Raw genomic sequence first — 72,089 nt, 5'->3', positions numbered from 1 at the left:
AAGCATTGTAAAAAAAAAAAAATTTATTCCATAAAAAAAAAGAAAAAAATAATCATTTCATTCCATTACACTTTATTCCAGTCCACCACCTGAACTTTTTCTCTAAAAATAAGATTAGTTTTTTTACAAAATTGAATAGAATCAATGATTGAATATGTGATCAAAATGTTAATTTCTATTATAAAGTACAATTATGGAATAACTAAATGAGATAAAATTTTAGTTCAAATGAGTGAATTATTATTTTTTAGGACGGAATAATCGAATGGTGATATTACATGCAGTAGCTTGCTTTTCGTGCTCCTTTTAGATACGATTAGCCCTATAGTTCGGACTCTCGTGGTTCTGAATCTGATTCAACAAGTGCAATGTGAAATAGATAAACACAAATGAGTCTAAATCCGACAAATCTTTTGAAAAATCGATGTTTGAATTCAATGCAAAAAATAGATTGCTTTGCCAAATTTCAGAGTCGCCACCTAAATATTTTTGGAAAACTTAGGAAATCCATGACTCATGCCAAAGGTCACGTGCTCATCATCACCAAAGTGTCTCTACTCGGGAACTTAGGTATGAGAGAAAATGTCATGAATTGAGCACCCCACTCGCCTGGTCAAATATCAGCCTCTACTAATCATGATGTGATTTTTATTTCTATTATATGTTCTTATTCCGATTATTAAGCTAACATTACTAGGTGTTGCACACAAGTATAGATTAATTTGTAAAAGTTGGAACACTTTGATTTCATATTTGTTTGAAAATTATTTTGATTACGCGTCACTTGAAAAAGTGAGTTTGTATTGTTGGAACAATCTTCTGTGTAAAATAAATAATTTGAAATCAAATCAAACAAAATAAAATAAATAATTTACAAGATTTATTTTACCGAACCGAATAAATAATTAAAAGATCAAGTCGAGTGTGTGACATTCTGTACTTAAGACAGATTCGCCTCGCTACGGTGCTTACGGTTAAAATGACGTCTATCTCCCAAGATACAATGATCTTCACAAATTGTAGTAGCATTCCAAACAATTGTACATCGAACCAAACTTGTGTTCTATACTCTCTTTATTTTTTTTTCTAAAAATTATATGAAGAATAATGCAACTAAAGAGCAAATTGGACAACAAAAAGAATTTTCCAGACTATTTTCTTCGGATGTCAAAGACCGCTGAAATGACTAGTATATATAGGCAAATTAATCTGTCTCGAATAGGTACAATTTAGAAGTGAACAGGTGTAAACTGTTTTTGAACAGATTCAATTCAAATTCAAACAGATTTGCAAACTGTTTGGCAGTTTTAAAACTGCTCTGAACTGCTGGGCAGTTTACCCAATCTGGTGGACAGTTTGAACCTGTTGAACTGTTGAAAATGAACTGAAAAACGGGTACAGATTGGACAAAAAAAGTTGGCGCAAAAAATTTAAATAAATAAATTTTATCTCGCAAGAATTTTTGAAAAAATTTAAATAAATTTTGTCCAAAAAATTAATGCTAGAACCGACCTGACCCACAACTGCGCCCGGCACGGTCGAACGTACGACGGCGGCGGAGTGCGTGCGCGCGTGTGGTGGTTTTAGCAAAGGTTCTGTTTGTCCATAACTCTTTCCTTCTACAAACTTGGGATTCCCCTTGGGGCTCAACCCAAGTGTTGTAATCTAGAGCTTATATACATACACAAGTTCTCTTAAAGTTTCAATGTGGGACAATCCATTTCAAGGAAACCCACATTTAATTCTTTAAATGTCCATTACACGAACCCGAAAACGACGTCAAGTTCCCATTCACTCATAGATGGTTTTGATGAACCGTCTTCACCGTGTGACTTGCCACGCGGCAAGGAACACGTCACCTCTTTTGACCCACCTCAAAAGACGTGTAGACCTCACTCAATTTTGGGCTCAAAGTTGGCCCAAAATAAGCCTTATAAAACCAAATTTTCCAACTATCCCCCACATGAATGGAATTTGACGGAGAGAAAATGCAACAAAATGATCTAATTATAAAGAGTACAGAAATTGAAAATATTCTGCAAAGGATAGGTAGCTTTTGGCTTTGAACTTTCTCTTGTGAGATACTATTGGATTTACTGGCTAACCAGTGATCATGATGTCTTGAATTGTTCAGCCGTTTGGCCCTGAACAATTGTGTTCATATTACCTGACACAGTTTAGTTCTCACTATTGTGTTCATTTTGGCCCTGAACAACCTGGTCTTTCATGAGTGCTCTAGAGAATTGTAGCCCTTCATAATCTGATAGAACCGGCCTAGTTCACACTTATATAGGTGATTCTTATGAAGAGTATCCTGCCATACTCCACTAGGTATACCTAGATATAGGAATCATTAAAAGTATTACTTAACCTAAAACGTTGCAGACATCACTATTTCATCATAGAAATGGGTAGGAGTTTGACTTCACAGTGATCCTTCTGAATCATACACAACTCGGTTGTCCTTTGAACCTAGATCCTGGGATCTCCAGTCAACTAGGTTGGGTTGCTATTATGGTAACTCTTATTTAATATGCTTAAGTCCTATTCCCTTCGATGAGTTCTCAACTAACTCTCTTGCTAGCCTTTTGGTTAGTGGATCCGCTATGTTGTCTTTAGACTTCACATATTCAATGGAAATAATTCCATTATAGAGTAGTTGTCTCACGGTGTTATGTCGACGACGAATGTGTCGTGACTTACCATTATACATATGACTCTGTGCTCTACCAATTACTGATTGACTATCACAATGTATGCATATAACAGGCACCGAATTTGGCCACATTAGAATATCTTCAAGGAAGTGGCGAAGCCATTCTACTTCTTCCCCAGCTTTATCTAAAGCTATGAATTCTGATTCCATAGTAGACCTAGCAATGCAAGTCTGTTTGGAGGATTTCTAAGATACAGCCACCCCAGCAAGAGTAAAGACATACCCACTGGTGGATTTTGAGTCTCTAGTATCCGATATCTAGTTTGCATCACAGTATCCTTCAAGTACTGCTAGATATCTAGTATATTTCAGCCTAATGTTACAAGTAAATCGGAAATATCTTAGAACCCTTATAATTGTTTTCCAATGTTGTACTCCCGGATTACTCGTATATCTATTTAATTTACTTACTGCATAAGCTATATCTGGGCAAATGTAATTCATCAAGTACATTAAGCTTTCAATAATTTAGGTATACTCTAATTGAGAAATACTTTCCTGTACATTCTTAGAAAGACACAAATTAATATCTACAGGTGTTCTAGCAAGATGATCATCATCTTTGCTAAATTTGTCAAGTATTTTTTCAATACAATGAGATTGTGACAAAGCATAACCTTCTGATGTTTTAGTAATTTTCATACCAAGAATTACATCAGCAATGCCCATGTCCTTCATGTCAAAATGTTTATTCAACATTTTCTTGATAGTTTTAATCATATCATTATTACTACATATGATGAACATATTATCCACATAAAGACATACTATAACATAGCATTTGTTTGTGTTTTTAATATAAACACATTTGTCACATTCATTAATTTTGAATCTATTTGACATTATTGCCTTGTCAAATTTCTCATACCATTGCTTTGGCGCTTGTTTTAAACCATATAATGATTTAACCAATTTATACATTTTCTTTTCTTTTCCTAAAACAAAAAATCCTTTAGGTTGTTCCATGTAAATTTCTTCATCTAACTTACCATTTAAGAAAATAGTTTTCACATCCATTTGATGAATTTCTAAATTGTGCAAAGATGCAATAGCAATTAGCATTCTAATGGATGTTATTCTAGTAACCGGTGGGTATGTGTCAAAGTAATCAAGACTTTCTTTTTGTCTATACCCTTTGACCACAAGTCTTGCCTTGTATTTGTCAATTGATCCATCCGCTTTTATTTTTCTTTTGAAAATCCACTTGTACCTAAGAGGTTTACAACTTGGTGGTAAGTCCACTAATTCCCAAGTGTGATTTTGCAAGATGGATTCAACTTCACTATTAACAACTTCTTTCCATAAAGGAGCCTCAAGACTGGACATAGCTTCTTTGAAAGTTAAAGGCTCATTTTCTAACAAAAAAGTTAGAAAATCTGGACTAAAAGATTTTGAGGTTTTAGTACGTTTATTACGCCTAGGTTCCTCTTCTTCATCTTGATTTATTTCTTGCTCTTGCTCTTGATCTTGTTCTTGATCATTACTAGTAATAGCATCAAAAGATCTTTTCTTATTACTAGTCTTTTGTCCAATCTTATTCGGAAACACATGTTCAAAGAAAGATGCATTTCGAGATTCAATAACAGTATTTACATGCATTTCAAAATGTTCTAATTTATGAATAAAAAACCGATATGCACTACTATTCTTGGCATAACCAATGAAAATGCAATCAACAGTTTTAGGACTTATCTTAGTCATTTTAGGACTAGGAATAGCCACTTTAGCCAAACACCCCCACACTTTTAAGTATTTGTAGGATGATACTCTCCCATGCCACATTTCATAAGGTGTTTGATTTACTTTCTTCTGGGGTACTTTATTAAGTATATATAATTAGCAGAAAGTATTGCTTCTCCTCACAAGTTCTGAGGTAATCCAGAACTTATTAACATGACATTCATCATTTCTTTTAAAGTCCCATTTTTCCTTTCAGTAATTCCATTTTGCTGAGGTGAGTAAAGAGCGGTGGTTTGATGAATTATTCCATGTTCTTTACAAAACTCACCGAAAGGTGATTCATATTCACCACATCTATCACTTCTAAGTTTTTTAATTTTCTTACCAAGTTGATATTCAACTTCATTCTTATATTGAATGAAAGTTTCCAAAGTTTCATCCTTGGTTCGGATTTAATAAACATAACTATATCTAGTATAGTCATCTATGAAAGTGATAAAATACTTTTTCCCACCTCTAGTTTGAATTGATTTAAAATCACAAATGTCACTATGAATTAATTCAAGTAGTTCCGTACTTCTTTCAATTGAATGAAAAGGAGTTTTAGATAATTTTGCCTCAACGCAAATTTCACATTTATGATTCGAATTAATGTCAAATTTAGGTAAACATTCCATATTAATTAATCTGCGCAAAGATTCATAATTAACATGTCCAAGTCTACCATGCCATAAATTTGAAGACTCAAGCAAGTAAGAAGAAGATGTATTTTTATTAATAACAGAGGGTACAACAGTCATTACATTCATTTTGAAAAGATCATCAGACATGTAACCTTTTCCTACATACATCCCGTTTTTGGTAAGTACAAACTTGTCACTTTCAAAACTAGCCTAAACCCATTTTTACTCAACAAAGATCCGGAAACAAGGTTCTTGCGAATGTCCGGAACTTGCAGCACATTGTTGAGAGTGAGTTCCTTTCCAGATGTTATCTTCAGAATAATCTTTCCTTGTCCTTCAACTTTAGAAGTCAAAGAGTTGCCCATAAAAGTTGTTCACCAGTATCCACCCACCATTCTTTAGGATTTCCGACAAGGTTTGCCTCGGAAACAACTGCAGAAAGATTGATATCATCTACATCATTGGAAATATTGTCCACTTCAGTCATATGGGCTTGAGCAGGCTTCTTGCTTGTTATTTTTTTGCTCTTGCCTTTGCTACGACAATCTTTGGCGCGATGTCCCTCTTGTCAAAAATGTAACACTTGCCATTAAATTTGTACTTTTTAGTTTCCTCCCTTTAGAGCCTTGTGATGTACTTTCTCCAGAAAACTTCCGTTTATTTATTTTTAGAGCATGTTCCACCACATTTGCCTTAGACTCCATTGGATGCTTACTAGCCCTTTTCAGAATTGCGGTTGTCCCCCTCAATCCTCAAACGCACAATCAATTCTTCTAAAGATATTTCTTTGTGCTTGTGTTTGAGGGTGCTTGAATTCCTTCCAGCCTTGTGGTAATTTCTCAATTAAGGCTGCAACTTAGAAGGATTCATTGAGAGACATGCCTTCTACGTGAATGTCATGTAGAATGAGTTGGAGATCTTGAACTTGGCTGATCACAGTCTTAGTATCAACCATCACAAAGTCCAGGAATTTGCCAACCACAAATTTCTTTGAGCCAGCATCGTTTGTTTTGTACTTTTTCTCCAAAGACTCCCAAAGTTCCTTTGCTGTCTTGATAGGACTGTAGACATTGTATAATGTGTTGTTAAGTCCGTTCAAGATGTAGTTCCGGCAAAGGAAATCAGCATGTTTCTAGGCATCGACCGCAGCAATCACTTGCCGGTCAGTTTCATCCTCTTTCAAAATAGGAGCATGCTCACGGAGAAAACGAGCCAAGTTTAGAGTTGTAAGATAGAACACCATTTTCTGTTGCCATCTTTTAAAATTAGTTCCTAAGAACTTCTTTGGCTTCTCACCGTGATTAACTGGCACAGTCACAACATGAGGGGTTGGAGCAATTGCAGCCACCATACTAGTATTTGTTTGGGCATTAGTTTGACCAGTTTCAGTAGCCATGAATTCTAAATTATAAAACAAAATTATAATTAGAATTTTATACTACACAGAAAATTTAAATCAAAACCACAGAATTTAAAATTTTGTAAAATAAAAATAATAAGAATTGTAACTTTTATTTCTAATTAATTTGAAAATAAAATAAAATTTTATTTAACCAAATTAATTCCACACAGAAATTAAATTTATGTAATACTTCAATAATTAAAATACTGAAACAGAATTTTAATTAATGAACACTCAGAAATTATTTCTGAAACCAAAATTAATTTCTGACAAACTTTCACAAATAAATATTCTGAATTGTTAATGACACCAGTATATTACTACTAGTTGTCAAAGAAAATAGACAATATATTACTACTATTTATTTTCTAACTAGAATATTATTTTGTAAAATCACTGAAAATAATTTCTGTGCAAAGAAGAAAAAAGAAAGGAAACAAACGAAAAATTCTGTATAAATAGAATAATTTGAATCTATCTTAAGATTGTTGGAACAATCTTCTGTATAAAGTAAATAATTTGAAACCAAATCAAACATAATAAAATAAATAACTTATAGGATTTAGTTTACCTAACCGAATGAATAATTAAAAGATCAAGTTGAGTATGTGACACTCTGTTCTTAAGATAGATTTGCTTCGCTACGGTGCTTACGGTTAAAATGGTGTCTATCTCTCATGATATAATGATCTTCACAAATTGTAGCATTACTCCAAACAATTTGTACAGCGAACCAAACTTGTTTTCTATACTCTTTTTATTTTTTTTTCTAAAAATTATATGAAGAATAATGCAACTAAAGAGCAAATTGGACAGCAAAAAGAATTTTCTAGACTGTTTTTTGCGGATGTCAAAGACTGCTGAAATGACTGGTATATATAGGCAAATTAATCTGTCCCGAACAGGTACAATTTAGAAGTGAACAGGTGTAAACTATTTTTGAACAGATTCAATTCAAATTTAAACATATCTACAAACTGTTTGGTAGTTTTAAAACTGCTCGGAACTGCTGGGCAGTTTACGCAATCTGTTGGATAGTTTGAACTTGTTGTGCTGTTGAAAATGGACTGAAAAATGGGTACAGATTGGACAGAAAAAATTGGCGCAAAAAATTTAAATAAATACATTTTTTCCCGCAAGAATTTTTGGAAAAATTTAAATAAATTTTGTCCAAAAAATTAATGCTAGAATTGACCCGATCCACAATCACGCCCGGTACGGCCGGACGTACGGCGGCGGCGGCGCGTGCGCGTTGGTTTTAGCCAAGGTTTTATTTGTCCATAACTCTTCCCTTCTACAAACTTGGGGTTTTCTTTGGGGCCCAACCCAAGTGTTGTAATCTAGAGCTTATATACATACATAAGCTCTCTTAAAGTTTCAATGTGGGATAACCCATTTCAAGGAAACCCACATTTAATTCTTTAAATGTCCATTCCACGAACCTGAAAACGACGTCAAGTTCCCATTCACTCATAGATGGTTTTGATGAACCGTCTTCACCGTGTGACTTGTCACGCGGCAAGGAATACGTCATGTCTTCGGACCCACCTCGAAAGATGTGTGGACCCCATTCAATTTTGGGCTCAAAGTTGGCCCAAAATAAGCCTTATAAAACCATTTTTTTCCAACATATATATACATTAGTCACTTTATCCCAATTTTAGCAATTAGTCTTCATCCATTAGCATTCAAACAAGCATATCACTTAAGTACTTAGCTCATGGAAAGCATGCTCGATATGGTAACACTAACACACAATGCAATATGCTAAAACACGAAATGATCACCTAGTACTCCGAGGCAAGCCAAACAAAGCAAAAATAATTAGAAAACATGCATGCTCCTAACTTATGCAAAATGACTAATGTGACACATACAATCATGCAATTAAATAGGCTTGGCTACTAGCATTGTATATGATTCCATTTAAGACATGTGATAAATCACGTATTCATTTAAGAAAGTTGAATGGGACATTGGTTAGTATAATGAGTCGAACCAAAATGTATGTGAGAGGAGTGTATGCAAACATATGAAATGCTAAGGAAACATGATGGTCTATGCTACCATTATAAGCGGGTAAATAAAAAGGAGAAACAAATAGGGGTTGAAAGACATACACCATTATTATATATTTGTCCTCATGCAAGAGGGTTCGAATGTCCGAATTAAACTACTTAGCTATTACAACACTGAATGAATAATAAATAAACTAACTACTTATTACAAATTCGAATGAATTCTAACTTAATCTAGCTATCTAATTTTATTACAACAAGGATATTATAATAATACTAACTCAAACAATGAAATTGCAACAATAATTATTTACAACAATAATAATTACATGCAACAATGAGGCACAACAATTGCATGCACAGTGCCTAGAAATTGTTTTGTCTGCCCAGACTTGCTCTGTTTCACCTTCAGTCACTGCTTTCTGTTTCTGCAAGAATGCGCTGTTTACCAAACATTGGGGGCCGACCGACCCCAAATGAGATTTGGCCAGGTCCATAAACAGCCGGCTGTGCTCTGATTTCATGCCAAAAATGTTTTTGTACTCTGAGGTGAAAACAATGAAGACAGAGCCTTTCTAGGCACTGTTTGTCCCTTTTGCTTTTTTTTGTCATGGGGAACTCAAGAGAAGAACAAATTCGAGTCCGAAACCATCAACGATAGCAAGTTGATTGCTTGATTATTTTAGGCACGTTTGGACAAAAAAGTTAATAAATGCAATGAAGACGACCACTCCTCCCTCTTATCATGAAGGCTCAAAGAGGGAAGTAGACACGCTTTAAGTTTCATCAATGTATCATGGATTGATAAGTGACAATTCTCAGAGCGATGGACTTGGCATAACGTCTGGCCAAATCCAACCATCTAAACATTTTCTTTATGTCGATTTTATTCATTTTAAGCCAATTTTATTAATCTTTTCCATTCTTTAATCAATTTGTCCAAAGTGATGTTTAAGTCTACTAAATGAGAAGAAATGTCAAACGAGAAGTGATGCATAACATAAAAGGGCGACTACGCCATGACGATGAACCTCCGTAGAGATTAAGCCATTGAGCATAGGTCTTTTTCTCATGCCTTGAATAACAATCAATCTTTTGAAATAACTCTCAAACGAAAGAAAAGAAGAAATGAGAAAGAGCGTAGAAATGATCACGTGAACTTGATTATTAGGATAAAACTCTTGATATAAAAACTAAGTAAAGCAAAGCCGTTAACTCAAATGACTCGGTGTCTAAGGGCCTAAACAACCGAAGCCACGAGAACGTACAACACAACAAGGTAGATATTCAAAGCATAAACTAATTAAATAAATTAGGACAGCCCTAAAAAACCTCTAACATGTGAAAAACAGTGGCTAAAAGTGCACAAAAAAAAGAGGAAGAATAAAGAGACACAAAGCTAGTAAATATGAGCAAGGAGAGGTGGCTAATCTCTCCACTTTTTGAGACTTCTAAACCATGTTTTTCAGCCATTTTAAACTTTGAAAATCAGTTTGAAAGCCAAAGAAAAGAGAGCAAGAACAAGAGGTATGTGCTATGAGTTAAGGCACAAGAAAGGGTGTTAGCCCTCTTTACCTTTGGTAGCTATTCAACCCTAAGTTCCAACACTTGGAATGGATCCAAAACAATACAAAAACACTAGAAATAGATAGAAAGAGACAAAAATGAAAGTAAGGATAAAGGTGGTAAGCTTCTGCCTCTTGAAGAGAACAAACTCTTGTTGTAAACCAAACTCAAATCCAAAGGCCCTCTCAAGTGTGAATTGTGATTCACAAGTCTCAACCAAGGCTCTAAAGTTGTATATGGCGTAAGGATGATAAAATATTTCAAAGCTAGCTTGCACAAGAAGAAGGAGCTCACAATGGTGTTTTCGTTTCTTTGAAATTTTTCTAACCCTCAACACAGTGGGATCAGCTCGTATTTATAAAATTTGAGCAAAATAGGTCGAAAATATCTTCAAAAAAAGACAGTTCACTATTCCCACCTAGAACAGTGTTTCTTACCATAGAGACTCGACCGGCCCCAAATGGCCACGGCCGGCTCCCAATGGGGCACGGCTGGCTCCCAATGTGCTCCCTCGTTCCTTTGTTTCAAGCTCAGTGCAGGTCAGCACATGGTTCAAACAAAATGGAATTCTGGGGTATAGATAGTGTAAATATGAAAGGTCTAGTCTCGTTTCGAAGCTTGAACTTAAATCCTTCGTTGAGAATTCGAACCACACTCAACGCAACTTTCATCATCGAGTGTCACGACCCAAACCCGCCCCTAAAAGTTTGGTCCATGACCGGCCTGTACATAGGCCTCAAAACAAAATTTTAAAATAATATTTAACCATTTATGGGGCCTTAGGCGGAAGCAATATCAATAAAAGACAACGTCCATTGAGCTTGTGCATACATGATGGTTTAATTGGATTTAAGCATTTAAATACATTCCAAATATACATATACAACCACAGAATTTATATGATCTCACACACACTCACATAAGACTTACTAATTTATATGACTCCCAATAATAAATTACGGCCTCCACGTGGAGACATACCCCAGGTGTCTTGGCAGACAGGCGAACCTTGGTACAACTCTAGTGTTAATCCCCGATGACTCACCTACAGAAAAATACATAAAACAGAATGAGCAATGCTCAGTGAATAATAGCACTCAAACAATTTAATGATTAAACTTGAGTTGTAATATTTATAATGTATATAAGTGCAAAGGTCATATAATTACTCTTGTCTTGTAAACATTTTCAGAACGGCCTTGGCCCCAGTCTTTAAACAGAATGGCTTTAAGCCCTTGAACAGAGTGGCATTAAGCCCTTAAACAGAATAGCAATCAGCCCTTAAACAGATCGGCATTAAGCCCTCTTCATGCATGTATGAACTCAAGAGGTGGCTCGCACGGATTCTAGAGGTGACTCGCATTCCAGCATTTAGTTCCGTGCAACACTTTGTTTCATACAACAGATCATACAGAATGGCCATAGGCCCAGATGTCACAGATTGGCCATAGGCCTCACATATGTCACAAAATGGCCATAAGCCTCATAACTTTCTCAAAACGGCCATAGGCCTCATAACTTTCACAGAACGGCCATAGGCCTCAGTTCACATATGTATGGACTCAAGAGGTGGCTCGTACGGATTCTAGAGGTGGCTCGCATTGCAGCACTTAGTTCCGTACAGCACTTTGTTCCATACCAGAAATCAATTATATCATGTCATAGCATAAGCGAAACGGATAAACAGAACAGAATAATCCCAGACTCATAGGAATACCGTTCACAATGGTGCACATAAATTTCCCCATGGTTTATCACAAGTTGACATAGTTGTCTTACATATAACAAATCATTAGTAATAACTATTAACATATAAAGCAAACCATAATTCTATCCAATTAGCCATTTCGATGATTCATTATATGATATTCAAAACATCATGTTCTTAGTAGGTGGGGATTATGTTCACAATTGCATCCTGTCGAGAATTTGTACAGTATTAATTCATGCAGAAACAGAGGCAATCTACAGTTCCCAATCATTCATAACAGTTAACGTAATTAATTTGCGAAGAACAGAGCGTTATTAATAAGAATTACTAACGGTAGGTAAATGTACAACTACAGTACTATTACTCACAGTGGTAGGTCTCTGATAGCGGTGGAACGATGTCCTTGTCTTGACCTACAAGTACAGTGCACAACACATAATATGAGATTATACTCGATCCTTTACTTATTCTCTTTGATCATTCAATCAATTAGCCATGGTGGTACCAAGCTCATTTTTCCTTAATAAGTTATACTCCATGTCTCAGAAAACAGGAGAAATCAATGGCAAATGGTTTAGGTGAAGAAATGGTATAAAATTGGTTGACAGAAAGTGAACAGTCGTCACTAATTTGGGCATAACTATTTCTGTATTTAGAATTTGGGAGTGAGACTACTTCCATTGGAAACTAGACTTCCAGGGCTTGATTTTAGGCTCAAGAATCATTCAAAACGGAGTCCCGAGGAAAAAGATACGCTTATTCAAAGTTGGCTGGACAAAGCTGTCTCCCACACATGCGGGAAACAGAGCCGCGCGTGCGGCTCTGGGCAGTGTGCAGTCTGAAAATGGCTCTTTTTGCTCCAACACTTGGTTTTTCCATTTTTAAGCTTGGTTCTTAACATAAATCACTCAAAAACATGTAAAATTGCCCTATAACATAATAAACTAACATCAACCAAGTGTAATTTCATTTCAAACAATTCAATCTTTGTCTCAAAGTTCAAAATTAATGCTTAATCTTTCATGATCTTCAAGGTTCTTAAAAATACAACCCACAACCCACAAATTCACATGATTCTTGCATAATCTAAAGTTTATTTCATGATATCCATGAGCTTGAGCTCCACTCATAAACAAAATTAGAAAACTCAATTTCTAATTCCTCAAATTAGCTCAAGTAAATACATAGATAAACCTTAACCCCAAATGGGTTTAAATCTTCCAAGATCTTTATGATTTTGCCAAATTGATACTTTAAACACAAGATTTCAAGATAGATTATCATACCTAACTCAATCCTTGTCTATTTCTTAGCTCTCTTCAATTCCTCCAAGTCCCATGGGTGATCTTCTTTCTTTTCCTTCAATTCTCTTCAATCATCTTCAAAGCCTCCATGGATGTTGGAAAAGTTGTCTCTCTTCCCTCTCTCCTTTTCATGGTTTCCTCTCTCTCTCTCTTTAGATATTTTGGTGTTTTTGACTCCAAAAAGATGAGTTCACCACTTATATAACTCATACACACCTATATATTTAATTAGATAAGCTTTATCACAAATAAGGAGGGCCAAACACGCTCTTATGAATCGCACAAAATTAAATTTCAATTAAACTTCCCAGATGACTCTAAAAATTGTGCTGATCATAAATATGTCCCTGTTCTGGTTTCTAAAGCCTCTAAGGCCTTCAATTTGCAGTATAAAGTTAACCACTCAAATGTGTATTAACAAATCAGACAAATTAGATTTCCAATTCATTTTCCCAAATAGTTCTAAAAATTTCCATTAACATACCCAAGTACTCAATTTTGATTCATGAACCCATAAAGGTCAGTAATTTCAATTTTAAGTCCGTAACTCAACAGATAAAGCATTAATTCCAATAGATATAATTAAATTAAAACACATCATTTCATAATTAAATAAAGATGATTTCTTATACGCATTTTGGTGTCGTTACATCGAGTGTGCAGGATAAAGCGTCCAAGTCTTGCGAGTGGTCAAAAATGGAATGTCTACACACGCCAATGATCATATGGTATCACTGTTAAACTTTGATTTAGTTTCATTTGCAAAAAAATATTTTTAGACCCCTGCCAGACACGGGCGATTCTTGTTAGAAATTTACATTTCCAAAATTCAAATCTTATAACAAATTATTTTGTTTGGTTTGATTTTCCAAAAATTGTTTTTAGATGAATTTTCGTTTGTTTTAATAAAAAATTTCGTATTTTTTTCAAATTATTTTTAATTTCTTTTTTCTATTTATTCTGTTAAATAAAAAAATCTAATGAGGAATAATTGTAATTTCTATTATTGTAGGGATATTTTATATTTTGAACAAACCTTAGGAGTCTATTTATAATTTACCCAAAACCAATATATATTTATGTGAGCAAGAATCTTTGCATTATTACGAATACCCTTCTCTCAAATTAGTACCATCAATATTGGTAAATATTACCAAAGAAGAGGATAAAATAAGAAAGTCAAATTATAGGCTACCATTAATAAATTATACAAAATGAAATGACAAAATAGGAAAGAAAACCTCAGGGGTGTATTTGTAATTTGTCCAAAATCAAAATATTTATATTTTATAACTGAAAAAGATTTTTTTGCATAATTACGAATTTTTTTTCATCCAAATTAGTACTACCAATATTGGAAAATAATACAAAATAAAAGAGCAAAATGGGAAAACTGAGATACAAGCATTTATGGACAAATTACATTAATAGTTCCTATAGTTTAGAGCTCGTGTCACTTTAGTCTTTGACTTTTTAATTGTGACGGTTTTGACCCTAAATTTTGAATTTTATTCCAAATAAGGATAATTGAATATATCACTGCTCAATTTCAATGGCAAAGTCGTCAATTTGATAAAATATAAACTAATTTGACAAAAATAAATGTCAAAAAAATATTTTTAAATTTTTAAAAATTATTTCTACCCCACCAAAGATAAAATTATGTAAAATTCATAAATCATTTATTTATTTATTTATTTATTTTACTAAATTAATTTTTATCATGTGTTTGGATAATGATCATATAATTGGTGGTTGTTAGGCTTTTAATGTGTAATTAATATATTTAATATATAAAATGTTTTTAGTTTTGAATTTTTTGTTGTCACCATATTTGACTTTTGGAAAAATAGAAACAATTTAATGAAAATAAAAACAACCACCCATTACATAATTGTCATCCAAATATATAATAAAAATTAATTTAGTAAAAATAAATAAATAAATAAATGTGTAAAAAATTTATCAATTTTATATAATTTTATCTTTGGCAGGTAGAAATAATTTTTAAAAATTTGAAAATATTTTTTGACATTTATTTTTATAAAATTGGTTTATATTTTATCAAATTAACGACTTTGCCCTTAAAATTAAGCAATGGTATCTTCAATTGTCCTTATTTGGAACAAGATTCAAAATTCAGGGTTAAATATGTTACAATTAAAAAGTTAGGAACCAAAGTGACACAATCCCCAAACTATAGGGACCGTTAGTTTAATTTCCCTAGTAAATAATTCCAAACCAAAGGGTAAAATGGAAAGAAAAAAAATACAAGCCTGCAAAAACCTTCATCCAAATTAGTACCACCAATATTGGTAAATAAAAAAAAAATAAAAAAGATAAAATGGAAAAACTAAAATGCAAGTCTCTAATAGTAAATAATTTCAGAGCAATGTTACGTACTTTGAATTCACCTTGGCTCGAATGACTTGAATTTCTGTTTATTGATTGTCTGGCAAAAAGGCCGACAGCCGTAGTCGACGAGGAGACAACCGCGGCTGTCAGCCTTTTTTCCAGACTACCGGTGAACATAAATTCGAGTCATTCAAGGCAAGGTGAATTTGAGGCACCAAGGATTACACATAATTCCAATCCAAAGGGCAAAATCGAAAAAAAGAAATATGAGTCCCAAGCAGGTAAACGCTTCTTATATATACAGATATTAATAATTATTTTGTAGTTTTATATTGGGAGATTTGGTTGGAGAGCTCCGTTATAAGATTATGTTAATATAAGGACAAAATCAAAATAACTGAACTTTAGTTATTTGATATTTTGAAGATTAATTTCCAACAAAAATTTTCCGTATTAATGCATTAAATTGAAACACATTTAACATTTTTTTCCTTTCAATTTTAAAATTGTTTTGAAATTTAAAAATTCATTAGCTTTTAATGGATATAGTTTTTTGATAAAATTAGTATTTTAAGATTTCCTTTGCCAAGATATGTTATTAAAATAGTGAGATTTCATTACCACAACACAGTAAAATTTAATTGTCTATGAGAAATTTCATTATTTATAGTGAAATTTTCAATTGAGGGCTAAAAATTATAAATTTGAAAGCCAATTGAGAATTGTGAAGATTAAGTACCTATTTATAAATTTAGGACCAAAAAAATGTCAAATTGAGAACTCCTAAATGGTAAAATTAAAAAAAATTTCTATTCTAAAACCATGGAATTTCCCTATCCAAGAAGGATATATAAAATTCGTTGTTTTTGATACTAATGGGAATCCAAGAAGGCCTAGCCCACGGTTTGGGTAACGCTGGACCAGGACCAACAGCACGCAAACACAGGCAGGAAAATAGCTACGTAAGCAGACAAAGATCTTGTAAAGTTATTGTGCCCATACATCAGTTATTTAATGAGGTCCTCGCCGCATTAAATGCAGTAAGCTCTTCGCGCTGGAGGGGGTAGACTCACCATGAACGATGTAAACTAGACTATAAACTTTCGGCCAACAAGACAGTCTGGAATAGATAAGGAAATGATAAGCAAAGGATATAAGGAAGCTTTCAAGATACATTAAAGGTTAAGTTCTTCCTCCGTCTCTTCTATCTATCTATAATCAATCTCCCCTAACCTAACTTGGTCGTTGGAATGTCCGTCAGGGGATCCCCTCCTCCTCCGGACCTTTTTGCAGGCTTGTCTGGGAAACACTGTCGTCAACAGACCCGTTGGAAGCGTGGATCACCGTTGCATCATCAGTTGGTGCCGTCTGTGGGAACCCTATTCCGCAAAGACAGTTGTGCTCATTGTCACCGGAAGGAACCCCATTATCACCCACCTCTTACGTTTGGGTGGATAGTCAAGACCAAGTCCATGGTTTTCTAACACAATACTGGTAACCTTGAAGTTGAGTCCTCTAATCCAAATAAGCCACCTCCATATTTCATGGAACTCACCAATAGTATCAACCATTTAACCGAGCAAAACCAGGCCTTGATCAATGTCTTGCTCCAACGGGATCTCTCTATTCCTCCTCCACCACCACCAGACATCCCTCCAAATCAGGAACAAACCCCAAGTCATCCACTCCAACCACATGCTCCTCGAGGACCTTTTCCTCCACATTTCATCCCACAAGCTCATCTGCCAAATTCTGAGGGTCTACGGCCCCCGTCTCAGGAACTGCTCCCCCCACCTCAGGGTTCGCATCCATCACACCACACTTCCGTTCCCGAAGGTGAGGCTAGCAGTGTTCAACCCCCATTTCTCTCCGGCGGTGGCAATGTTCACATTTGGGACGTGGAACTACGAGCCATGAAGCTCCAACTTCAGGGGGTCATGCAGAACAAACCTTCCACAACAGCCAACTCCCCCTTCGCCGCATCCATTAGGGACAAACCTCGGCCTTCCAAGTTCAAGATGCTGCCGATCGACACCTTCGACGGCACGGCCGATCCGGTTGACCATCTAGAAGCTTACAAGACTTTCATGATCCTCCATGTTTTCCGTAACGAAATCATGTGTCATGTTTTTCCCGTAACGCTCAAGGGGTCGGCACGACTATGGTTCAGTCAATTACCGCCGGACTCTGTCACAACTTTCCAGTAGCTAAGTGACTCATTCCTGAGCCATTTCATTTGTGCTCAGCGTTAGCGATGACTGGCGACCCAGCTGTTGAATATTTGGCATATTGACGGGGAATCGTTGCGCAGTTTTATCACTCGCTTTAATTCAGAAGCCCTCGAGGTTGAGGAGAATGATGATAAGGTCATCTTAACAGCCTTCATGGCCGGTGTGCGCCCATTTGATTTCCTCTTCTCTCTCTCAAAAAACCCTCCGATGACTATGGCCACCCTCCTTACCAAAGCCCAGAAATACATGAACGTCGAAGACTCTTTGGCAGCCTACCAAGACTCTACACCTAAACCCTCACAACCCAAAGACAAGAGAATATAGTCAAAACCTAGACATCCCCAATACATTTATCTTGACTGACCTTCACGCTCCAATCGAGCAGTTGTTGCTCGACTGCCCAGCCGCTTCGAGTGGCACACCCCTCTTAACATGCCTATGGAGCATGCCCTAAACCAAATCCAGCAGGATTATAACTTGAAATGGACCCAATCTTCCAAGTTTCCTTCCAATCGACGGGATCAGTCAAAATACTGTCGTTTCCACTGCGACCATGACCATAACACGGATGAATGCGTCAACCTTAAGGATCAGGTCAAGCACCTGGTCTGTCAGGGACGCTTAACTCAGTTCACTGCGCCCCGACCTCACCAAAGGACCAGAACTGACCCCCTAAAGTGAAACAACAGATACACCCCACCAAGATCAGCTGACCAGCCCCGACAGAAGGGTAACAGGGCCCAACACCAACCTCGAGCTCTAGGAGCCCCCGCTCCCCCTATTGGTGAAATCAGGGTCATTGCAGGTGGCCTCGTGTGCGGCGGACTGTCGCTGTCGGCATAGCGGGTCGAGCTCCAATGAATCAGGTAGGGGTCAGACAAGGAAGTAACGTTGGTCGACTGACCTCCCAAACAACTCAAGCAATGGTCGGAACTGATTACTTTCACAAATACAGATTGTGAAAGCATCCGATACCCCCATGACAACCCACTTGTCATCTCCTCTTTCCTTTCCAACTACAAAGTTTGACGTGTGCTCGTCGACAATGGCAGCTTCTCAGACATGATTTTTCTTAATGCTTTCAAGCAGCTCCAGATTGGTGAAGAAAAGTTATTGCCTCTGCAAACGCCTTTAGTTGGCTTCACTGGGGACTGGGTAATTTCTATAGGGTCCATCGACCTACCAATCACTATCGATGAGTACCCAAGGCAAAATATGAAGATTTTTACCTTTCTGGTTGTTGACTGCCCCTCCGCCTACAACGTCATCCTTGGACGCACAACACTCAATGCTTTCTAACCCGTGATGTCCACTTACCACATGGCAATCAAATTTTTGACCGATCATGGAGTCGACACCGTAAGGGGCCAGCAGACCGTGGGTAGAGAATGCTAAGTCCCTTCGTTAAAAGAACTAAAAATGAAAGAAGCTATGATCATAGAAGGTCTTGACGTTAGGGATGAAGAGGAATTAATCAGAGGGGAAATAGTGGAAGATTTAATAGAATCGTCCATCAACTCTGACGATCCAACGAAGACGGCTAAAATTGGTAGCCAGCTGTCTCCTTAGGCCAAGGCCGGCCTCATGGTTCTCTTCGCTGAGCACAACAATGTCTTTGCTTGGACTCATTTGGACATGCCAGGCATCGACTCTGCTTTTATCACTCATCGCCTCAGTATTGAGCCCCAGTTCTGACCGTTCTACCAAAAGCAACGCATTTTTCATCCAGAGAGCAACAACTTCATCGTCACTAAGGTGGACAAGCTGTTGAAGGCACAGTTCATCAGAAATGTGGACTATCCCAGATGGTTGTCTAACGTAGTCTTGATCCGCAAAAATAATTACAAATGGCGACTGTGCATCAACTACTCTGACCTCAATCGAGCCTGCCCCAAAGATAGCTACACTTTTTAGAATAGATCTATTGGTTAACACGACTGCGGGACATCAGACGCTTAGCGTCATGGATGCTTTCTCCGGCTATAATCAAATCTTAATGCATGTAGCTGACTAGGAGCACACTCTTTCATTACTGACAGGGAGACTTATCACTACCGCGTGATGCATTCGGTTTGAACAATGCAGGGGCCACTTACCTACATAATTCGCCTTGTCCCTCTTTAAGTTATGTTGGGTATATTGTTGTTGAAAACTCTTTGTCAAAATTTTCATTCGTATTTAATTCGATCCCGAATACTTCACTTGTTCCGGAGGGTGCGAGATCAGGTTTGAATGTTAGGAGTGGAGCTAAGAACTTTCCGGGCTAGAAAACCAGAGCTGCACGTGCGGGGGCTTGGGCCGCACGTGTGGGAGATGAGGCCACACGTGCGGAAAACAAGGGTTTGACCTGGGTGCATATTGAAATAAATGCATGAGAAGCAGCAGGTGCGGGAGAGGAAGGGCCACACGTACGGAAGGCACGCTCCGCATGTGCGGGCATGGGTGCCGCACGTGCGGTGGTAGGTGAGTCCAAAAATTTTTGTTTTTTCTTCTCTCTGGACTGAGTGTATCTCACATTTGTTGTGTCTCTCTCTCTTTCTAAAAACTCTTTTCTCTCCCCTTTCTCTACATTTCCTATACTAAACAAGATCAAATCCTTGATCTCTTTAAATCCATTAGAGCTTTGCCCATAGTTTCTTCATTAAAGTTGGATAACTTCTCGAGGGCTACGTTGTGTGTGGTGAAGATCGAGCTTCGACACCGTTGATTTTGGGGGTTTTATCTCATTTCTTCTTTAAAACTTGAGGTAGGAATTTTCTTTGAGTCATATATATTTTTAAAAAATTTAGATGATTTTCGAAATCCTCATTTGATAGCTTTGAAATTTGATTGTTGGCTCAAGAATGTGGATGATTTTAAAAGTGGGTTTGCCCCTTGCCTTTTGTAAATAATCTTTTAAGGGTTTGAACTACATTGATTGAGGAAAGATAATATTTTAGAGAGTTTCTCTCAAATGTTTGGGTGTGTGTGTTGTTGTGGTGAGAAAAACCTAGAAATTGGGGGTTTTTAAAAAGGTGTTGAGAACACATGGTTGACATTGTTAATGTATTAGTTTGTGTATCAAAATGAGTAAAGGATGGGAATAATTTTTATTTATAGTTATAAATGATGAGTTTCATAAAATATGAGAATTGTTGATATTGGAAATTATCGTTCAAATGTTGCTATAGTCTTGAAATGACCAAGTTATTGGGATTGCATGAGATATGGAAATGTGGTTATTTATTGATGGATTTAAATGAAAATGTGGTTATCTTCTGAGATAGTATTGAAAGGAGAAATGAAACTTTGATTATTTTGAAATTATTGATATTGATAATCGTTGCATTGCATATCCATTCAATTAGCTATTACATATTTTGAATAGAGCTGGAAACTTTTACATTGAGAAAAGAAGGTTTATAAATAAACTTCTCATGGAATTGTTTTGGGGTAAATACATTGGTAAGTCTGGATAGAGGGTGTAGATGAACTTGATTAAGTTAGCCTGAGTGTACAGGGTGAAAGACTGAAAACACGCGCGCAGGAGGTACCACTTCCCTTCTAGTTAGCAACCGGTAAAGTGGGATTTTGGTAGTACTAGTTATGCCTACTTGCGGACATCAACCTAGAGATTACTTGAGTCATATTTACCGCCCCTTTAACTAAATTGAAAATTTCTAAGTTGTTGAGATTTTAAGTTACTATTGAGCATTATGATTTTCAAAGGGATGAAAAATGTCATTTTCTTTTAAATAGTATAACATAACATGTGCATTTCATTTGTGAAGCTTGTATAAAATATATATACTTTGTTAATAATTTTCTACTAGGTTTTATGCTCACCCTTATGGGATTTTGGTGCAGGAAAAGATGTGGTGATCCTGCCAAGTTAGGGCGTGGACGTATGTGTTGGGGGCATAGGGCTCTTATTTTTGTGTTGTGGTATCTTTTTGTTAGCCAAGGGCTATAATTGTTAGGATCCGAGAGACTATTTTTGTGTAACTGGGCTTAAGCCTTGGAATTTGTAAGCCCTTGAGGGCATTTTATTTAGTTTTGAATTTGATGTTCTACATGCTATAGATTCTTGTATTTGATATCATTGAATGTATAATTCGCATGTAGGACTATTTTGTACAAACTTTAATGATCTATGATGTAAAGGTAGAAGAATCATACATTTTGTTATAATGAATGTTGGTTGATGTATTTATATAATGTTATAAATTTTCAGGGCGTTACACCTCAGGCCAAGGCCGGCCTCATGGCTCTCTTAGCCGAGCACAATGATGTCTTTGCTTGGACTCATTTGGACATGCCAGGCATCACCTCAGTATTGAGCCCTAGTTTCGACTGTTCCACCAAAAGCAATGTATTTTTCATCTAGAGCGCAACAACCTCATCGCCATTGAGGTGGACAAGCTGTTGAAGACACAATTCATCAGAAACGTGGACTATCCCAGATGGTTGTCTAACGTAGTCTTGGTCTGCAAAAATAATGGCAAATGGCAACTGTGCGTTGACCACTTTGGCCTTAATCGAGCTTGCCCCAAAGATAGCTACGCACTTCCTAGAATAGATCTGTTGGTCGATGCGACTGCGGGACATTAGATGCTTAGTTTCATGGATGTTTTCTCCGGCTATAATTAGATCTTAATACATGCAGTTGACCAGGAGCACACCTCTTTCATTACTGAGAGGGGGACTTATCACTACGCGTGATGCCATTCGGTTTGAACAATGCAGGGGCCACTTACCAACGCCTGGTTAATGTCGTTTTCAAAAACCAAATAGGTCGGAATATGGTGGTTTATGTTGATAACATGCTCGTTAAGAGCAAACTCTCCTCCGATCACCTAGCGGACCTGTGGGAGACTTTCTAGACCTTGTGCAAGTACCAGATGAAGCTGAATCCAGAAAAGTGTGCCTTCGGTGTTGGATTTGGTAAATTTTTGGGGTTCATGGTCAGTTACCGAGGTATTGAGGCCAACCTAGAAAAGATCAAGGCACTAATAAAGATGCAGTCTCCCAGAATGGTGAAGGAGGTCCAACGGCTCACAGGCAGAGTTGTCGCCCTCAATCGTTTCATTTCTCGAGCAACTAACAAATACCTTCCATTCTTCAAAGTTCTCCGAAAGGCCTTCGAATGGAAAACCGAGTCTGAGGAGGCCTTCCAACAACTAAAACAGTGCTTGGCCAATCCCCCTCTCATTTTTTAAGCTTTGCTAGGAGAGACACTTTTCCTTTACTTAGCTGTCTCCACCACGACAGTCAGTGCTACCCTTATCAGAGAAGACGACTCAGTCCAGCGCCCAGTTTACTACATCAGCCGCACACTCTGGGGGGCAGAATAGAACTACCCTTTATTAGAGAAGATGACTCTGGCTTTGGTCATTGCCTCTAGATGCCTCCGATCCTATTTCTAGGCATACTCAATTGTGGTCCTCACTGATCAACCTTTAAGGAAAATTATGCAACAACCAGAGTCATCAGGCAGTCAATACGAGATCTCTTACCGACCTCGGACAGCCATCAAAGGCCAAGCCGTTGTCGACTTCATCTTGGAATTCACCAACCTTACCCCGCACATACCCCCTCCACAACCATAAGCCATTCCTGAGACAACCGATCCCCATTCTTGGACCCTTAACGTTGACGAATTATCCCGCAAAGAGGGTAGCAGAGCCGGTTTAATTCTCACTACCCCAGAGGGCGAATACTTTAAGTGTGTCCTCCGTTTTCTATTCAACACTAGTAATAACGGGGCTGAGTATGAGGCCCTCATAGCGGGTCTCCGACTAGCCAAGGACATTGGGGTAGACCACATCCACATATTCCGTGATTCCCAATTGGTTGTCGGATAGATAATTGGGGAGTTTGACGCGAAGAAAAAAACAATGCGAGCATACAGGGACATCGCTCTTCCCCTCACTCGCCTTTTTAGTAGTTTTCAGATCCAGCACATCTCCAGGCCAGACAATTCTTAGGCGGATAAAGTGGCTCAATTAGCTTCGGCCGACCGGTCGGATCTCAATCATGACGTTCGAGTTGAATACTTTACCACTCCAGCCGTTTCGCCAGATCCACAAGAGGTCCACTTCCTCCAGAATGAGCCTATCCTATGGGCCTAAGACATCATCCCGTTCTTAGAACATGGGGTGCTACTAGACGCTAAACAAGAGGTCAATAAAGTCAGGGCTCAGTCATCTCATTATGTCATCATCGGTAGCCTGCTGTACAAATGGGGATTCTCACGTCCATACCACAGGTGTCTCAGTCCTGCTCAAGCGAACTATGTGATGAGAGAAATACACGAGGGCATTTGTGGCAACCATTCAGGCGTGATAAATGCCAGCGCTTTGCCAACATCCCTTATGCACCGCCAGCGGAATTGATCACACTCAGCAGTCCCTACACCTTTGCCAAGTGGGGGCATCAACTTAACCAGTCCTTTACCACTAGTAGGGGCTAAGTCGCTGTGGTTGCCATTAATTACTTCACCAAATGGGTGGAAGCAGAACCTCTTGCTGCAATCACTGAACGAAACACCACCAAGTTCATTTGGCAATCAAAAGTGTGATGATTTAGAATTCCCCAGGCCATCATCTTAGATAATGGAAAACAATTCGACAACGCCAAATTTGGAAAATTCTGCGAAGGGCTCTGTATCAGACCATGTTTTTCCTCTCCATTAAATTTGGAAAATTCTGCGAAGAGCTCTGTATTAGACCATGTTTTTCCTCTCCAGGCCATCTCCAAGCTAATGGGCAAGTCGAAGTCACCAATCACCCCCTTTTGAAGATCATCAAGACTAAATTGGAAGCTTCCAAAGGACTCTAGGCTGAGGAATTACTAAACGTACTTTGGGCCTATTGAACGACAGCTTGCACCCCTACAGGAGAGACCCCTTTTCGCCTAACATACGGCGCCGAGGCGGTCAGCCTAGTGGAAATCAGTCTGCCAACCCCCTGGGTGCCACATCCAAACCCAGAACTAAACGAAGAGCTGTGACGGGCTAACCTGGACCTAATCGAAGAGCTCTGAGAGTCAGCTGCTGTCAGACTGGCATCATATCAACAGAGAATGAGAACACATTATAATCATAGAGTCAGATCCCGAGAATTCACAGTAGGCAACCTAGTCTTACGTGAAGCCACTCTTGCCGCCAAAAACCTAACCAAGGGCAAGCTAGCAGCTAAGTGGGAAGGACCTTACATCGTCACAGCCAGAACCCGTCTGGGTACTTACTGTCTCCAGGACATGACGGGCAGAGACCTCCATCATCCATGGAATACAGAGCACTTAAAGTGCTATTTTCAATAAAATGGCTTATGTTGCTTTTTGTATGGTTCAGCCTGTTGTATGATCCACTTTGCTATTCAGAACACTTGTTCATTTTTTTCCATATGATGTGTAAATCTATGATTTGTAGGACTATGCTTTAATGAAAAACATTTTCATCCGCATTTTTGGTGTTGTATCCCTCTTCCTGAAGAATAAGCCTCAGCCAAACTGAGCACCATAAGCCTCAACCAGACTGAGTTATATAAGCCTCAACTAGACTGAGCCTGAAGAGCTCAGTCAGATTGAGTTACATAAGCCTCAGCTAGAATGAGCACCATAAGTCTTAGACAAACCAAGCACCATAAGCCTCAGCCAGACTGAGTTAAATAAGCCTCAGCTAGACTGAGCCAGAAGAGCTCAGCTAGACTAAGATACATAAGCCTTAGACAGACCGAACACCATAAGCCTCAGCCAGCCTGAGCTTGAAGAGCTCAGCCAGACTGAGTGTGATAAGCCTCAGCCAGACTAAGCCTGAAGCGCTCGACCAAGACTAAGTCTCAAGCTTAGCCACATTTATACGTGCGACATTCAACTCAAAAACCTGCATTCAACTCAACATCAAAGATAATTCGTGACTGGCAAATTAAAAGGCAAAACCAACAAAGCGATAATTTATAACAAAAGCCAAGTTTTATCATTTCATTAATACTATACAACTTTTTATCAACATAACCTAAACCTTTATATAAAGACCCAAAAAAAAAAAAAAAAAAAAAAAACAACAACAACAACAAAAACAAAACAACAACATAACAGTGCCATTTGGTAACACTTACGTTTTCAGTTTATATTTACAAAAATTTAAAAAACTCAAATAAAAACTTGTTTGGTAAATTTTTAATTTATAAATCAGTGGTCTCAGTTTATAAATTTGGCCAAAAAATGTAAACTCAAAAAATGTGTTTCTATTTTGAGTTTTGAGTTTTTTTATTTTTTTTACCACCCAACACTAGCCACCACCCGCTACCATTTTCCTCCATCGTCTTCCACCACCACCACCACCCACCCCCCACTACCACTTGCCACCACTACTCATCACCCACTTGCCACCCACCACCACAACCCACCTGCCACCCACTTGCCACCACCACCCACCTCCCGCCACCACCACCACCATCACCACCACCCACCTGCCACCCACCCGCCACCACCTACCACTGCACCTACCATCCATCCGCCCCCTACCACCACCCGCCACTTACCTGCCACCACCACTCACCACCCACCTGCCACCATCATCTACCACCCGTCACCACCAGCCACCAGCCACCTGCCACCCACCCGCCACTCACTCGCTACCACCACCACCACCACTCACCTGCCACCTGCCACCTACTTGCCACCACCCACCACCCGCCACTACCATCCATCCGCCCGCCGCCACCACCACCACCTGCCACCTACCCGCCGCCACAACCCACCTGGCACAACCATCTACCACCCGTCATCACAGCCACCAGCCATCCACCACCACCACCCACCACCACCACCACCACCCACTCGCCACCACCCACTATCGTCACCACTACTACCACCATCCACCCGCCACCACCCATCACTACCCGCTATCCATTACCCACCTGCCACCACCATCCACACACCTGTCACCGCTTTCCACCACCGTCTTTCGCTGCCGCCACCACCCGCCACTTGCCACTACTTTCCACTACCGTCTTCTGCCACCACCACCCACCCACCCGCCACTTGCCACCACTTTCCACCACCGTCTTCTGCCACCATCACCCACCACCTACCACCATTTTCCACCACCGTCTTCTGCCACCACCACCCACCATCATTTTTCACTACCGTCTTCCACCGCCACCACTCGTCACCACCCATCACCTGCCACTACTTGCCACTTCTCACTCTTTTTTATATTTTTAAATTTTTTTAAACATTTTGTTTAAACCAAACGCATTTGTAGTTTATGTTTTTCTAAAAATAAACAAAAAATAAACAAAAATCAGTTTATAAAATTTTTGTAAATATAAACTAAAAACGTAAACGTTACCAAACAGGCCCAACGCAATCCACCCCAGCTCAGGCCAAGTCTTCAATCTCCTTTTCTTCCATCCCCTTCACTGGATGCCAAGTCTTCCTCCTCTACTCCTTCATCCAGTGGTGTTTGGGCAATATCCCCATCTCCTGGCTTCACTAGGTTAAAGTCCATGTCTAGGAATAGCTTCTGCGCCTTGTATTTAAAGCTTATCCAACCTCTGTCCCAATACGTGCTCAGTTCATGTTTGTAGTAGTCGAACTCTTGGAAGTTTTGTATTATCTCCCTTTTGGTTTGCCCTTCTATCAACTCTGTCGCCACGTTCGAAGGCCCAGCTTCCCCTTCCCCCCCTTAGCCAGACTTATGGCCACAGCAGCATTAATGGCCATTTGGAACTCTGGGGTCTGCTTGCACTGCTCCACCACTGCGACGTACATATCTGGGTAGGCCGCTCTCTCTACTTGTAAAGTCCTGGCCATATCCGCTGACTTCTCACTCTCCTCCTCTAAAGCCTTTTGCACAACCAGTGCCTTCTCTAATTCAACCATTCGTGCATCTGCCTCTCCCTTATCCTTTAGGACCAGATCACGCAGCTTTTCGTTATTTAGCAGGGCCTTCTCCAACCTCTCCTTAGCGGTGGTACAAGCTTTCTGGGCTTCGTCAGCCTTCTTCTGTTCACTCGCCAGTTCAAACTCCATCGACACCGCCTTACGACATGTCACTTCCAGCTCTGCCTTGGCGATTGATAGTTCTACGGCGACCTTAGTTTGGCCTACTGTGGCGCGCTCAGCTAGGTAACTCTGCACTACCACCAGCACTTCCATCTTCTTCGCTCTTTGAGCGTACAATAAGCCCTTCGCGCAGGCACTCCTCGTCGCCTTTCTCCAGCCTGCTATTTCCGCTCTCACACTTTGCAACTACGCCTGTGCCTCCTCTAATTAGGCCTTAAGCGGCTCCAATTCCGTCATTGCCCCCACTCCCTTGCCCAGTAATCCAGCCGCCAGGGTCACTGCTTCCATCTGCGGAGAGCAGAGCCCTCTTATGAGTTCTGCTTCTATGAATTGTGACACCCCTCGTACAGTCGTATCCTCAATGGCCCCTAGCATGCAGTTTGTAGCAGCTCTGGCCTTACTACCATCACCAATTGAGCGACTGACCACGACGCAAAAATGATGAGTGGCGGTCCCCAATGACCCTAACTCCTGCCTTGGGGGCTCTTCTCTTGAGAGCACGTCCTTGCGGGGTAGGTTGGTAGATTGGTCGGCCTTTTGGAAACCCTTTTTGCTCGTCCACTCCACCTATTAGTTGGGCGACCGGGGGCTCGGCCAAACCTCCTTCTACCTTTGCCCTAATCCTAGCCTCTCATTTCTCTACTTTTGGGGGCACTTCCACTGCCCCCTCTTTGGCCTTCTTCGACAATGGTCCTTCTTCACTCCCCTCCGTCACCACCCCCGCTTTTTTTTTCTTCTTCACCACCAATTCTATCTCCTTTTTACTCGTCTCCCTTAATGGATCCACCGGCGCTCGTAGAGGCACAAATGTTGCTAAGTCCTTGTCTCCTAAGGGTTTGGGTCGTGGTCGGACAGACCTCTTTGCGACTAGCTTCGGCGCTGGACCTAACTTTTTCTCCTTGTATGCGCCTCCCGTGTCTTCCTTTTTGCCTCCATCCCCTCTGGGTAGGATCTTCCCCAGTCGGCTGAGGCCCCAGATTCAGGGCAAATAGGCTGAGGGCTGGACAAGGTCGTCCCATTTTAGCCCTTTCTTCTCCTGTCACTCCTTCACTTGTTTGACCCTTCTCTCCGTCGCAGCGTCTAACTTTGGCTCCAACGACTTGGTGGGGACCTTCCAAATCGTGCGCACTTCCCTTCTGCCACTGGTCGACACAAAAAACCATTTTGGCCGCCAACCCTTCACCGCTGAGGGTAGTCCCGCCACCAATCCCGTTTCCGCTATGCTTGCAGGGTCACCCAAGTCTCTTGTTGCCCTAAAGCCTTACAGCAGGAGAAAAATTCGTTCACCATCATTTCCTCTCCTTCGATCGCTTGTGGCCACGCGATTGTGCAGGCAAATAAAATCTTCTACGCGTTCGACATTAGTTGTCTTGGGGTCACCTCCAGGCGATTCAACACTTCGACCACTAGCTGTGGGAGGGGCAGCCTCAGACCCCTCGCAGCACTTCTTTGTACAGGGCGAATTCCATCGGCCGTGCGTTAGATGCCCTCTTTTTCGCCGTGGGCAGTCTTAACTCTACATTGGCCGAAATTTGGTATTTGCCACGTAACTCCTCTAGATCCTTTGCTATTAGCGTAGATTTGTCCGCCTTTGTATGCCAGTCGTCAGGCACTACTTGACTAATCGGTTGGGCTGTTGAGATCATCGTCGACGGCAGAGGTCGCATTGGCCATTCCACGCCCCTTTCCCCAAGACTCTCGGCTCTGTACTGTTCTGCCAGAGCCACCCCATCATCCTCTCCTAATGTGTTCGATGCCATGGTAGGTGCTTTGTCTTGTGCCATCTCCTTTACGTTTTTATATATCGCTTCGGTTGTGGGGGCTAGGATATTTGCAATATGAAAGAGAGGTGAATCCACCGAGATATAAGAGCTAAAATCTAGAATGTACTGATTTTTCGCAATCAGGTAAGAAAAGTGTACAAGTACAAATGCCTAGGGCTTGCTTGTGTTCCAAGGGTCGTGGTTAAATTTTGCCAGTTTGAAAATCCCACAATAGTTTAAAATCCCCGCCTGTCCCCTTATCAAACCTTTCTTCTCTTACAGCCGATTCGACATCTGTCACTAGTGACCTCGATTACTCCACGTGTATGACCATGATCCCTCAATTCTCCTACTAATTCTCTTTCCTTTCTCCTGTTTATTCACTTCACATCACCATGTGCTTACCTACCCTTCGAGCCCTGTGCACCATCAATGCGCTTACGGCAGCCTTTATGGTCGGCCAGCCCGACTGCCATCTTTCACGTTCGGTTGTATTCACGCTCGGCCAGCCTGACCATCATCTTTTGCGCTCGGCCGCCTTCACGGTTGGCTAGCTCGACTATCATCTTTCACAGTTGGCCAGCCCGACCATCATCCTTTGCGCTTGGTCGCCTTTACGGTCTGCCAGCCCAACTGTCATCTTTCACGCTGGGCCGCTTTCATGGTCGGCCAAACTGACCATCATCTTTTGTGCTCGGCCAGCTCGACTGCCATCTTTTATACTCGGCTGCCTTCACGGTCAGCCAGCTCGACTATCATCTTCAGCGCTCGGCTACTTTTACGGTCGACCAGCCCGACCATCTTCTCTCACGTTCGATCGCCTTTACAGTTGGCTAGCCCGACCACCATCTTTTGCTCTTGGCCACTTTCAGGGTCGGCCATCTTGGCATTCGGTCGGCCTTTTCTTACCACTCCACCAACCTCCCGCCCCACCCTAGCCCCCTCCCTGGCTCTTCGGGACTCCCGACACCTTCTTATTCCCTTCGTTAGACTAAAGATGCACTTGGGAATGGGGGACTACTAATACTAACAGGCATCTAAGAGGGCCTAGCCCACGGTCTGGGTAATGCTGGACCAGGACCAATAGCACGCAAACACAGGCAGGAAAATAGCTACGTAAATAGACAAAGATCTTGCAAAGTTATTGAGCCCACACATAAGCCATTTAATGAGGTCCTTGCAGCATTAAATGTAGCAAGCCCTTTGTGCCAGAGGAAGCAGACTCACCATGAACGATGGAAACTAGACTATAGACTTTCAGCCAACAAGACAGTCTGGAATGGACGAGGAAATGATGAGTAAAGGATATAAGGAAACTTTCAAGATACGTTAAAGGTTAAGTTCTTCCTCTGTCTCTTCTATTTATTTATAATCAATCTCTCCTAACCTAACTTGATCGTCGGAGTGTCCGTCAGGGGGATCCCCTCCTCCTCCGGACCTTTTTGCAGGCTTGTTTCGGAAACACCGAGGTCAGCAGACCCGTTGAAAGTGTGGATCAGTCCGACCTATCATTCATTGGAACCGTTGCATCATCAATTTTTAACACAAGAAATTCTCAAATTGATGTGGAACTTTCATCTTTCATAACAATTTCAACCTTCTTTCATTTGGTATAATCACTAAATTCAATATCTTCCAAATAAATTTCATCCGTTGCAAATGGCCTACTTCTAACACTTTTGTTAGTCACGACTCAATGATATCTACCTTATTCACAGCCGATATCGTCCTAGATGAGATCTCGTGTTAGCATTAAGCCCCCACCTAATTATGCTCTCAACATATTAGTGGCAGTAAAAGTGATTGGCTATGAATATGCCAACAGACGACTATGATTTCTAGGGCTTTAACCATTAAGTGTGGATAATATAGTAGATAAGAGCAAAAGTCATAAAAAAATATAAATGGATGGATTGTAAATCTAATTTTGAAATTTGGAAAAATGAGCAACCTAACCTTTAAAAAATCTTGACTAAATTACACCTACATTTTTGAAATTTAGATTTAATATATATCACTTCCTAACATTTAAGAAATTATACTAATCTCTTATCATTGTAATTATTTAAACGGAATGAAAATATTAAATTCATGCACTATCCTCTTTTTTTTTTTTTTTTTTTTTTTTTTTTTTTTTTTGCATTGCTTTACTTTTTTTCCCCCTTTCCTTTGTTTTACCTTTTTTTTTTTTATTCAATGTAATTTTTTTTTCCAACTATGAATTATTGCCTTTTATATAAACAGGAGAGTTTGTAAAATAAGACTATTAACCATAAGGGTGAAAATATAATTTTTAAAATGTCAGGAGGTGAGATATAATTAGACCAAATCTTAGAGATTGTCAGCGTAATTTGCCCAAAAATCTTTTACAAGAATCAAAAGAGGAACCTATTAGGGGGGGTATCTTTATTTATTTTATGTTTCATTTGGTTTACCTAGTACATTGATTCATCTTGTTGATCCATAGTTTTGGATTAAAAAAGTGCAAGCAATAAGAGCTCCCCAAAAAAGTATTCCACTGTTTTTATTTATATTTATATTTTTTTATACTATTATAATATGAAAGTGATAGGAGTGATATAATTTTCTGTAATAATTATCTTTCAATCCTTATTTGTATAAATATTTTTTTAAATATTAAATATAATCAGACATTTCTAGTCCATTGTATAGAGGGTTTGACCGAGCTTCCACGGTTTTAATAATGGTTGACATCAGACACCATTTAAATTTAAAAAACAAAGTATTAAAGTGCCTAAATGTAACTGATACTGCATGAATTATAAATATCAATCAAGTTGAGTCTTTTTTAAAACAAACAATTTTAAGGACACAGGTTAACATAATCCTATTATAACGTATAATTATATTAAATTTCCGTTTGGAAATTTAATTTTTTAGTTAAACTAATTAAAAAGTCAAAAAATTACTAAAAAAAAAGCGAGTCAAATATCTCAATAATACGCGATTTTGCTATAATTAAAAAGTCATTTCCAAAAAAATAGAACTTATTTTTTTTTCATTTCATAAAAAAGTTAAAAAATTACTAAAAAAGTCAATTCTTAGACAAGATTTTAAATTTAAGTAAAAAATAGCTAACTTATTTGAATCGAACCTTTAATTGATCTAGACTTGCAAAATTATTATAAACATCATCCCTGGTGGAAAAATTATTAGGTACTGACCGAGTACTACGTAGTCATATTCTCTCATCAATTACTATTTATTACGTCTCTTCATGTTCCCTAAGTACCTAATAAAAATAATTAATATCCCAACTTTTTCATCAATTATATTATCATAAAGCACCATATGGCCATACTTCAGAGCTACCAAATAATCCAAATTCGTTTAGGAATCAAGTTGACTTTGGCTGCAGATACATGCATCACCCGGGTGCTTCTAAGCACACATTAGATATTTCAATGCATTTATGCGTATAAATAATGATTGGGTTATTTAGTAAAAGATCTATTTTGGATCTTGCTGGAGACCCCCAGCACCCCCACCTCCCTGTGGGGTGCTGGCAATGAAAGAAAAAAAAAAAAATTATTTTTTTGGACCAATCAAAAGGGACCCCAGCACCCACTGGGGTTCTATGTATTTTCCATTTTTATGAGTGTCTAATGATGAATTTTTTTGGATTAGAAAGACGTAGTTATTGAAATCTATTGACTGAGAATGGATAAATTATTATTTTAAATGACATTTTTTTCTCTTCATTTTTACTTTCATTCTTTTTCTATCTCTGTTTTCTTTTTCTTTTATTTTTTTAACATACTACTATCAATCGGTGTGGACAGTCACAAATCAACTTGTAGGAAAAGTGCTCGGAAAATTGGTCGGTGACGGAAGAGTCAGGAAAAGTCATTGACGGGCAACGACGGTGGACAAGTAGACATGTAGATAGATAGCTGGACTCGAGAACAAATAAGCATGACATTTAGATAGATACGTAGGCAAGTAAACAGATTTGGGTATTATGATTTTTCAAATTGTTGTTGATTTGAGGGTAATTATGTATTACATTAAAATTTGGTAGGATCTCAATTTTATTTATTTATTTTTTGAGCACGGTCAAATTTGTATAATAACAAAAAGAAGCCGACGTCTCCTACTGTCATATTCCTGGTATTAAACCAGGACTGTTTCCCATTGTTTTGTGACAACTTGGATGACTCATATTTGCATTATTATTTTTATTTATTTATTGTGGATATTTGTGATCTTCAAGGTATATATATAGACACACAGTCTTTCAATTCATACCAAAACACTAACGATTCATATCTGAATTCAATCATATTCAACTCTTTCCATTGCTAGAGAATTGGCCATGGCAAGTGTAAAGCTCATAGGAGCCTCACCAAGCCCATTTGTGAACCGGGTTCAAATTGCTTTGAACCTAAAATCAATCGACTATGAGTTCTTAGAAGAGACATTTGGTGCGAAAAGTGAGCTTCTTCTTAAATCAAACCCGGTTCACAAGAAAATACCTGTTCTTATCCACAACGAGAAGCATATATGTGAGTCCCTCATCATTATTCAATACATTGATGAGCTATGGATGTCTGGTCCCTCCATTCTCCCTTCTGATCCCTATGATCGTGCCATTGCCCGATTTTGGGGAGCCTATATTGATGATAAGGTATCGTTTTCTCATTCGTCAATTTCTTGAATTGAAGAGTAATGCACAGATTGTTTTTGTTTTTATTTTTATTTTGTAGTGAAATGAAATGGTAGAACAAAGGGTGTCAATGCAATGTATGTTTCAATTTTAAAAAGCTATTTAGGGAATTATTTCGGAAAAAATTCTCTAAAACAATCCAATTTTGAGGAAGCATCAAAAAGTAGTTTTCAAAATTTAAAAAAATATTTTCACAAAAGAAAGGAGTATTTTGGAACTTTTTATTGTTTTTGTTTCTAATGATACAATAAAATTAGTTTGGTATATTATTTTCTTTTTCTACAAATGGAATCAATATTAAAACATTTGGAAACAAAAAAATGTATTATCTTTCCTTTGCAAAACAAGTTTTTCACTTCTTCCTCCCTTCCCACCACCTTTGGCGTCATGTGGTCACCCTCTCATGACTTTAGGCAACACTTTGACTACCACCTATGGTTATCCCACAACCAGCTACTCCATTCGCCAACTCAACAAACATATTTATTTATTTAAAAATATTTATGTATATATCAAACAAGTATATGATTTTTATTTATGGCACCTAATTTTTTTTTTCAATTTTATAAATGACTATAACAAAATTATATGATACAATAATTCAAATGGGGGTTGCAGTGTTCTCTAGCCGAAATTCGAAAGGCAGGAGGAGAGGAAGAGAGATTGGCAGCAGTAGACAAGGTGGTAGCAATGCTGGTGTTGTTGGAAGAGTACTTCATCAACTGCAGCAGTGAAGGAAATGGTAATTTCTTTGGCGGTGACAACATTGGTTACGTTGACATAGCACTCGGGTGCTTCCTTGGTTGGTTCAAGGTGATGGAGAAGATGCTCAATCTAAAGGTGCTAGACATAACCAAGACGCCGTGTCTGGTGAAGTGGGCCGAGAGGTTTTGCTCAGATGATGCAGTTAAGAATGCTATTCCGGAGACTGAGCAGCTTTTGGAATTTGCTAAAATCCATCTGATGAAGTGAAAAAAACTCAGTCTAATTGAAATGCATGCCTTGAGTTGGGTTGGCTTACTTGGGAAGTCCATGAACTGGGAAGCTTTCATTGTGAATATTTTTTAATCTTGTTTTGTTTTCCCTTTGTAATAAATAAAACTAAGTTTAGATGTCACGAGAAAATGTTTCACGAAAATTGTTTTGAAACTATAGCCGATCGACTGATCAGCTGATCAGCACAATGTAAGATTGACCGTTCACTGCTTTCAAATATTTTTTGTGAAACTTTTTTCGTGATATGTATTATTGTTGTATAAATAAAAGAGTCCAGTTCCACGTGTGACATTTGATGTTGCTTTAATAACGCCAGGTGAGGAAAACCCGCTTTTATTTTTGTTTAGTTTTTTTTATCTTTATTTTTCTTTTTGTATTTTTGTATTGCTTTGTATACTTTTTTTTTTTTTGATGGTTAAATGGGGTGATTTTCACTACAAGGATTTTTACTTTTAGCGACTAAAGTTTTAGTCGTCAAAAGTCACTATTTTAGTCACCGAAGACTTTTAGCGACAAAAATATTTGGTGGCAGAATTAGTGGGGGAAGAATTGTCGGGAAAGATCATTGTAATACATTGCCGACTAAGCTTTTAGTCGTCAAAAGGTTTGAAATAAAATTAAATATCATATTTTCAGCGACTAATTTTTTTGTCGTTAAAAGTTCAGTTATTTTTAACGACTAATCATTTAGTCACGGAAAAGAGTTTTAGCTACTAAATATATTAGTAGCCTAAAGTAAATAACAATGTTTTGGCTACTAAGATTTTAGTTGCCTAAAGTCAAAATTTTTTTTGCCTACTAAAGGTTTAGTCGCCTAAAGTCTTACGTTTTTAGCTACTAAGATTTTAGTCGGCAAACATTTTGTGTTTTGGCTACTAAACATTTGGTCACCTAAAGTCTCACATTTTTTTGCTACTAAAGTTTTAGTCGTCAAAAGTTTTTTTTATTTCTTCAACTTATTTTTTTAGCGACGACATATTTTAGTTGCCATATGTTTGATTGTTTTTTTTGGCTACTAAACTTTTAGTAGCCAAAACTATTTTCTGAATTTTTCTTTTAGCTACTAACAATTTAGTCGCTAAAAACATGCTCTTATGTTTTATCGCAAAATTATAATTTATTCACAACTTGTCTATATTCCATGCAACCTATAATACGTATATAAACAAACAACACATAAACTATCCATCATTTCACAACGTAAAATTATCAATCATGCCAGAGTTCATATTACTTCCAACTATCCAAAAATAAATAATTTTAAATGTATATATTCCATACAAACCAACTATTGTCCAAACTAAAATTATATTTCCATACACAAATCCAAGCCGCCATATATAAAAAATATATTTACTACCATGCGATATGGCCATTTGGTGTGGTACAACTTACCATCGTAATCTGTACCACGACAAAAGGTGATTTATATGCCACACTAGCAACTATTAGTTGGATTACAAAAGTTATATGTATCAATAATGCTAATATTCACAAAAGCAGAGGAAGATATAGTTAGCAGGATTATACAAAAGTGTCAAGTGTCCTCCATAAACAAAAATGTAGACTATCTACAAGTCCATGCCAAAAGCCATCTACAAAAAATAAAAAAACAATTGCACCCATTATAAAATATCAATTCATTTAGACATAGGAAAAATGTTGTAATAACATGCATTTAAGGTAGAACAATCTATGAAAACCTTTTTTCGAAATACAATCATATGTATGTATCATGAAAGATTTATTCCACACTCGATTTCAATTTACAAATAATACAATTTCTAGGAGCATACCTCTTCATAAAATAATTTTTTATGAGTAGAATGTTCTGGTGGTAAATTTATTTTAACTCTTCTTGATTCTTATTTTCCTATTCAAAGTAAAATGATTGAGTAACTTACGGGGTTATCTCTATAACCATATCATGCTTTCTTAATACGTTTACCACCCAAATGACCACCGTGTATGATGAAACAATGGCATCATTTACAATGAAAATGTTAAAAATTTATTGGATGTCAAACTCTCCCTTTTTTGAATAAGTTTAAGTAGTTTCCGGCTCTAACTCCCAAATTATGTGTGCTAATGACATTCTGTCTGTTGTCACAAGTCTTATATGTCAAGGGGAAGCTGGCTATGACATCCCTACATTGGTTCCAAGGTTGTTTCGCTTTTACGCACCCTTAACGCCCTTTTTTGGCTAAGCTTAAGGCGTTTTTGGCTCTAACTCCCAACCTACACGTGCTAATTACATTATGTCTATTGTCACAGGTCCTATTTGTCACGGGGAAGGTGGCCGTGACATCTGTACGGTGGTTCAGGAGCTGATTTGCATTTTCGCCCCTTTAACGCCATTTTTTAGCATGAAATCATGACATATTACCCTGTATGTCATTCATAATCACCTAGTGATGTATGTTGTAGACTTTTAATCATAGCATGATTACATTAAATTTTCTTTTGGAATTTATGCTCCTTAGTTATAGAATCATTGTGCTACTGGGGAACATTTTTTCCAAAAGAGAAGTCAAGACAATCATGACCACATGGCCACTGAGTTTTACTAATGAGGTCAAAATGAAATGTATCCTAGTTAATTTCATTAAAAGAGAGATTACTAAATCTATTCGTTGTATGCTCACTGGATTGTGAACTTTTCTTGATGAATGGTTGCAAAAGTAAACTGCATATGCAAATTCCACAGTAAACAGAATTGCCAAAGTTCCTACTAGAAATGAAGAAGAAAGAAGGAGACACTGTGGAAATATATATTGCTTACCTTTTGTATGTTTTGGTCCATTATGCTTTTTGTGGGGTAGCATCTTCTTAACGTTGTTATGCCAATCAAGAGTATGAATTATTCCTCACTTGCAGCTTGGACAATTAACCTCAACTAGCTCGTCTTTGGATTCACTCCATAAGTGCTTTCCCATTTCTATCACTACAAACGATAATCCTAAGAACTTGATAATGGAATTTAGACACTATCTCCTCCAACCTAATAGAAATAATTAAGCAAATACCATGTAAATAATCATTTTGATCACCAAACACATGCAACTCAGATACTAAATTCCAAATAACCAACAATCCATTTCTTAAAAGCTTGTTAAATCTCACACAAAACAAAAATCAACCACTTTGTCAGCAAACCAGAAAACTAGGCTTTTTACACAGATTTTTCTTGTGGTTTTTTCTAGACCAAACCCAAACATCAATGGCCATTGGTGATGTCTTTGAGCAATCCTTTCTTATTACTACTATACTTCAATCGCTCCACAAATTCATCAATGACTTGCTTCAAACAAGACATGAGCTATTCTTTCCTCACAACCCCTTTCTTATCCTCCTTAGCTCTCATACCAACCTCCCATATCTCGTCTATAAACTTAGCATCGGTCAACTGGTCCAACCATTTAGGTACCTCAACCATTGGACATCACGAATAACCCATAAAACAATTCAAACCAATAAAACTAAAATCCATAAAACTAATTCCATAGAAACCAAACAAAAATCAAAGCAACTTTGGACATCAAGAATAACATAATTTCATAGAAATCAAACAATTCAACTAAACCTATTTGTGAAATCAACACAAAATTAAACTAAAAAAATCATATAAACCTTAGATGAAGTGTGAGAGATGGGGAAATAGGGGAAGGTAGAGAGAGAGAGAGAGAGAGCCAGATCGACAAAGAGGGAGAAGACCGAGAGCAACAGAGAGAGAGGGACAAGAACCTGTGATTTGCAGCAGTAGAGATGGTGATTTGCGACGGTAGCCAGCGACGGTGAGGTGGTGACCATTAGTGAGCGTGCGTCTAGTTTGGTGTATTGGTCTGTGTGTGTTTGTAAGATAGAACAGAGAAAAGATCTGTGTGAAAGGAATAAAAGGGAAGGGCGCAAATATTTCCCTCTAAAAAAAATTTGGGGCCTTTAGCGACTAAATAAATTTTTGTCGGCTAATGTAATCAATAGCTACTAAAAGTTTGTAGCTGTTTGTTTAATATTGGCTACTAAAAATGTTTTTGTCGATAATAACTACCCATCTATGACTATAGTTTTTTAGTCACTGATGGTTGCAATAAATAAGCCTATTTTTGGCGACTAACAAAAATTTTGGTCGGCAAAAGGCTATGTACACCGACTAAAACCATAATTAGTAGCCTAAAATGTAAACAAATGCCTACTAAAACTTTTTTAGTCGCCTATTGACATATGTTTAGCGACTAATTATTTTTTACTTGCCAATAATTAACATATGGCTACTAAAAAACTTTAGTAGCTAAAAGTTAAATCATTGCCTACCAACAGGAAAATTTGTTGGAAAGGTCCAACTTTTGGTGACTAAAAATGTTTTAGTAGCCAAAAGTGGTCGCCAAAGGTGCAGACCGTTGCAGTGTTTGGAAAAAAAGACCAAAAGGAAATATGTAACAAGAAATTAGAAAAAAGTTAAAGCACTTCACGTGTAGAAATTATCCCATCAATTCAGATCTAGAACAATATGTGATTGTGTGCTTAACTAATGGTATTTTGTAAATTTTTGTTTCAAAATATTTCTATTGTTTTGAACTCTTCAATGAGTTGTTTTGGGAAGTTGGTTAAAAGTTACTTTTTTAACTTTTTTAAAAAAAATATATAAAAAATAGAGAAATAATGTGACCTAGAAAAGATTAAAAGCTAAAAAGTTAACTTTCAACCTCTTTCCAAAAGAGGCCAATATACAGATTTTGTTATTGTTAGGTGACCATATCGCCAACATTGTATTATGAGAAGATTAAATAATTACAGGACTTATTTCTATTGCATGTCTCCTCTCCTTACTTATTGGTGATTTGATTATCTCTCAACATGAATAAACATGTAACACTCGTAAAAATGTAGAATAGTTTAAACAAAAATTTATATTGTTAAATAATGCACAAAAAGAAGAGGGGAATTGCAATGGGGGATCATAACTCTCGTAGCACTATTTGACATTTTTTTTTGATCAACAAAGAAGAGGGAAACTTTATTGATGAACAAAGATAGAATTACATCAATAAAGAAGAAGGGATGGAGGAAGAGGAGTGCAAAAGCATCATAGTGAAACAAATCAATCCCAACTAGGTTGGCACCAATAAGACAGCCCAATCATATGCTAGCACACCGCCCAAAGGTGGTGAGTAACCAACCACAAACACCAAACCCAAACCCAACCATAGCTAATAAAAGCTAAAACAAATCAAAACCAACATATACAAATTCAAAAATAGCAGCAACACTAGCTGGCAAACTCAGTAGCATCAAACAACATGAAATAACATTAAAAAACAAGCAACAATAGCAGCATTAGTAGTCTCCACTGGTTCATTGCCCTCATAGCTCATACTAGCACTAAAAAAAAAAAAGACTCCTCACAATACTCCTTTGGATCTTAGAAACAACTTCTCACCTGCTACATATTGAAAGCAACATCCGTAATAGAAAATGAACAACTCAAATTAAAAGATTTCCACCATAGAGCTATCTGAACTTTAATAAGATCACATAATTACACAAGATTAGGTTGTATACTAGAGAATATACAATTGTTCCTACATTTCCAAATTGACCAGATCACAGCTGCTGGGATGACCCTTCAAACTTGACTTTCCTTTTTCCTAAACTTCCAACTCATCCACCATTGTAGCAGCCCTTCTAATGACCTTGGAACTACCCATGGCAACCCCCACTATTGCATTATATTTGACTAGATTTTTCATACAACATGACAGAACAGAAGGATATGATTCAAAGACTCCATTGCCTCTTTAAAGAAAACACAAGATGAGTCAACATTGCCCCTCAACACTCCAATTCTACTCAAAAACTCAGTTGTCTTTAATTTGCCTTTCCATGCTGACTAGATAGTAAACTTGGATTTAGGTGGAGCAAAAATATTCCATATTAGCCTTGTGGAGCTTGATGCTATATCATTCGCCAATTCACACCATTTATAAACAATATTCACCTTGAACACAGCAGTTGGATCTACCTTCCATCTCATGGAATCACCTTGTTCCAGATGCAGACTTGGACCAGCACCCAACAGAGCAATAAGCCTTGAAAGTTCATCCTCTTCCCAAGCATGTAGAGGTCTTCGAAAACTAAAACACCATTCATTAGACAAGGCTTTCCTTGAAAGCATCATATTCAATGAGATCTTTTTTCTCTTCACTCAACTGGTACAATCGAGGGAACTGAGAGCTAATACTAGCTTCCCCCTCCATCCATCAACCCAAAACATTGTTCTCCGACCATTGCCAATTGTAATTTGCACATTCACCCTATAAAAATTAAACAGATTGGGGTTGTTGTGTGCTAATCCAACTATATCCTTCCAGATTTTAGACACTTTACCTGAATCTGGGAGCAATGGCAGCCACTTCCCTCTAACAGATCCATATATACTACACAAAACTATTTTTCACAATGCACCCTCCTCCAAAGCAAACCTCCACCACCATTTTAATAACATACACTGATTTGCTACTCTTAAATCTTTGATTCCCAAACCCCCTTGTTTCTTATTCATTAAAACTTTTTGCCATCGTACCAAATGAACTTTTCTTTTGGTTTTTGTATCCCTCCACAGGAATGTTGTTTGCAATCTATCAATCTCCTTAAAAACACACTTTGGTATCTTAAATAATGACACGTAATAGATGGGTAATGAAGACAACATTGATTTTATCAGAACCATTCTACCTACAAATGATTATAATCTTCTTTTCCATCCTGCCAGTTTTTTCTTGACTTTCTCAATAATTGGTTTCCAAGTTTTTCTTCGATTGGGATTGACACCAAGAGGCAGCCCTAAATACTTCAAAGGAAGTTGTTGACCTAAACAATTTAGTTTAGCTGCACACTCCTGTACCAACTTATCATCCACACCCACTCCACAAACTACACTTTTATGGAAATTTATTCTTAACCCAGATACTATTTCAAAACATCTTAACACTCTTTTAATTGCTTCAACTTCTGTCCAGGTAGCTTCACGTAAAAATAAAGTATCATCCACAAACTAAAGATGGGAAACATTAATCCTTCTAGATCCCACTTCCACCCCTTTAATAATTCCCAACTCCTTTGCTCTCTTCACTAAAATGTTAAGCCCTTCAGCTACAATATTAAAAAGAAAGGGTGAGAGTGGATCTCCTTGCCTTAACCCTCTTTGTGGACAGAATTCATCAGATGGGGAACCATTCACTAGCATAGATACTCGAGCTGAAGAAATACATTCTTTCATCCACTCCTTTCATCTGGAGCCAAACCCAAAATTCTCTAACATATGTAGCAAAAAATTCCAATTTACCGAATCATATGCCTTTTCGAAATCCAACTTTAGGATTAATCCCTACCTCTTAGACTTTTTCCACCAATCCACAACCTCATTAGCAATAAGAACTCCATCTATAATATTTCTCCCACCCAAAAAAGCAGACTGTACATTGTCAATGACAGAAGGCAATACTTGCTTGAATCTGTGTGCCAATACCTTGGTTAAAATTCTATAGACAAAATTTATCAGACTAATTGGCCTGTAATCACCAAGAGATAATAGGAAGTCCTTTTTAGGGATCAAAGTAATGAAAGAGCAGTTTACTCCATATCCCAGTCTACTGTTTTTATGAAATTCATTCATGAACGCCATTATATTCTTCTTCATAATTTTCCACCCCTTTTGAAAACATATCATGTTAAACCCATCTGGTCCTTGAGCTTTATTACCATCACATTCCTTTATTGCTCTTCACACTTCTGACTCAGAAAAATCTTTTTCCAGTAGCTTATTTGCTTGATTATAGTCCACCTTCTTGAAGATTCCACCAATTCCAGGCCTGATTCTCCATTTCTCATCAAAGTGCACCTTAAAATGGTTATAAGCTGCTTGTTTAATCTTCCTTGGCTCTTCTAATATATTTTCCCCAACCTTCATTGAATTAATCATATTCCTACTTTGTCTTGATGTTGCCATGACATGGAAGAACCTTGTATTCTTATCTCCTTTTAATGCCCAGTCTAGCCTTGATTTTTGTAACCATAACCACTCCTTTCTCTTCCTGAGTTGCCAGACTAGACCTACCACCTCTTTTTTCCTAGCAACCTCTTCTTGATTGCGGGTTCTAGATTTAGCCTCTAGGTCAGTGGTCTCCAATTCTGATTCAGCGTCTTTAATTTGAGACTCCACATTCCCAAACACCTCAGAATTCCATTTTTTCAATGCCAATTTCAATGATCTCAGTTTGGCCATGATGATGTACCTAGCCCACCTATCCAATTGTGTGTTTTTCGACACCTTTTGAATTTTCTTCAGGAACAAAGGATGCAACACCCAAGCATTAATAAACCTAAAGGGTTTGGGTCCCAAATCTTTATCACCCTCCATTAATACTATGGGACAGTGGTCAGACAGTAATCCAGGTAAACCCTAAACCTTAAGTTTGAACCACTCCAACCATTCCGGGTTTACTAAAAATATGTCAATTCTGCTCCAATGCCATGAATTACCCCATGTATACTGCCTCCCTAACATTGGCATGTCCATTAACTCTAAGCTGTTAATGAAATTGTTAAAATCATTCATTCCCCTACTCCTCCTTAAGCAACCTTTTCTCTCTACTATTGATGAGACTTCATTAAAATCACCACCTAAACACCATGGTTTAGGAAATGATTCTTTCAATCTAGACAACATGTCCCAAAAATGTCTTCTATCTACCTCATTAGGCGCGCAAATATTACAAAGTACACACTCAAGACTAGAGTAGATCATACCCGCCATTAACACAAACCTCCGAGAGCTGCAACAATCCTTTAAAGCAAACATATCAGGTTGCCAAATGCATAATAAACCACCCGCACTACCTTCCGCATCCACAACCATGAACTCTATGGAATCAAATGGCCACAGTGACCTCATAACACTTTCATCAAGAGCTAATTTTTTTAGTTTCTTGTAGCAGAACCATATCTACCTTTTTTTTCTCTTAAAATCACCTTAATCCTTTGTCTTTTCTCCATTCTTCCAATCCCTCGCACATTCCATGATAAGATCTTCATTAGGAAACTAACAATACTCCTATGCACCCTTTTGGTGCTCTGTTATGCATCGTTGACTTCATGCACCCTTGCAACTCTTGCCTCATTATCCTCTTCTATCTGAACAATCTTGTTTACTAATTCAGCCTCAAATCCCCCAAAATTGAACCCCAAAGCTTTTCCTACTTGAATGGTATCTTGTGCTTCCTTGAATCTCTTCGTTTGGCTAACCGAATTATTGGTTAACAAGATTGAAGTCGATACTACCACTACAGCTCCACGAAGTAAAGCTCCACGGTGAAAACCACTTCAAAACAGTAGCCCTTTTGACCTTGATTTCCTTCTGGATCTTGATTCCTTCTCCCTATTGATCTCTCTAATATCCTTATTCCTACCTGGTAGAATTACTTTACCTTTTCTTCTCTGGAGTTGCAATTCATTCCCCTTATTGGATTGAACTTCTGTCAATGATGCCGCCACCAATTAGTGGATTGTTCAGTAGTTCGGACTATAGAAGTTAGCCCATGACTCTGCCTGCAAGTCCCTTTCCTATCAATTGGGCCCTTGCTACACTCCTCAGGCCGAAATCCTGACAGATCAAGCCCAATACAAACAGCACTGGGCTTGTCATTATTTAGTAATACTTCCAATATAATATTGGGCCTACATAGATCAATCTCCCTAATACTTCTCAAAAGCCCATCAAATCCTCCTTGATTTCTAACTCTTTGTCTCCCCCACTTATCTGCACACTAGCTAGCAAAATCAGTCATACCGCTTTTAGAACCTGTATACTGAAGTAGTGCCATCGCCCCTACGTCTTGAGTTACCAAGTTTGCAACTGATTCATTCACCATTGATAATGATGAATAATTGCAGGCATGCCCCTCATCTACCTGCCTACCATCCACTTCATCCCTTGTCCTCCCTGCCATGTCACCTTGAATTTCCAGCTCAGCCTTTTCGCTTGCCACATCCTCCTCGGCCACCTCAGTCTCTTTGCAAGCCACCTCAGCCTCTTTGCAAGCCACGTCCTCATCTTCTTCCTTGTTCCCTTGATACTGCACAGAACTTTGATCATAGGCAGTATTGTACCCTATCGAGGCCCTTTCACTTAGTTTTCCTTTACATATACAATGGCTCTCATGCAACCTATCGCCAAAAATACTCTCCTCTACTACATGAATGGGATAAGTACTACCCCTAAACTCTAACAACACCATTTCATCAATTCTTTCCAATTGGTTTGTGCAGATTCTAATTCTTCAACATTTAAAGGAATCCATGCTTGTGATGTTATCATCCAGCTCTACTATCTCCCCCCACTGTTCCCCTGTGCGTTGGAATTTTTTTGTATTCCATAAATTAAGTGGAACACCAAAACATCGAAGCCAAATCGATCTCTCATTCTCCACTTTTATTCCACATGCTCATCTAGTAAAGCTCTCATACTAGTCGTAAATCCATGCTTCCATCTCCTACATTATAATTTCCATATCAGCTTCAGATGAAAAGGATAGAAACGCTACCCTCCCTCCACTTTCTCTAACTTTTAAATCCTTCAACCCCCTGCTGGTGAATTCTAAATTTAGACCCAAAAGGTTGCAATGATCTCACAATTTTAATATTGCGCTTGAATACAGCCAGCCATTTTCATACTCCTCTGTTATGATTCTATAGTCATTACCTTCTCCGCTTTCTTCGCCTTTGATACCTTTCACCACCTCAGCGTAAGAGCCTTTCCTTACATGTCCAGCTATGCTCAATCTCTCTGGTGCTTCCGGTCTCTGCTTGGATGTTACACTATGCACTTTGCGTTGATCTTTCCCAATCTGTTCATTCCCATACTCTACTCTTTTCACTTTTAAGACCTTGTCTTCATACCATATCCCATTGGTTTTCTGAATTGCTACTCCAACTGCAATGGGGTAGTCATATCGTACAAAGCCGAATCTTGATTGTTTTACTCTCCTCTTCTTATTTGGAATGAAGACATCCTTAACAATTCCAAACTTTGAATACAGCAAGTATAAACTTTTTGGGTTCATACCATTAGGTAAATCATTCACAAACACTGTATGGATGGCTGCCGATGTTCCAGACCGTCCTTGCCGTCTTCTAAACACTGGCTTCTAGCCACCTCCAGTTTCCATTGTCTTTTCCTAAAGAGTGGGTTATATCTTGGGAGTTTACTTGCTTGCCTTTGTGTGTGATTTTATTTGATTTTTTTATTAATCTATATGACATTGTCATTGTAGTACTTCTAATTAATATAAAATCACAACCCTCAATAAAAATTCTTTTTGCAAATAAAAGAAAAAAATTTAAAAACCTAAGTGATTCGTAATTCAAACTAGATTAATTGTAACAATACCCAAACAATTAAAACAGACAATCTAAATCACCTAGCACATACGAAAGTGATTTAGATTGTTGCTTCAAAAAATAATAAATCAACACAATAGATTTTTACGTGGAAAAATCACAATTAGAGCACCTCCAATTATGATTAAAAAACCACGGGCTAAATGCCACTAATCACTCCACTATGAAAGAAAGAAAGAAAGAATACAAATTAACCAAACAAATTACCCAAACTTTGTCAACTTGTCTTCAACAATCTGTATCTCTTTCACTGTAACCTTTGTCTCAGAATTGATTAGATTGATGTTGAATCTACAACATCCGTGTCGAATCAACGACTACTCACAGCTTTGAACTCCTTTGAATACTCCACGTTTAAATATCTAGATTCCACTGAAGAAGAGCACTCTTGAAGTAGAACACTTATGCTTGTCAAACCATGTGAGTTTAATACTCAAACAAGCATCAAAGAAAACTAGCAAAATACCCCAGAAGAAAACCCTAGACAAGAAAACCCTAGACGCCTCAAAGAAGATCTAGAAGCTATGACCCTAAAAACAGACTGAAACAAATATTTATAGAAAACAGGGGCGTGATCCCCGCTCAAGCGCAAGACTTACCACTCGAGCGGTCTCATTAAAACGCGTATGACTAGACAGGGTATTTGCTCGAGCGTTGGACATTACGTTCGAGCATAAAATCACACATTCCAGTAGTTTTACAAACAAGCCAAACTTCTGGGAGAGTGTAAACTCCGCTCAAGCGCAGATTGTCTCGCTCGAGCGGGAAGACCAAAAAACAAGGAAAAATTACAGCTCAATTAAACTAAGCTTATTCGCGGAATTGGCAACAAGTAGGGACCTAACAATCTCCCGCTTTGTCAATTTCCGGACAAAAATTTTCTAACAATTTTTCCTAACAAACACATGCACTAGACACATTAACTAACACAAACAAAAGATCCAGCCTATCAGACATAAAAACTGCAAAACCAAAAATGCCGATTTGATCGAGAAACACTTAGAAACATTTTGAACAATCCACCAGTGGAAACGACCAAAATACCACAAAAATCAAAACTGTGGAACGAAATAAGATAACAAATAAAGATATGAATAATCAAAATATCCAACTGTACATCCAAAACTATCTATTCTAATACATAGCAAACACAAGTGTCCAGCAGTTCTAAACCAAAAGAAACAACTAGAGGAACAACCAACCAATGTTTATGTGACCCCAAAATTTTTTCCCTTTTTGGTCGGGAGACAAACAGTAACAAAAAAAAAATGTGTAGACACCCCATTTTTGACCGACCTTAAGACTCAAACGTCATCGATTGAGCACTCGATGATCGCGTATGTTTGTGCTCGTTTCGAGTTTCTGGAGTTTTCGGCTGAGTGCCTTGCCTCCGGGCCTCTGAACTCTTTGTGTTTTGGCTTGGTTTGTGGACCATGCCCTGTTGACCTTGCCTGGAGGGAGAGAGAGGCCTGTAGGCCACTTTTCATAGTCGTAGACTACTTTTCCCTCTTGTAGGCTGGTTTTCGATTTTCGAAGCCTTTGGCCGAGCGCCTTGTCTCGGGACCTCTTAACTTTCTCTCACTACGCCAAAACAGGGCATTAACGACGGTTTTTTTAACGACAGTTTCATTACCGTCATTTAAAGATACTATTAATGACGGTAACGAAACCACCGTTAATACCGCCGTTAATGTATCTTTAATGACGGTTTTCGTTACCGCCGTTAGCAAAACCGCCGGTAATGACCCTTTAACGGCGGTAATGAAACCGCCGTTAAAAAATTGCCACTAAAGTCATTTTTAAACGGCGGTAATGAAACCGCTGCTAAAGCCCTCTCATTACAGCCGTTAATGACGGCGGTCTTTGTCGGCGGAGCTCCGGCGGAGCTCCGGTAAGTGGTGACCACGCGTGGCTAGGGTTGAATATGACCATCTACAATAAAGTAAAAGTAATGTTTAAATATTTATTTAGGAAATATATTTCATGAAGAGTGGCTGTGGTGGAGTGGTTGGTGTGGGTGGATGAGAGGTTGAGGGTTCAAGACTTGGGGAGTGCAAGAAGAAAGAATTATTTTTTGAAAAATTTGAACCTATTTACGGTGGTAAAGAACCGCTGTTTTTGGTCGACTTTTAACGACGGTAATTTACCTTTTTATGACGGTTGTACTTTTTCCGACACGCGCATAAACGGCGGTAACGAAACCGCCGTTAATACCGTCGTTAAAGGTTTTAACGGCGGTTTTATAGCCTTTAACGGCGGTAAAAAACTGCCGCTAAAGCCTAATTTTGGCATAGTGTCCTTTTGGCCTGGTTTTTGGACCATGCCTTGTTGCCTTTTCCTAGAGAGAAACAAAGGTTTGTAGACCACTACCTTTCCCTCTTGTAGGCTACTTTTTGTATCCGTAGACTAGTTTCTGGGGCTTCCGGTTGAGTGCCTCGTCTTGCAGACTCTTGTCTTGCTTCCTTTTTGGTTTGGTTTTGAACCAAACCTTCTTATCCCTTGTCTGGAGAGTGGAACAGGGGTGTAGACCAATTTCTCCCCCTGTAGACCACTTTTCTTCCCTGCCAGCCAGTTTTCTAGCCAGCCAGCTAGGGTGGGTGTTCTGTGGACCACCTAAAGTGGTCGGCAGCCATGCCACCACCTTCATCTTCCTGTGCAGACCACCTTTCCCCCCTTGCCGACCACTTTTTATCCTTGCAGACCACCTTTTGTGGTCGGTTGACTAGTGGGAGTGATCGGCCAACCACCTCAACTGGTCGACACCTTTTCTGCAGATATTTTCCATGCCAGCTGTGCCAGCCGTTGGGCATAGAAGGCATCCTCCATACATTGCTTGAAGCCTTTAGCTTGTCTAACAAGCTTAAGGCATGGATTTCTATATAAGGGAGCCTCCTCCCTCTTGTCTCAGGTTGAGAAATTCATATTAGGGCTATACATATCCCTCTATCTCTATACTTCTTCCTTTATCTCTATATTTGTGCTTAAAAGTGCAATTTCTTCACACTTTTTCACACAAACACCTAATAAAACACCTTCATTTTGGAGCTGAAGTCCCTTGGAGTTTGTTTTGAGGTTTTTGGATTGCTTTTGGTCCAAAATTGTTGCTAGAGTTGCTGCCTTGTTCTTGTTCTTCAATGGTAAGAAACTAGCCCCTCAAAGCTTTGTTTTTGATTAAGTCTTTGGCCCTATTTGCATGATGTTTTAGGCCTAACTTTAAACTGCAAAAAGTTCTGATTTTAAGTACTTAAAGTGTTTGTTTGAGGCTTCTTTGGTGTTGGGGGTGGTCTACCCCCGTTTGTGCCTTTGTTTCCCTTGTTTTGGACTATCTCTTTAGGCCTTTGAGATCATCTTCTCTTGGCCTTTTAAGGAATTTTAGTGGTGGAAATTATGTTTTGAGGCCCCAAATAGGAGGGGGTCATCCCCTCTCCTTGTGTCTTGGTTGCTTGTGTTGATGGCCTCGTGTTTAAGCATGTTTATCTAGCATGTGTTGGCTTGTTCTTAGCTTATTTTTGGTCTTATTTCAGCATGGCATAAATCTGTTTTGGCTTAGTTTAGGCTACCCTTGCATGCTTCATACACTTGTAGTGTAATCCTTGCAAACTAGCCTTGTATGCTTAAGGTTTTAGCTCACCTTTCTAGCATGTATTGGTTCCATTTCAGCATGTTTTTGGTCATTATTTAACATGCCTTAACTCTAATTTTGGTTGGTAGAGTCACCTCTTGCTTGGTTTTTACACTTGTAGTGTAATCCTCTTTGTTGGCCTAGTATGCTCCATGCTTCATGCCTCTAATCCTAGCTTGTGTTAGCTTTATCTCAGTATGTATTTGCTATTGTTTTGCCATGCTTAAGCTCTATTTTGAGTGGTCTTGATCATTTGGACCTTGTTTTGTATAGCCACAGTTCAATCTTGCTCACAAGCTTTGTGTTTTGAGTCCACTAGCATGCATTGCTTGGGCTATTTGCATGATTTAGTATCATTTGATATGTGATTTCAGAGCATGTAGCATTGCCATGTTCTCACTTCTTTCACTCTTTGAATGCTTCTAAGAGTTGTGCCTTTGTGCCTCGTTTATGGGCCAATGTGTATGCATGCAAGCCTAGGCTTTTGAGCTCCCATCCTAGCATGTTTTGGTCTTTGTTTTGACCTAATTGAGCTCTATTTATAGTTGGTTCAATCATTTGTGCCATGTATTGCATGCCTCTTGTGTAGTCCCTTTTAGTAGCCTTGTGCCTTAGGCCTTCTAACATGCTATGCTTGTGTTATTTGGATGATTTGGCATCATTTCATACATGATTTCAGTGCATATAGTGTAGCTATACTCTCACATTTGTCCCTTCTTAATCATGTTTGAGAGTTGTGCTCTTATGCTTAGTTGATGATCCGGTGCATGAGCATGCATTACCTTGCCTTTCATGCCTTCATTTCAGATAATTCTGGCCATTATCTTGGCATGCATGAGGTCTATTTGGGGCTGGTTTAGTCCATTGTGCATTGCATTGCATAGCCCTTGTGTTGTATCCTTCACTAGCTTTCATGCTTTAGGACTCTAACTTGACATGCTCATATGTTGTTTGCATGTTGTTTGGAATGTTGTTGCATTGCATTGTGTTTGGATTGAACGTTAATTCAAACATGAGAAACGAGGGACGTTTCATACTTGAAGTGAAGAAACGTGCCTCATTTCTCGGTCACCGACCCTCTTGATCATGCATGATAGAGGTTAAGGCTCTTATGTGTTATTTGTGCATTCATTGATATTAAATTGTGCAAACTTGGCTTCTTGGCCATCATGCATTGCGATGCTCGGTTGGTGGCCCGAGAGTCAAATACTGCACTCCCTTGAGCTTAAGAAATGATGGGGAGGGTGGTTGTGCACACATACCTTGCAAATACACTATTGTGCCCCTTCTTGTTCTCTGTAGCAGCAAATTAGAGCTTGGCAGAAATTTCTAGTCGACAGACCAGAAAAAGTAGCTGGCTGACCACTTTTTCTGGTCCACAGCAAATTTAGGTGGTCTACAGCACCATTTTTTGGTCGGTAGCCTTCCAGGGGGTTCCTATGTTGGAGTAGAAGCTATCTGGAGGTTTGTGCAGTGTTCTGAGATCAAATGCAAAAAGAGGCAACTTGGGGCTTCTTTTAACTGCTTTGCGACTGAGCATGCATGCATGCATGCACACCTCGCCCCGAGGCTCCTTTTAATTTCTTTGCTTAGCTAGTTAACTATTTGGTTATGTACTTAAGTAGTTAATGCACTTAGCTTTTCATTTGTGTTCGTAATTAGTTAACTCGTTAGTTAATTAGTTTCATTTTGTAATAGTTAGCTTAGCGTAGCTAATTAGTTTATTATTATTTGGACCCTCCGTCGAGAGGGCAAATTTTGTAATAAGTGTGCGTGTGTGTGAATGTCTTCCAACCCCACGTCTTTCTCCCTTTTATTTACAAGCTTTTGATGGTTAGTTTTAGAGCATGTTTTAATTAGCATACTTATGTTTGCATGCATGCATCATTCATCTGTTTTGCATACACCGGGCTCGGCGCTTCATTCAAACTGCATTGTCTTTCAATTCCTATTTGAATACATGTATCAAATTGTTGCATTCATATGCCATCTTAGCCAGCCGAGCCTATTTTAGCTGTATTTTTGCATGTGTTGCATTAGGAATTGTTAACATAGCTAGGGTCATGCATTGATTTCTAACTAGCTTCTTTTTTGGCTCGGAATACACTGTGAGTGTTTACGCTTTAGCATCCTTGCATGCGTATAAGTGACTGCCATGATAGCATGCTTGCCATGAGGCTATGTGCTTGTGTGTTTAAATGCATGAATGCTTATGGATGAAGGCTTCATTGCTTGAATTGGAACAATTCATCAAAAATGTGCGTTTTAAGCCCACTCGAGAGTGGCAATCATGTTTTAAGCCTACTTGAGAGTGGCAAATCCGTGTCTTAGCCTACTTGCGAGTAGCACTTTCAAACCATTTTCGAAAAACAAACATGAGATGTTTTGTTCCAAATTGAGTGATTTAGTCTATACTTATGTGTTGTGCACATCACATAGTAAGGTTAGCTAATAAATCGGAATAAGAACGCATGTGTTTTCAAAAACAACATATCATGTTAGTAGAGGCCGATCTTTGATCGGGCGAGCGAGGGTGCTAATTTCAGGACCTTCCCCTCTCGTATCCAAGTTCTCGAGTCGAGACAACTTTGGTGATGACGGACACGTGGCCTTAGGCACGAGTCAGGGTTTCCTAAATTTCCCAAAAATAAAATATTTAGGTGGCGACTCTGAAATCTGGCAAAGCAGTCCATGTTTGGCGCTTTTTGATTAAAATCGATTTTTCAAAACAATTTGCCGGATTTGGACTCTTTGGTGATTTATCAGTCTTACATTGTACTTTGTGAGATTAGATTCAGAACTGTGACAGGTGTCCAAACTGTAGTAGCTAAAAACACAATTCGCGCCCTCGCGCGTGGAGCGGAGTTCGGGCGGTCTACAAAATGAGAGAAGAAAAACAAACCTGTCCAAGAAGCATCACAGTCAAGAAGCGGCCAGTGGTGGATGAGGCTGCTACAGCTGAAGTAAGGAGATAATCTGAGCAAGCTGAAAAGTAGTCTGGGCGGTTGACTGCTCAAGATGTCCAAGCCAGCCATTGAAGGCATCAAGACGAGCATCCATATCCAACCACTGAGTCATGGACTTCTCAAATTGGCGAAGCTGGCTAGGAATGGTCCGTGGATGAACATCAGGCTCCTCTGCACCGGCTATGGCGACATCAAACTCGGCTTCCTCTGCCAAAAGATCATCATCACCTATAGAAGAAAAACCTGCCCTAGATGATCCCCCCTTAACATGTGCCCGACTCTAAGAAACCATTTTCTTAGTAAAGGGTTTAATAGGGGTAGCATACTCATCTTCCTCGAAGACCGGGACCTCAAGTTTGGACAAGAGACGGTTGATCAGACAACCATAGGGCAATCCTAATTGTCTATTCTCGATAACTGTAATCATTTTACAAAGGATAAGAGTGGCAATATTGATGGGCAACTGGTGATCAATGTAGTACAGGGTATAACCTTGGTCTTGGTTTATTTCTGAGCTATGGGTGGTGACAATGAGATTGGCACAAACGATAAGGCTAAGTAACCTAAACTTAGGAAGGAGCTCATTCTGCTTGATTAGAGCCCCTTGAATCCAGGTGTGGGGTGTACCACACAGTGCAGTGGCCACCTCATTGAAGTCACAATCGGGGTGAACAAAGAATGGAAACCGAGAGTGAAAAATTGGGCCAATGCCGAGGAAGGAGCGGATAAGGTCCTGGTCAACAAAAATCTCTTTAGACCTAACCTAGGTTTTGAAAGACGGTCCTATATCGTCAACACCTTCGATGTCGCAGTTGCAATAAAATTTCCTGACCCAATCTAAGTTTTGACGCCCAGAAAAGGAAAGGACAAGATCACCCCCCAAAGGATAAAACACCGGACGAATGGGAATGGACTCAAAGGTGTTTGGCTGCACATGATGCTCTAAATGGATGGTGTGGGATATGTAGGCTTCGCAAAAATTCTTGGCTTTTTCCGCGGAGGGGAACTGATCAGAGTTAAACTGAGGACGGGTAGCTGTGGACTTATGACGTTTAGAGGTAGACATGGTGAACCTAAAAACAAAACCAACACTAACCAGACAAACCCCCCTCCCCCCCCCTCCAAAAAAAAAAGAAAAAAACCAACAACAAAAAAACCAATATGAAGCAAACAACCATTAGTCAAATCCCAAGTAGACAAAATTTTAACAAAATAATAGCAGTAATCAAAATAGGATAACGAGCCCAGGGCAAGTATTTGACAAAAAATAAAACACAAGATAGCATAATTAGTAATCTAAAAGACACAATGCAAATAACCAAGGGCTGTAACCAAACCAGTAGAGCCAAACCCCTAAAACCCATACAGAGCAGTCCCCAAACTAAAATAATAAAACACAAATGGAACAAATGCCATAGAAGCAAAAACTAATGCAAAAACTGGAATAGACCCCAAAGCATCCTCAAACCCATGCAATGGAAGTGTGTGAATACGTGAAGCAAAACTAAAACATAGCCAAGAGAACAATATGCACAACATAATGAGAGAGAGAGAGAGAGAGCAAAGATCCAAAAAAAAAAAAAAAATTGGGTGAGATACTTACCAGAGGAACTGAAAGGGAAGAGGGAATAAAAGATCACCAAACCACAGCCCAAACTAGTCGCAGATGAAACCCTAGGCGAGAGAGAGAGAGAGAGAGAGAGAGAGAGAGAGAGAGAGAGAGAGAGAGAAAAGGGGGGGAAATGAGCATGAACAGACGGGTTGAGCAATATATACTAGGGCTTACTGCTTAAGCGGGCTCACTTACATGCGTCTCACCGTTCAAGCTAAGAAAGGGATGCTCGAGCGTAAAAAACCTGCTCTCAGTATCTCATGCACTCTACAAAAGTACTAGATGATGAGAAAATGCGCTTGAGCACTAAAGTTTTCACTTAAGCGGATAAGAAAAAACACCATAGGCAAAAAAACACCGTTCTGAGTAGTGAAAACCAACTCACACTATCAAGTGGGACTTGAAAGAAACAGAGGTGAGCACAATAGCAAGAATGTGACACTAAGATGAGATAATCCACAACCCATGAAGCCCGTAAACTCGTAATTTTGACAATATGAAGCACAATATCATGAGCAAATCAAATAAAGATTGATTAATGAGCATGAGCTACACGGGAATGCATAACTCAAAGACAAAATGAAAGCTCACATAATGAATGTGTGTGTGTGCAATCCTTGAGAGGCCACATAGCTAGAGTTAATCTTCATAGTGATCGGATGGATGGACCTCCGACAAGAGAAACTAAACATCACAGAGAAAAGTCAAACCACTAGAGATCAAGGGGTATTTGTTGAGTAAAAATGGAAGCTCTCCCTCAATCAATGAGTCCTTTTTTTTTTCATTAGATTTTTTTTTTATTTTTCTCACTTGTGGGCACTCACGGATAGTATGCATGCTCAAGAGTATGGAGACCAAACCAGAGAGCATGAAAATAATAAGGATGGCCTGGTTGGTGCCTCTATGGTAGCATTTTCCTAATGCCTGGACTTCAATGAACTGAGGGAGGAGCCGTGAAAGTGAAAAATGATGGTAGATGGTTAAGAGACTTAACATCACCCATGATCTGCCAGTATAGATCAATTCCTCTGAAAATGTATACGAGACATTGTTAGAGGTCCATAAAGAACTTTGATCACTTGTGCAGAAATCCCTGCAATAGTTTATCTCAAGGATGTGTACAGAATGAGATCATGAAGTCAATGAGGATGAGCATTCAGAATGAGCTATAAACAAAGAAATATAAAATCTTGCAAGCAGCATGAGAGGTGGTCATATGAGTCTAAATGTAGAGATGACATGAATCAATGACAATGAGATTATAGCATCTAAGAACACATAAAGCCAATCACTCTCACTCACTCAAGTAATAGGTAACACCCTAGCGACTGAGCACTACACCCAAGGTCTTTCTAAGGAACTTAAACCTAAGAAGATCAAGGGATTTTATAAAAATATCAGTTTTTTGATGCTCAGTGGGTATATGTTCAAGAACAACAAGACCCTCTTCTACTAACTCTCAAATAAAATGATGATAAATGTCAATGTGTTTGGTGCGAGAGTGTTGGATAGGATTTTTAGAAATATTAATGGCACTTGTATTGTCACAGAAAAGGGTGAGAGTGTTCTGGTCTATACCATAATCATGAAACATTTGCTTCATCCACAATATTTGTGCACAACAACTCCTTACTGCAATGTACTCAGCCTCAGCAGTCGAAAGAGAGATAGCATTTTGCTTTTTGCTATGCCAGGCAACTAGATTATACCCAAGGTAAAAACACCCTCCAAATGTGCTTTTCCAATCATCAGCACACCCTGCCTAGTCGACATCAGAAAAACCAGTGATTTTAGCGGTAGTGTCGGTCGTGAACCAAATCCTATACCCCAATGTCCCATTAATGTACTTAATGATACGTTTGACTGTAAGCAAATGAGACTCTTTAGGACAGGCTTGGTAACTGGTATAAACACCTACACTAAATGCAATGTTAGGACGACTGGCTGTGAGGTACAAGAGGCTCCTTATCATACTCCTATAAATGGTAGGATCAATATCAGTACCAGAGAAATCTTTGGAAAGGTAAAGGCTAGTGCTCATAGGAGTGCGAGCATGTTTGGCTGACTTTAGACCGAACTTAGACATGAGGTTTTTGGCATACTTGGTCTGAGAAACAAACATACAGAGAAATCTTTGGAAAGGTAAAGGCTAGTGCTCATCGGAGTGCGAGCATGTTTGGCTGACTTTAGACCGAACTTAGACACAAGGTTTTTGGCATACTTGGTCTGAGAAACAAACATACCTGAAGAAGACTGTTTAATTTGAAGACCCAAGAAGTAAGACAACTCCCCCATCATGCTTATTTCAAACTTATGTGTCATGCAACTCGAGAAATATTTCACAAGAAAATTAGCAGTGGATCCAAACACAATATCATCAACATAAATTTGGGCAACAAGTATATGAGACTTAGTATGTTTCACAAATACGGTCTTATCCACACTACCCCTTTGAAAATCATTATCAAGCAGAAAGGTAGTGAGTCTATCATACCAAGCTCGAGGGACTTGTTTCAAACCATATAACGCCTTGTCTAACTTATAGACATGATGTGGACATTTTGGGTCCTCAAACACTTTTGGTTGCTCAACATAAGCCTCTTCTTTCAAGTACCCATTCAAAAAGGCACTTTCACATCCATTTGGAACAATTTGAACCCAAGAAAGCATGCAACACCGATAAAATGCGAATAGATTCGAGACGTATAACAGGGACAAACGTCTCATCATAATCAACACCCTCTACTTGAGTATACACTTGAGCAACCAACCTTACTTTATTTCTAACCACAATACCATTCTCATCAAATTTATTTTTAAAGATCCACTTGGTACCTATCACATTCATGTCTCTAGGTCTTGAAAAAAGAGTCCAAACTTTGTTACGTTCAAATTGACGTAATTCTTCATGCATAGCATTAACCCAACTATCATCTAATAAGGCCTCTTTTATATTTTTAGGTTCAATTAACGACTCATAGAACATGTGAGATACCTCTTCCTAAATTTGTTTCCGGATTTTCTTTTTGTCAGAAACACTTCCAATTACCTGTTGAGTTGGATGATTCAGTCTTACCATTGCTGATGGTTTTAACTCCGGACTACTAGTGATGGGAACATTGGACGTGGTATCTCTTTGTGCATTCTTTTGACTTGGACTTACTGTTGAAGTTGGTGCCGATTCACCTTCTTGGGCTTGACCCTGTGCTTTTCTTCGTCTTTGTGGTTCAGTGTCCAAGATTGGAGACTCACCATATTCTTCCTCATGTATGGCTGGCGTAAGAGAACCTGTGTCATCTATAACCACATTGATTGATTCTATTAGAGATAAAGTGCGCAGGTTATAGACTCGAAAAGCTCTACTAGTGGTTGAATACCCTAGAAAAATACCTCCATCACTTCAGGAGTCAAATTTGCCCAAGGGCTCTTTATCTTTGAAAGTGTAACATGTACTCCCAAAAGTTTTATAGTATTTTACATTAGGTTTCAATCCTTTCCACAATTCATATGGAGTTTGTAAAGTGTCGGGCCTTAAATGCACATGATTCACAACATAAACAGTGGTATTTAAGGCTTTAGTCCAAAACTTTGGAGGATCTTTCTTGCTAAGGAGCATGATGCTAGCCATCTCTTGAACAACTCCGTTTTTCCTCTTAACAACTCCATTTTGCTATGGAGTAATAGGTGTAGAAAACTCATGCTTAATTTCATGCACATCACAGAACTTCGAAAACAAACTATTTTCAAACTCACGACCATGATCAGTTTGGATTCTTATGATACGCCTAATAGAGACACCCTGTTCATTTTGGATTTTAAAGACTAAGTGTAACAAGCCCGCGGGGGACCTCGCTACAGTTCGGACTCGATTTCGTGGTCACGGTTCTAAGTCTGGACCAAAGAATCCAAATCCGGCAAATCGTTTTGAGAAAACAGATTTTTGAAAGAAGTGCCAAACATGGACTGCTTTGCCAGATATAGAGTCGCCACCTAAATATTTTATTTTGGGAAATTTAGGAAACCCTGACTCGGTGCCAAAAGGCCACGTGTCCGTCATCACCAAAGGTGCCTCGGCTCGGGAACTTGGGTACGATTGGGGAAGGTCACTTCGTGAGCACCCCCGCTCGCCCGATCAAAGATCGGCCTCTACTAACCATGATATCTATTTTTGAAAACATTGTGAGTTCTTATTCCAGTTATTAGCCTAGGTTACTATGTGATGCGCACGGCATACAAGTATAGACTGGGTCGCTTAAATTGGAACGAAACATTTCATGTTTGTTTTTGAAAGATGGTTTGTTACCCGCAGGTAGGCTTGAAACATTTGATGATTTATTCCAATTTAAGTAACCCAACCTTCACCCACAGGCATTCAGGCAGATATATCACATAAGCAAGTAGCCTCATGGTAAGCATGCTATTCATGGCAGTCACTCATATGCATGCAAGGATGCTAAAGCATAAAGCTTACCGAGTACTCCAAGCCAAAACAAAAACTGTATTAGAAATCATGCATGATCCTAGGTATACAGAAATGCCTAATGCAACACATGCAAAGATGCAACTATAGCAGGCTCGACTATTCTAAACATGGCGTATGGAATGCTACAGCTAACATGTATTCAATTTGGAATTGAAAATATAATGCAGTTAGTATGATGCGCCGAGCCCGATGCATGTAAAAACAGATGAATGAATGCAAACATGCTGTCATACTGTATGCTAATTAAAATATGCCCTAATCTAACCATCATAAGCAGGTAAATAAAAAGGGAGAAAGACGTGGGGTTGGAAGACATACAACACACACACGCACACTTATTACAGTTGTGCCCTCGCGCAGAGGGTCCAAATAAAATATACAGTCCCAAATGAAAGAATATTACAGTCCAAATATTACAGTCTGAATAATATACAAATTCCTAATTAATTAACAATTTAACTAAGAAAGCTTAATAAAACTGGCATGCAAGCCAGGGATTGCCTTGCTTCTGATGGATGATGCATGTCCGGGTTGCCTTGCGCGGAAATTCACTGGGATGCCCCAATTAGCCTCTGTTTAGCAGTTATTCTTGGAAAGCGTGCCGAGCTCCGAAAAGTTGTTGATTCTTCATTTTGCTGCAATAGAGAGCAGGAAAGGGGCATAGCAATGTATTTCACAAATATATGCATGCCTCGATCCTCGTGCCACCAATCACGCATACCGAGGCATGATGGCCGAGGAGTCGAAATGCACAATTCAATATAGGATGAATGCACATAAAAACACAGCTAAAACCTAACTCCATCATGGGTAATCCGGAGTGTCGGTGACTAGGGAATTGAGACACATTCCGTCACTCGGAGTACGAAATGCACCTCGTTTCCCGTGCCCGGGCTAACTCCTATTTCGAACACGATGCAATATGCATGACATGCATGAAATGCAACTAAGATACAATTCTAACATACACAATGTTATGAAATGAGATGCCTCGAAATGCGTGCACGCGGGTACGCAAATCAAGAAAATGACATACGCAATGCAAATGACATGGAAATATGATATGGGCTTACACTAACATGAGAGAGCCTCAGCCACACTCACATAAGAGGCCGATGGATGAAAATGAAGTGCCTCGAAATGCGTGCACACGGGCACGCAAACCGAGGCAATGGCATGTGCAATGCAATGGCATGAAAATGGCATATAGAATGCAATATGGACTTATACTGACATGAGAGAGCCTCAGCCACACTCACATAAGAGGCCGATTGATGAAAATGAAGTGCCTCGAAATGCGTGCACACGGGCACGCAAACCGAGGCAATGGCATATGCAATGCAAATGACATGAAAATGACATATGGGCTTATACCAACATGAGAGAGCCTCAGCCACACTCACATAGGATGCCGATGGATGAAAATGAAGTGTCTCGAAATGCGTGCACACGGGCACGCAAACCGAGGCAATGGCATATGCAATGCAAATGACATGAAAATGACATATGAGCTTATACCAACATGAGAGAGCCTCAGCCACACTCACATAGGATGCCGATGGATGAAAATGAAGTGCCTCGAAATGCGTGCACACAGGCACGCAAACCGAGGCAATGGCATATGCAATGCAAATGACATGAAAATGACATATGGGCTTATACCAACATGAGAGAGCCTCAGCCACACTCACATAGGATGCCGATGGATGAAAATGAAGTGCCTCAAAATGCGTGCACACGGGCACGCAAACCGAGGCAATGGTAGAATGCGATGCAATGACATAAAATGGAAAGCAATCATTCTAATGGAATTTCAGCACTAAAATATGGGGGAAAACAGTCCCGAAATGAGGCGAAATAGCACCAAATGCATGGAATAGTCCCGAAATGCGAATTTAGGCACCCGAAATGGCCTATAGCTATGCCAAACATGCACGATATGGACATGTGATGCAAAGACAGAAGCTAGGAAGTCCCAAAAAAGGCACTTTCACAGTTATAAACATGGCCAAACAGCAAGCATAGGTAGGGCAAAAATGGCATGCAAGAATAGGGGCCAAGAGAGGGGTAATGAAGCAAGTGATATAAGAAAAATCCAAACTGAAAAATTTCCTTCTACAGCATTTAAGAGGGACCAAAAATATGAATGTTTACAGTATATGGCAAGCCTCAAATCAATATACAAACATGCTAAAAAAACGGCACAAGATTGAGGCTCAAAAGGTGCTATAACATGAAGTATACAAAATAATCACCAAACAGAAAAAAAATGTTAATGAAACATGAAGTATAGGCCAAAATAAGGCCACTTTAAGTTCTGTGAAAAAGCCAAAAACAGAAGCAAGGGGGGCTGCCAATTTATGCAAAAATGGGGGCCAAATAAGGGATATAACTACAAGTGGCACATGGAGGCATCAAATGGTGAGGGGTCCTTCAACAATGTTGAAGAAGGGCCCAAAATAAGCACATTCACAGATTACATCATGCTCAAAAACAGATTACTCATGGGCCGAAAATAGCATGCAAGATTATGACATATAAGAGGATCAATGAAGCAAGTGCATCATGGAGAGCTCAAACAGGGTTGAGTCCTTAATGAAAAGTGAAAATGAGCTCAAAAGAAGGCCACTTTCAGTTAGGGCCAGAGCTTGAAACAATAAGCATATAGGGCTTACAAACGGATCAAGAAAAAGGGTCAAAAGAGGAGAAATGCCACTCACCCTTGAAGACCAAAGCTTTTGTTGCTTCTTGGACCAATTTTCAGCTCCTTTAGCCTTTGAGAAGCCCTCCTTGTTGCTGGAAATGAAGTGGTAATGGTAGAGCTTGGTGGTGATGAAGAAAACAAGGTGTAGGACTTAGGGATTTTTAGGTAAATGAGAGGGATGGAGGAAGATTTGTGTCTTGAGGCTTGAAGAACAAATTTTCTAACCCCTAAATGTGATATGGCTTGCTGGTTATATGGATCAAAAAGGGGGTGTAAAGGTGGGGGAAAAGGAGGCCAACTTTCCCCCACAAAATATCCCCCGGATATTGATATTTTCTGGGGGATAAAGCCATACAGCTGTAAAGTGAACAGGCTGAGGATCTCGGCCGGCCAGTTATTTTGGTTGCAGGTGGCCGGCCGGCCACACCCCCTAGCCAGTCGGCTAGGGGTCAAAAGGGTCAAGCTGATTTAGTGGCCGGCCACCAACTTTTAGGGTCCTCCCATGTGTGTACAACACAACCCTGTGGTTAAAAGTCCAAGAAAGTGGCTCAAGGGTGTTCAACATTAGCTCGGAAGGAGGGGTTCAAAAGGGTCAAGTGGAATTACTGGCCGGCCACCAACTTTTAGGGTCCTTCCATGTGTGTACATCACAAATATGTGGTTCAAAGTTCAAGAAAATGGGCCCAAGGTGTTCAACATTAGCCCGGAAGGAGGGGTTCAAAAGGGTCAAGTGGAATTACTGGCCGGCCACCAACTTTTAGGGTCCTCCCATGTGTGTACATCACAAATATGTGGTTCAAAGTTCAAGAAAATGGGCCCAAGGTGTTCAACATTAGCCCGGAAGTGTGAAAAACGGGCGTCGGAGGATGTATAACTGGTTGCTGCAACAATTACTGGCCTCCCACCCTTCAGTGACCTCCCCGGTGATAAAACAGAGGTACCTGCCAAAAATGAACGAAAACCGTTGCAAAACGAATGTTCGGGGGCCAAAACACGCAGTTCGGGGCCCCGGAAACTGCCCGTTAAACACCGAAAATGGTATTCGACCTCGAAGTGGGTTTCTCAGACCCCAGTGTCCCTCAAAAGGGATTAAATAAGATGCATGCCAAAAATCAGAGCAAACGGAGATGGTTAGGCGGTCCCGAATCGAGGCACACGGCCAACGATCCCGAAAAACCGGGAACCAGACTCCGAAATGGGCAAAATGGCCTACGGCCACCAAATGTAGCCTACGGCCACTGAGAGATGGTCTACGGGACCTCTCCCTCCCCTCAGAAAAAGAAACAGCGAAAATCGAGCCTGGTTCGCAAACCGAGACAAGGCACAAAGAGGATTCGGAAGTCCGGAGGCAGGGCTCACGGCCGCAACTCTGAAACTTCTGAACGAGCACATTATGAAACATCACCAAGCGCTCAATCGGTGACGTCTGAGTCTTAAGGTCGGTCAAAAATGGGGTGTCTACAGTTGCCCCTCTTTGACAGAACTCGGAAGTCACGAGTGACGGGAGTGAATGTCAAAGCCCAGAGACAAATCATTTTTGACAAGGCCGAAGACTTAGACAAACGTACAAGATAAACAGAGATGTGCCCGCAGGCATGCCCGCAGGCAGGGGCAAAATGCAAATGATATGCAAGAAGCCGAACATAACTCAATGATCATGCAAATGCAGCAAGCTGTAATGAGGCAAATATTCGCAAATAAATGCAACAGTTTTAAGCAAGAATGCAAAGCAACAACTACATTTCATGCAGTTAAGAATGCGGAGGATTATTCAATCCCCGCCACATCTCACACGGAGAAGATACGATACCTGCGCGATTCGTCTGGTCGCACCAGCCTCAATTGAACCGTACATACAATATCGTGCCTGCAAAAAGAGAGAAATGCAACAAGCACATTATGCTAATAACATATATTTAATGTGATTCCGAAAGTTTGACACACGCAGTGCCGGTGAGTGAATGCATCGCAATGCAAGAGTGGAACATGCGTGACAACGCATGCTCAAGCACAGAAGTATGGTTAACATCAAGGAATGTGCATAATAATGCAAGTATGCGCACGAGAATGCAAGTTATGTGCATGATAGTGCAAAGTAAGCATAAATCAACGTGCCCGTTTGTTACGAAACAACGAGCAATGGGAACGCGTGTTTCGGCGAAGGCAACTCGATCACGGCCTCCGATCCGCTTCCCGGAATGGCTACAACACATTCAAAAGGGATACACCTCGATTTCGATGAACGATGATGAGACATATGTCAGAACTTGAAGCCGAAGTCCCGGCGGATCATTTCGCGACAGAAAGTGCACTTTTCTTGAATTTTTTCAGGTCCCGAGAACTCCAATCTTCCTCAAAATTTGCAGAGAGCTAGGTGGGTATGTGGGGGACACCACCGGCCGTTTATCTTCCCAAGGGGAGGCCACCGGCCACTTTTGCAAAAAGGAATTAGCTGGCCGGCCGGTTTTCCAAAAAGCAAATGGCTGGCCGGCTAGAAAAGGTGGCCGGCCGGCCATATGCCCAAATCCGAGGGCATTTTGGTATTTTCACCTCCTTTCTTCATGCTACTTCATTCCAAGACTTGAAGCCTATATAATGCAGCCGAGATCTTCTCCTCTCTTGCCTCCTACAACATTTTCTTCTCCAGATCTGAGTTCCATACGCGTTTTCCAACGCCCCACGCAAGTTATTTTCGCGAAAATATTCAGTTTTAAACACTTTGAAGCGATTAGATTTCGGTTTCGGAGCTTCTTTTCTCGTTTTCGCCACTTGAGGTAAGTTTGTCTCAATATTTGGAAGATTTTCTCGGGAGTTGACTTTTGTTGACTTTTTCATTTCCCGAGAGTTGACTTTTGTTGACTTTTTCCAATTTTGGCTCATTTTCGCTCATTTTTGCTCGTTTTGCAGATTCTTTGAAAATGGCGGGTAATTCTCCCCACGGCGGAGGCTTTCCAGGTGCCGGAGACGATTTTGATCCCATGACTCTACCCCCGAGGGTCCGCCCTTTTATTCCCGGGAGGTACAATCCGCCAGCACATGTCCTCCCTCGTGCCGTCTTCCGTCACTTCACTAGCTTTGACGAGCGAGCACCTGGGGATCTGCTTCTCCGAGAGCCAGAGCATCACCTCTCTCATGAGGCCCGAGAGGTATTTACTTCATTTTCTGCATTTTTCGTACATTTCGCACCTTTGCCATGCTTGAACACGCAGTTTAGCTTATGACATAGTACTTTGCTTGCATCCTGAACACGTAGTTTAAACACCCGAATTTCTGAGCACTTGGCTCATTAATTAATTGCGAACACACAGTACACATTAGTTAAGAGGTGAACACACGGTTCAAACACTGATTTGTCGAACACACAGCCCGAATTCGAAAGTGAACACACGACCCACACTTTAAATTTTCTGAACACGCGGCCCAGATTAGAATAGTGAACACACAGCCCACACTGATAGAAAGTTGAACACGCAGCCCAAACTTTAAATTTTCTGAACACGCAGCCCAGATTAAATAGTGAACACGCAGGCCACACTGATAGAAAGTTGAACACGCAGCCCAAACTTTAAATTTTCTGAACACGCAGCCCAGATTAAATAGTGAACACGCAGCCCACACTGATTGAAAGTTGAACACGCAGCCCAAACTTTAAATTTTCTGAACACGCAGCCCAGATTAAATAGTGAACACGCAGCCCACAGTAGTTGAAAGTTGAACACGCAGCCCAAACTTTAAATTTTCTGAACACGCAGCCCAGATTAAATAGTGAACACGCAACCCACACTAGTTGAAAGTTGAACATGCAGCCCAGGTTAAAATAGTGAACACGCAGCCCACACTAGTTGAAAGTTAAACACGCAGCCCAAACTTAAATTTTCTGAACACGCAGCCCAGGTTAAATAGTGAACACGCAGCCCACACTAGTTGAAAGTTGAACACGCAGCCCAAACTTAAATTTTCTAAACACGCAGCCCAGGTTAAATAGTGAACACGCAGCCCACACTGATTGAAAGTTGCTTATACTGAACACACAGTTCGTACACTTCATTTCTGAACACACGGCTACTTCATTTTATTTGCATGCAGCTTATTTCACTTCATCGGCACACAGCCCATTTCATTTCATCGGCGCACAGCCCATTTTATTTCATCGGCGCACAGCCCATTTCATTTCATTGGCACACAGCCCATTTCATTTCATCGGCACACAGCCCATTTCATTTCATCGGCACACAGCCCATTTCATTTCATCGGCACACAGCCTAGATTTTCCATTATTGACACATGTATTCATTCTGAATGCAGGTTGGTTCTCGCAGTGTGCGGGGATATGGTTCCACCGCCGCGCGGGACTGGTACGCTGAGCTCCCGGAGGGTGTCCGAGATTTAGTAGACTTGGCAGGATTCGGGGCTTTCTGCATTGGGTTGTCACGTTGTTCTGCCAGGAGGACTCTGATGGCAGCCTTGGTAGAGAGATGGTGGGACACCACCAACTCCTTTCATTTCTCTGCCACTGGAGACATGACCATGACGCCTCTAGACTTTGCTGTGCTGACCGGCCTGGACATAGGAGGTTGGCCCATCCCCTATGATGAGGACATGGGCGAGTGGGAGGCCGCTTGGACATATCTATTGGGGGCTCGCCCGCCTGTTGACAGGGTTTCTGGGAGAGTCCGATACACTTGGTTCTCTTACCATTTCCGGCGGGCGGAGATGGTGCCCGAGACTCCTGAGGAGACGGAGCAGTACACCCGTGGTTTCCTTATGTTCCTCTTCGGGACTACCTTGTTCGCCGATAGAGGGAACACAGTCGGGTTATATCTGCTGAGCGCTCTGGTTGACCTATCACAGGTCAGTAGATATGACTGGGGTGGCGCCGGCCTGGCTACCCTTTACTTTTATATGAGCGCGACCTCCCGCGGGCGGGGCGATTTACTTGGCGGCTATTGGAGAGCCTGGGAGGTACTTTTCTGTCCCCTTGATTTACATTTCTGCTTTTCATTACTTGTACATTGCACACACAGCGCACTTTTACAGTCTGTATTTTGCTCTCAGTATTTCGTACTTACATTCTGCACTGCTTTTCTCAGCTATGGGTCTATGTATACTTCCCAGCATTAGCCCCAGAGTTGGAGGTGGCAGGGCTCCCCATGACCCCATATTCACTAGTGTTCGAGGGTCCGCACCGGCCGAGACCTCGAGAGACTCTCATTTACTTGCGACAGTATTTTGACACTGTGCGGCATTCGGAGGTACTTCAGAACTTTCAGTTCCTTTCATTTTCATCTTTGATTTGCTCTGTATATTCCCGATTTCTGATTGGTTTATGCATTCATCATCCGCAGATCTCATGGCAGCCTTGGCGCCCCTGGGTGATGGTCTCCGACTTCAGTATACCGGAGGGTCAGACACCTCCCAGTATAAGGTCCTGCTCGAAGGGCCGGTTGGCAGGGCATGGTTCCTGGGGGAACGCTTTCTGCGTCAGGTGTGGGGGTATCTTTCTCAGGATCCTCCCGCAGTCCCCCCAGTCAGTATGCGGACTGCTGACAGGCTCTCTTACTCGGAGGTAGTTGGCGCTATGCTGGGTAGTGATGCTTTACTATATCTTGAGGAGGGGGACTATGCCACTTACCGTCACATATATTTGATGCCTCCATTGACGGGAGCTCGCACCCCGATGACGAGGCCTGCCGGTATGTCATCCTCGGGCCAGGCCCGGGCTCGGGCTGCAGACGCCCCTTCCGCTAGCGGGGCTGGTGCATCTAGAGGTGGGGGTAGACCGGTTCCTCCGATTCCGTCGACCTATCCTCATCCTAGATGGCCAGATATGCCCACTGAGTTGATGGCGTGGCAGTATGGGGCTATTTCCTCGACTCCGATCCCACTAGAGCCTCCGATGCCCAGTGATCGATACGCCATTGATCCTGACTCACCGCTGGTATGCTCCACTGTTTTTCATTCATCATTCAGATGTTTAGACATTCTTTTGTTCACTGATGATTATGAGCTCATATTTGCAGCCACCGCGAGGGTACATGGAGGAGGTGGTTGGACTGGTGGCCACACTCGAGGGCATGGTCCTGCGGAGGGAGGCACAATTGTCTGTCGCGGGCATTCAGGTACCCTTCAGTTTTCTGGCATTTATCATACTTCTGATGACATGCTAATTTCTACTGCATCGATAGACTACTTGTGTAGAGCACATCTGACACACACCCCACTTGTACACTGTATTTACATGCACCCACTTCACGTAGCCTTTGCTTGTATCTGCATCTGATGTATATATTTGGACTGATGTATTTGAATTGAACTCTTTGTTTTCAGATGCCTTCATGGTCCGGTCAGTCGCAGGCCAGGCCACCTGGGCCTCCTTGGGGAGCTGGGCCATCTGGGCCTTTTCAGGGAGTTGGGTCATCCGGGCCTTTTCAGGGGGCTGGGCCATCTCGGCCTTCCCGAGGAGCCGGGCCATCTAGGCCTTTTCGAGGAGCTCGAGGAGGGCCTGTCCGCAGACGCAGGGCTCACGTTGTAGAGGTGGAGCCTGATGAGGAGGAGGAGGAGGATGATGAGGAGGAGGAGGAGGCTACCGACCGTCAGTCAGAGACATCTGCTGAGGAGGGGGGCTCTGGTCTTGGTTCGGGGAACAGAGGTGAGGCTGAGGGGGATCCCGAGGACGACAGCTCTGACCCAGATGATGATGATGGTGCAGAGGTTGTCCCGCAGAAGCGGATGAGGAGTGGTTCTCATTCCCGTTCCCGAGGACATTGATGCTGCTGTTTCCTGCTTTATTTTTCTTTTTGCTAGTAGTTTGTAGCACTTTGCACATTGTTAGGTAGTTTTATTTTTCGAAAAACTTGTACCTTTGTTTGTTGTAAAGCATGATGGAATGAAATAGCTTTTGAAAAGGTGTTTGTATTTTAAACTTTTAGCATCGTATCGCATCATTTTATTTTGCACAAAAATGAAATTGAATGGGAATGCGCATTGTGTAATCACCAAGTCAGGTAGCGAACCGACGCAACAAACTAAGCAACTCAACTTACTAAGATATAACAGAACCTTAGGAAGTTTACAACTCGATAAGCAAAATGCAACAACGTTGACAACGTAAATAAACAAGACGAAACACGTCCGCTCGACAAACAACTCGATAAGCAAAACAACAACTCGATAATCAAAACAACAACTCGATAAACAAAACTTGGCAACAACAGAGTGTACTTCGGACGATCTGGGCACCGGAACGCATCCGAAACAGAGGGAAATGAAGGCCTTTGACTCTCCCGTTGTATGGAAATGCTTGAAACTTTCCCTCGAAGGGTAAAACAGGGCCAAGGGGATACACTGCAGCATTGCCGGCCACCTTTGGGAGCCGGCCGGCTACTTATGTAAAAAGTAAATGGCTGGCCAGCCAAAAAAGGTGGCCGGCCGGCCACTTATTCCTGCAGCCGCCTGGTTTTTGACACGTGTTCCTATGAATAGTGTTTTTCCCTCTATAAAAGCCTCAACTTCGGGAACATTCATTTCATCTTAGTTTTACACAAGGATGGAGGCGTTTCTTGCGGAAAATCTCACATCTTGGATCTCTTCTCTAGATGGCTTGGAAAAGCTGAACTTCCGGGGTTTTGGTCTGAATGCACTATTCACGCTGAGCCGTACTCCGCTACATCTCCCTTTTCTCCATGCCGCGGCAAGGTTCTGGAACCCAGTGACGCACGTTTTTAGCTTCGGCGGCCAAGAGATGTGTCCCACTTTCGAAGATTTTCAGGTTTTGATGGAGTCTGAATGTTCTGAAGTGATCTTGCCCCAGCTCCGTTTTGGCCATGCCCAGGCTTTAGGGCGGATGTGTGGGCTCACGGCGCATGATGCTCGATCTCTAATCTGCAGTGGGGAACTGGACATCCTCGGCTTGATCCATCGTTTTTCCGACGCCGGTGACCGCAGCAACCATTATTGGCAGGGTTTCCGGCAACACGCCCTCTGCTTGTGTTTGTTGTCTCACTTTTTGCTTTCCTCGGGCTTCAGCGGAGCTAGCATTCTCCTGATTGAAGTTGCCCAAGGCTTGAGACAAGGAAAGAGCTGTATTGCCATGACCTTGGCCGAGACACTGATGGGCTTAGATTCTGTTTATCGCCGGGAGGCGACTAGGTTTGCTGGGAGTCCACTGCTGCTGCAGGTAATGTTTCCCACCCAACCTTACATATATATTTGCTCACATCACTCGACCCTCAGGCTCGGTTTTTTTCACAGAACCCTTGTCTTACTTTTCTCTCATCGTACATCTCTCTGTTCTTTATTCTCTCATTTTCCATCCCTCCCCTAGGTATGGTTAATGGATAAGTTGCAGGTTGTGGACTCTTGCCCGGCCTATTCAGCTCGAGGCTACTTCTTTCGGCAGCGCCTAGTCAATGCTCTTGACGAAAGGTGGTGGTTTGATTGGATGTGCAATTTGTCCGCAGACGGCATTGCTTGGCGTTGTCCTTGGCTCAACCTCCCGGCAATGAGCTATAGTATGTCTCGGCTGATTGGGATCCAATTGATTGGTCTAACCCACTGCGTATTCTATTTTCCGTTCCGGTTCCTGCGTCAGTTTGGTCATGATCAGGCCTGCCCACCTGAGGGGATTGAGTACCCAGCTGCTTTCCCGGTCCGGGGTGCACAGCTTGCCCGATATGCCTCAGCATGGAGGACTAGAGAGCTCCTGGCCCCTGCTTCCACTTTCAGTTGCACTTTGTCCGATGAGTGCTTGGATTGGCTCAAAGAGGAGGCACAGGTTGGGCCTAGCTTGGCATCAGATGCTTCGCCCAGCTCTGGGAGGGGACGCAGAGATACTTGATTCAACTATGCCCCAAATTTATTGCTTTATTAGTATTTTCAAGTTTTCTTTATGAATGTACTAAAAAAGCAACCTCGATTGTATGCAAGAGCAGGAAAACTCTATTTTGAAATTAATGAAATTGAAGGTTATGGTACTGAAAATTTTCCGCTTAGGGTCCAAAAATGGTCTTAGTCGTAAAAAGATTAATTTGAACAAAGTCGACTTTTATTAAAACTTTTCAAAACTATTTTCGAGGCGGATCAGAAATGGACACGCCGAAGATCTGTCACTGAGACGCACAACTCCAGATCCCCGCAACTAGAAAGTTGCCCCTAGTCTGAAGAACAATGCGGCACTGCACGGCAACGGAAAGTTGCCCCTAGTCCGAGTAACTTTGCACCATTGCGGCAACGAAAAGTTGCCCCTAGTTTGAACAGCACTGCACCGGAGATCGCGATAAATGCTGATGGATAAAGATGACTGAGATGATCGAAATGGACAGAGTTGATCGGGGAAAAGTTTATGGCTGAACCTCAAGGTGAAGTTGCCTACGTATCCCAAAGATGGGAATCAAGCCTTACGTAGTTCAGGCCAAGGTTCACTCGAGTATTTTCACTCTCCTTTTGCGCTCTAACTTTTGCCAAGGCCGCCCTTTGCGGGTTTTCAACCTTGCGAGCTCAGTTTTTATATTTTCTAATTTTTTGTGCTCTGACTTTTGCCTAGGTCGCCCTTTCGGGTTTTCGGCCTAGCGAGCCTCTCAAGGATAGTATTTCTTCAACTTGTCCATATTGATCGGTTGTGAGAACTCCAAGCCATCTAGATCCATCAGAACCACAGCTCCACCTGACCAGATAGCTTTGATGATGTAAGGACCAGTCCAATTGGGTTTGAACTTGCCCCTTGGGTCGTGGATGGGAGCTCGGTTGTCTTTGAGCACCAAATCTCCTTCTTTCAGATTCCTGGACTTAACCTTCTTGTTGAAAGCCCAGGCAATTCTGCGTTGATAGCCTTGGATGTGGTACAGTGCTTTCAGTCTTCTTTCATCAAAGAGCATGAGTTCTTCGAATCTACTTTGCTGCCAATCTGCTTCGGCTATTTGGCACTCAGCCAATACTCGTAACGACGGAACCTCAATCTCGATGGGTAAAACAGCCTCCATTCCATAGACCAATGAATATGGAGTCGCCCCAGTAGAAGTTCTGATTGAAGTCCTGTAGCCCCACAGAGCAAATGGCAGCTTGTCTGGCCAATCCCGATAGGTTCCC

The 72,089-nt window shown here is 40.2% G+C and overlaps 2 protein-coding genes across 2 annotated transcripts; one reads left to right on the top strand and one right to left on the bottom strand.

Moving 5' to 3' along the window:
• The first annotated feature begins 33,691 nt into the window (after positions 1-33,691).
• On the top strand, positions 33,692-35,456 carry LOC114305914 (glutathione S-transferase U17). The gene is made up of 2 exons (XM_028251054.2): positions 33,692-34,130; positions 34,788-35,456. Exons 1-2 carry the CDS (start codon positions 33,819-33,821, stop codon positions 35,139-35,141), a joined length of 666 nt encoding a protein of 221 aa, XP_028106855.2. The 5' UTR covers positions 33,692-33,818; the 3' UTR covers positions 35,142-35,456.
• A 7,489-nt stretch (positions 35,457-42,945) lies between these two features.
• On the bottom strand, positions 42,946-43,581 carry LOC145791997 (uncharacterized). Its single transcript, XM_082872468.1, has one exon. It carries the CDS (start codon positions 43,579-43,581, stop codon positions 42,946-42,948), a length of 636 nt encoding a protein of 211 aa, XP_082728594.1.
• Between the last annotated feature and the right edge of the window lie 28,508 nt (positions 43,582-72,089).

This window comes from Camellia sinensis, chromosome 5 (genome assembly GCF_055761805.1).
Source record: "Camellia sinensis isolate YWXY chromosome 5, ASM5576180v1, whole genome shotgun sequence".
Classification (NCBI taxonomy): domain Eukaryota; kingdom Viridiplantae; phylum Streptophyta; class Magnoliopsida; order Ericales; family Theaceae; genus Camellia; species Camellia sinensis.
The sequence above is the reverse complement of the archived record's forward strand: the minus strand, read 5'-3'. Positions and strand labels throughout refer to the sequence as shown.

Coding starts and splice junctions, on each gene's coding strand:
- LOC114305914 (XM_028251054.2), top strand. CDS start 33,819: ATGGCAAGTGTAAAGCTCATAGGAGCCTCACCAAGCCCATTTGTGAAC. Junction 34,131..34,787: donor GAGCCTATATTGATGATAAG/GTATCGTTTTCT, acceptor TGGGGGTTGCAG/TGTTCTCTAGCCGAAATTCG.
- LOC145791997 (XM_082872468.1), bottom strand. CDS start 43,581: ATGGAGGGTGATAAAGATTTGGGACCCAAACCCTTTAGGTTTATTAAT.